The sequence below is a fragment of the Lolium perenne genome, chromosome 6 (genome assembly GCF_019359855.2).
Source record: "Lolium perenne isolate Kyuss_39 chromosome 6, Kyuss_2.0, whole genome shotgun sequence".
In the NCBI taxonomy this organism is placed as follows: Eukaryota; Viridiplantae; Streptophyta; class Magnoliopsida; order Poales; family Poaceae; genus Lolium; species Lolium perenne.
Genome location: NC_067249.2, coordinates 177,023,648 through 177,095,736, shown reverse-complemented (window position 1 = coordinate 177,095,736; position 72,089 = coordinate 177,023,648). Strand labels below are relative to the sequence as shown.

The 72,089-nt window shown below is 45.9% G+C and overlaps 1 protein-coding gene and 2 long non-coding RNA genes across 10 annotated transcripts; 2 read left to right on the top strand and 1 right to left on the bottom strand.

The window, feature by feature from the left end:
• Positions 1–1,053: 1,053 nt before the first annotated feature.
• Positions 1,054–3,733, top strand: LOC127306863 (uncharacterized). The gene is made up of 2 exons (XR_007854930.2): positions 1,054–2,921; positions 3,462–3,733. It is a non-coding gene; the product is annotated as an uncharacterized lncRNA (long non-coding RNA).
• A 3,690-nt stretch (positions 3,734–7,423) lies between these two features.
• On the top strand, positions 7,424–11,222 carry LOC127306864 (uncharacterized). Of its 8 annotated transcripts, none has more exons than XR_007854938.2 (7): positions 7,424–7,620; positions 7,721–8,014; positions 8,899–9,017; positions 9,100–9,688; positions 9,834–9,916; positions 10,073–10,146; positions 10,336–11,222. It is a non-coding gene; the product is annotated as an uncharacterized lncRNA (long non-coding RNA). The 8 variants fall into 8 exon arrangements; XR_007854935.2 differs by having other exon boundaries at positions 10,034–10,146; XR_007854939.2 differs by having other exon boundaries at positions 7,428–7,620; positions 9,100–9,188; positions 9,606–9,688; positions 10,034–11,222.
• A 21,314-nt stretch (positions 11,223–32,536) lies between these two features.
• On the bottom strand, positions 32,537–67,940 carry LOC127306865 (ubiquitin carboxyl-terminal hydrolase 3). The gene is made up of 10 exons (XM_051337567.2): positions 67,937–67,940; positions 36,913–37,004; positions 36,674–36,805; positions 36,535–36,588; positions 34,874–34,979; positions 33,855–33,913; positions 33,692–33,766; positions 33,387–33,435; positions 33,215–33,291; positions 32,537–32,908 (listed from the first exon to the last, which is right to left on the bottom strand). Exons 2-10 carry the CDS (start codon positions 36,961–36,963, stop codon positions 32,825–32,827), a joined length of 687 nt encoding a protein of 228 aa, XP_051193527.1. The 5' UTR covers positions 36,964–37,004; positions 67,937–67,940; the 3' UTR covers positions 32,537–32,824.
• Between the last annotated feature and the right edge of the window lie 4,149 nt (positions 67,941–72,089).

Sequence of the window (72,089 nt, the reverse complement as noted above, 5' to 3'; positions counted from 1 at the left end):
ACAATCGGAGGCAATTGCCTTGGCAATATCCTGGGGATAGTTTTGAACCCAGAATTCAGGTCTACCTTGTACTCTACCTAATTTTGCCAGCTCGTGACTAACAAGGTTTGCTTCACGATACACTTTGGAAATTCTTATTTCTCTTTCCCTCAACACTTCACGAATTTCTTGAATTCTCGACGCATATATGGTCATGTTCGGCGTGGTTTGCTTGATCAACTCCACGGCTTCAGCACAGTCTTTTTCCACCGTCAGGTTCATGGATGTCCAGTGTAGCGCCAGCGCCAAGCCCTCCTCTATCGCCGCAAGCTCCGCGTCCAGGGCATCGGTACAGTTTGTCAGTTGCCTCGCCGCTGCGACTATGACTGTTCCATGGTGGTCTCTTGAAACCATGCCTGCACCTGCTTCATCAGAATTAACAAACGAATCCATCAGTATTTAATTTGGCCATACCTTCACTTGGAGCAACCCACTTCGCATCATCCCTGTGCCTCTTCTCTGTATGTTTTGCTCCTCTAGCGGATCCATGATCATGATTATATGACAACACCATTTTGCCTTTAACTGGGTCTGAATTTGGCTCTTGTTTAATCATTAACAGGGAGTCTAAGTAGCTTGCTAAAAACCTTTTGGACCCGTGGAGCGGTCTTTTTCAGCAGTAACTTGATTAAGTACGTAGATGCTCTTTGCGGTCCATGGCAATATACTCCACATATATAAGGTTGTACACACACATTGTATCCTTGTACAGTGTAGACGATATACGCACTCCCGTAGCGTACCGACACGATTCATATTAAAATATGCATATGCATAGTGCATGCCTCCAATGCACTGTTGCTAGAGCGCATCAAATAATTAAGGTACCTTTTCCGATCTATAATATTTGTTGCTAAATTATATGTATCTAGATATATTTTAGTATGTTCATTCACTCGTTACATTTACACCGTTAAGACTTATCTCTACTACTTAAAAAGAAGGAACGTGTTCCCCCTTCTCCCCTACTTTCGTCGTCCTTTTGGTCGTTCCGCACGGAATAAAGTGGGCCGAAGCCCATCTACCTCGTCATGAACCCACCACCCGAAACCCTCGCTCATCATCCTCCTCCCCCGACCCGAGCCGCCAACCACCATCCGCCTCCTCCCGCTTCCGAGTCCTGCGAAGCTCGAAGGACCTCCAATCCACCGGCCTCCTCCCTCCTCAAAGAAGACGCGGAGCAGCCCGGGGCAAACCTTGACGCCACCTGCCTCGAGGAGTCATGTTGAGGATTGAGATGGGCCGCCGAGGAGAGGGAGACGGACACCTCCACTCTATCCTCCCCCACCCAGCCGCCCTCCTCTCTCGTCTGCTGCTACTCCCCCACATCAGGTGCCTCTCACACCTCCTCCGGGGCATGCTCATACCGACCGATGGATCCGGCCATCGCCGCCTCTACAGCATGGATCAGGCCTCCGCCACACATCCTGGGAGGATGGAGGCACGATGCCCTCCTCATACTGCGATCAAGAGCAACATCATGCAGGGGCGGCTCGAGGCATATGTGCCCGAGATCTGGGGATGGACGCCTGGATCCCACCAGCGCGCTTGATCTTGTTTTGGAACAAGTTTCGGTTGAATCTAAGGTGAAACCCTGGAATCTTCTATGAAAATCGCATGAAAATTTCATGGATCTATTAGGATATGAATCTATGTTGGATATCATGGTCAACTGTCCGTGTAGGTTAGAGAATATAGAGGAGTGTGCAGTGCCTTATTTACCAAGCCTATACGAACAATTTGATGTAGTTTTATGCTTGGTTGATTCGTCATTGAGATAGTCTGGCACATAGAAATAGCCAAATACATCAGCAGTTGTTTCGCAGGGGCCATCATTATCTTAGCCATTGCTTCTATCTATGTCAGCAATTCAAGCCACTAGCCACCACTGTCCGGTCAGTTGATATCTCTTAGAAATTTGTATTAAACTTATTTGGATATTAATATGCATGTTCCTTTGCGTGAGATATTGAGCATGGGAAGACAAATTGAGTTGTGATATCATTATCTATGTCTCGTTCTTCTGCAAATGTTATGAAGCTTTGAGCTGTGAAGTTGAGCTTCAGCCTGATGGATACAGCTTGCATGGCTAGATATTCTCATTTCTAAAACTATATAGTTAGGAAAGTCAACAATTCATCAGGCAACAATTTGTTTACTTCCTCCATGCATAGGAAAACAGTATTTTTTCTGCCGCCACACATGCGTGATGTTGTCTCTTTCGAACATGCTATTTTACATTCCCTTGTTTTCCGTGTGAAAAGCCAAGACTGATATAAAAAAAATTAGTGATTAGCGGCGGGTAAATATTACCCTTCTTTGATTTGTAAGCATATGCGTACTAGCTAAATTACTGTTATTTTTGGTGATGCATCATGATAGCCTTCCGTATTTTTTGCTTTATAATGTGTAAGCATGATTGTCTAATTTGATTTCAGAGCGGATATATCTTTGAGTCTGTGTATATTTTAAATCGAGTACTCCAATGTGGATAAATCGTAAGGAAATTACCCATCATGTGATGTCTATACTTATGTTTCCATATATATAGTCTACTATGGGATAAATGTACCGAAAGACCAGAATAAGGTAATTTTTAGCTGTGTGGGGGTACAAGTCCACTATGATTCTTCCTTCCTTTATTGTTTTTAGTAAAGTGAATCTCTATAAATCCCATACTTATTTGCTATTGTACTCGGAAGCTTTAGCTGGTTCAGCACTTGCAAGCACTCATTTCTCTACTACAAGTTGGTCGGTACACCATGGAATCTTATGCATTGGTGGAGGAGCTCGAGAGCTCAGTACAGATACGCCCAACGTCCCGCACCTCTCAGCCATCGGGCCCAATACGTGTTCCAGTTCAGCATCATCGCGTCCCAGAGGTACGAGACACAGTCAATTTTGGATAAGATAAGATGGTTTTGTTTGATCTCAAGAGTATAGAGTATGGACCTGGAATCATTTTGCTCAGACGGGTAGAGCATTGTACATATGGTTAGTGAAGTTTGATGTTAAGTGCAGTTTAGCGAGTTCAGCGACTTCATTGCTTTTTAGTATTTAGTACTACATGGTTACTGAATTCGACGATGGTTCATTCCAAAATTATTCTTAGTTTAAGTTGCTTTTTGTGTGCATGTTATAGCATGAAATTAGCTGAAGTGGACCAAGGTACACTTTTTGTGTGAGTTCCGCAGGGAAGCAGTGTTCTCCTCGACGACAACATCAACAAGTGGTTTTTACAATTGAGTGTTTGATTGAGTTTTTTTTTTTACTTATTTTGATTTAGCCGGGCAAGTCATCGGCCGGAGAACACATGACCTGGCGGAACGAAATGATACCATAGTTATTTTTCTGCACTATAGTTGATTGTATTTTATATGTGCTCTCTAAAATAATTGTCTATTTGCTCTGTGATTTGATAGCCATCAGGATCAGTAAGGAGCATCCGGGATTAAAGAACAAAGATGGTTACAACCGAACGCCGTTTCAATCTGAGAACCTAGGTGAATAGCAAAATCTTTGGCTGTGATTCTGTTTGTTAGTCGGCAAGTTGGTAGTAGTAGATTAAGTAGTCAAAATGGTCTACTATGTTGCTATATATTGGTTGATGCATGGATCTTTTGACGATAAGAAAAGAAGACATGCCAAAGAAGATTATTCAAATAGTACAGGAAGTGCTTATTGATGATGAAAATATTTTGTTATTTCTCGCTTTTATGGACAACAGATGAGCCTAAGGGTTGTCACTTTGTATCACCTAATTTTGTTGAACACATCCCTTTGTTAGCATTTAGTTCAAACCTTGAAAGGGAGATAAATTTGTTCTACGACTAAAAATGCATGTTTTGGTTGTTCATATTGCAAGAGGGTACAATCCTTCTCAAGATATATTTGTTCTGATAAACAAATGAATATTCTTGTTTGTGCATGTTCCATGGAAATAAGCGAACATAAAATTTTCAAAACTACTATCCGAGGTACTTGCTCACCATAGACTAGCTGTAATTTTGTTCATACCCATCATTTGGTTTCATGCTCTATTGCGGTTTGGTTGTAGCTTGCTTCACATACTTGATGTAAGAGGGATGTATTATTTAGAATTATTGATGCGCCAAAGTCTATATCTTTGCGTCGTGTTGATCACTGCATTAATGCAACATTCAGTTAATATGTTAATATTTTTCTCAATGAATCATCTGCAGTTAGTTTCTTAAACGAAACCACTAAACAAAGGCCTAGAGAAAATAACTGATTCATCCTGGGAAAGGTGAGCTCGAAAGTGCAGATTCCTCATGGTTGATGCATTAGATGTGAAAAACCATTCACACTCAATGCTTGAACTATTTCAGCTCAAAAGTTCAAATTCCGCTTGGTTGATGCATGAAAACCCATCCATGCTCAATACGTGAACTAATTCCCTGTCTGCTTATGTTGATAACTGATTGGTAGTTTCACAAGGAATCTGGGGCATCTTAGGAAGCGAATACGGCCAACGTTGCTGCAGTAGCAGAGGTTCCTCATGTCAGGCTCAGTGATGACACACGTGTGTCTGATGGAGGAAATCTGACTGCACATTGCATTTCTTAAGACTATAAAGTAGTGTGACCATGATCAAATATATCATAACGTGAGATGAGATAGTGTCGCACGAATATGTATTTCTTGAGTCTTGTTAATACATTATTCTTCATGCAGATAAACATGGTCCAGTCTTTAGCAGACTATGACAGTAATGAAAACATTGTTGTTGATTCAGTATTTTGGAACCACATCATCCGTTTCAGCACATTCCGTAGAATAAGCATGGCCACATGTTGACAGAAACTCTAAATAGCAGATGATTACTCATTCTGTACAGTTACCATGCTTCCTTTGTACCATCACATAGATACACAGATAACCGATGATTTCTGGAGACCATGCGGGTATCTGTTTCAGTGTTTCATAGTTGTCTCTTTCAGCACTAGCGAGTATGTGGCCTGCAGCTTCTCAATTTTGCTTTTTTCAAATGTTCTTTGGTGGTTGCTAGATCCATGCTAGATCAGTATGTGGTTGTTCAAGCCTTAGCTAGCTAATTTGATTTGAAGCAAACATTTCTTTATCCTTCCAAACATGGAGCCATGGCAAGGCACATAGAGGAAATGCAAAGCATCAAAGGTACTGGCATTTAGTTCTGTTGCGAGGAGTACTGAAGATCTGAATAGTCCCCGGGGTGATCCACTGACTGAACTGAAGAGAGAAGATCCGACAGGAGGAATGGCCACATGAACTGAATGTTGTGTGTGCGTGTAGTGTTAAGAGTTAGTTGGTTCGTTAACACTTGTAAAATTTGTTCAGAGAAATTTTTGGCAGAGAATGTCGAAGAAGGATTGATGTTTGGATTGCATCTTTTGGATCTATGACTTTAAGAACAATGTTAATTTTTTGATGATATTTTATCGATTCAAATTTAAGAACAAATTTATGTTTAAGAACTGAATGTTGTGTGTGCGTGTAGTGTTAGAATTGGTTCGTTAACACTTGTAAATTTTGTTCAGAGAAATTGTTGGCAGAGAATGTCGAAGAGGGATTTGATGTTTGGATTGCATCTTTTGGATATATGACTTTAAGAACAATGTTAATTTTCTGATGATATTTTACCAATTCAACGTGACTAGAAAACATGTCTTCTATCTTTTTTATCCCAATCCTTGTACCAAGTATGATAAAGCATAACTTATGTTTGATAGGTCATCTTGATCTCCCTATTCATCTGAATATGGATCGGAGGGAATATATAAATAATACATTTTGACATGTCGACAAGTAACAAATATTAGAAAATTATGTTTTGACATGTTGACAAGTAACGAACATTTGAAAATTATGTTTACGGGTATGACGATGATATAAACTTGAGGTATATACTTACGGGGTAGGGAATGTAAGAAAGCTTAACACTGTTAAGCAATCATGTGAACACACGCAAATTAGGGACACATATTTCAGTTTATTGTCTGTAATAAAATTTGCTATCCCGTGGCAACGCACGGGCAATTGTCCTAGTAGATCCAAAAAGAAGTACTCCCTCCATACCGGATTAAAAGGCAAAATTTCTCTTAGAAGGCAAACCGAATTATTAGGCAATTAGCAGAATTTAAGTCTCCTCAATTACTGTACCGCCGCTCCGGTCCTTTCCTTTTCTTTGCATGCCGTTTGGAAGTAACCCAGTAGCCTCGCTGCATGCAATTTGGAAGTAACAAACGTGGGCCTAAAATGATGGTTTGGCTCCTCTATTTACTCTCGCGGGATGAATTAACGGAGCAAATCTCAACCAATCAGCCTCTGCCTTGGTTCCGCTGCGCCAGGTTAATTGCCTTTTAATCCGGTATGGAGGGAGTAGCGATTGTATAATACATGGCCGCGGGCTTCTGGTGTACCAACCAGACCCCTTCATCAAATACATCTGAATAAGCGGAACGCGCGATCCTTTCCGATCACTTTCCTACCATTCTTCTTCCCTGCTTTCCCGTCAGTACCTTTCTTCTGCTCGACCTCCACACGCAGTGTCGTGTTTTTTTTTTTTTTTGAGAAACACAGTACAAACGCAGGCGCTCACATACACGCGCATACATTCATCCCTATGAAGGCACACACGCACACCCTACCCCTATGAGCACCTCCGGAAGATCGAGCCGGCGGATTGGATCTTGAAATTGACGAAGTCACCACAGATGCCTCGCTGTCGATGGGACGTCGCCTCCCACTGAAAGAATATTCCGCCTTTATGAGACACACAGATATCAAACCTGGGGTTTGAACTCTGGTGGGCTGGGGGTACAACCACCCTCCTAACCACCCAACCTGAGGTTGGTTCTCGTGTCGTGTTCTTAAAGAACAGCGCGCTACCAAAAGTACTTAGAGCATGTCTAACAGGTTCCGTATTTTTTCGCCCCTTAAAACGTGAGTAGAGGGCCCTGTATTCACTTTTCGCCCCTTAAAGTACGTAGATGTTTTACGGGGTGGCGATACGGGTTCTGCTAGCTCGTCCGAGTTTTCGGCCCCTCAAAACAGGGTTTTAGACAATAATTTGCACAACAATTTCAGATCAAACATAGCACATCAAAAATATATATAAGATGGAGTTTTGGCTCCCGGGTGCACCTAATACTGTTATCTGGACCGTTATAAAGTGCTTGAAGATTGATGTACTGGGAACAAAAACCTGACATACAAGCAGCAGTAAACCTGAATACGTCGTGTGAACCTGTGTACGCTCGTACCCGTGGCCCACGGCATAGTAACTAGCGGACGACGGCGAGTCTATTTGAAATTGACGGACGTGTCGTACTGACGAGCTGGACCTGCGGACCATGTTGGGGCTGGGTACATGGACCATGGTACATGAAAACGAGATTGGTATCACCGGGCAGTACGACGCCACAGTACTCTAGAAGCTCGTCGGCTGTTCCCCAGTCCCCACGTTCTGGATTCCGGCGATTCGGCTGGCGGCTAGGCAAGGAAGGCGGCGCGGGTGCACTGCAGGCCACCAGGCGAGATACCGGCGACGGCTATGGACTCCTCCCTGGAACCAGTGAGCAGGTTAGTAGATGCGATTTTCCCCGATTCGAAACTATGGAGGCCAATTTCGTCTCGGATTTTGACCGGGAGAATTTCTGTGGGGGCAATCTATGGGGCGCAGCTGATGGAGCCGCGAATGGTGAAGCAAGGGTGCAGACGTTGCGTACAAACCATATGGCAGGTCGGTTGACCTGGATCCATCTGTGGTGGGCATCGCCGAAGCAGCAGGTGCCGGCGAGGGAGAAGGTGACGGGCAGACTGATACCGCGCAGTGCAATGTAAATATGAATCAAGCATCAACGGACTGGACTAAGAGATAATTATTTCTGCCCAAAAGATGCTGTACATATTTGCATTGTGACAGTGGAGAAAATGTCTGCTAGACTCTATCTACTAGCGAGTGGATTAAAATACAGTAAGTTCAGTAATTTGGTTGCAGAATTTGTTAGTTTGATATTAGTAACACATGGAAAACAGGAAAAAAAATGTTGCGGTCCTAGCAAGTTAGTGAAAAACTGGATCGTGCAGTGTAGTTCAAAATTTGTTTGTAAAAATGACGCAGTCCTGTCTAGTTAGTGGCAAAAAAGGGATCGTGCTTCTTAGTTTGGAAATGGTATATGGAAGGGTTGGACAGTATGATAGGTAGGAATCTGTCAAATATGAAGGACTGAGTAAATATAAAAATGTTCAGTTATTGCTTAAACTGGTTACACAAACATGAGAATATGAATTTGAAGTCCTGGCTAGTTAATTGGTGGGAAAAAGGATCATAGTTTGTGGTCACTGCAAGTGAAATGTTGAAAGAATTATTTTCCTCCTTCCCTTTGTAAATTAAATTTCCATAACTAAAATCGTGTGTTAAATTGTCAGCAAACCATTTAAATAGAATAAATGGTAGTTCATTTTCTACCATTTAAATAAAAACATAAACAGAGGCTATGTTACCCCACACAATAAGTGTCGGTTGGGCTATTACTTTAGCTATCCTTGCTTGTTTTTCTTACATGTTTATTTGATATGAAATTTAGTTTTCGATGTTTCATGTTGCCATGGAGTCGCAGATTTTAGAATTATGCATGAAATTCACCAAAGTATAACCTCTCCAAGCTGCGAGTGCGTACCTGAATCGTTTGTTGTTTCAGGGAAGTTTACATATGTCAAAAAATCTCCCAATGTGACCATACTTTATTAGAAGTTTCCTTTTCCATCACTCTTATCCATTCTTACAGTTTACTACACACTAGATAAAACCTACTTTGGTTCATAACTGTCTAATGACAAGCTTATCTGTACTTGCAGGATGTTTACCTTCACACAAACTGTCTCACAATTCTAACAAACATGGGCCTTCATGCCCGTAGGCCAAGTGTGTATGCATCTCAAAGGCTGGTTAGCCTCTTCGACATGCTTTCCCACAAGTATGTTATCTCAATCGCTCTATTGGATTCTTACTTTTTGCACGTAAAGTTAACTTGTCATTTTGCTTGTATGTACTACCAGGAATGTCAAATTAGCTTAGTTAAAAAAATGACAAGGGTCTCAAAGTCATATCTGATCAAATTGAAGCAGACATCATCTCAGATGATATGGTACTTTACAGTTATCTTACATCGTAATAGCACCATTGTTTATGTTTTCCTTTGTATAATTGTAAACAGTGGTTTACTTTTCTAGTCAACAGAGCTTCACATATACAATGACTTCTGAAATCTTTTTGGAAAACATAAAAGCAATCCTTACATATGAATTGCCCAGAAATTCCAAGATATGGTAGTTACCAATGCAGTTTACCTGATAGGTAGAACCAAACTGCTTCTAACATGTTCATGAACAGGTTATGTATGCGATATTGCACCGCCAAGAGGGTTTTGAGCCCTTTAAGAGCCACCCTCGTTTCAATGAATTGCTTGAGAATATTTACACATTATGTCTTATTGTACAACACTTCATAATTTTCTTTTCTCCAGATTCTGTCCATATTCCATCTTCCTGAATTTGTCTGTTAGGTATTCGATTTTGAATAGACATGGACAAGATTCTTGACCTCATTAACAAACATTACCGTTCATGGCGTGGAGAAGGAATGAAGGTGAGATACATATTGTGACATCGTTGTAATTTTCCATAATCAACTTATGGTAAATTATCTCTACACCTAAAATTTATCTACTAGTATTTAGTCATGTCAGTGCCATAACAATACATGATTATACAATTTCTAAATGTTTACACAGTTAGGATTTATATATGAGCAAGAAAGTCAGCCTGAGGAATTCTTCACTTTCCATATGTTTGGTGGCTTATCCTATCACTGAGGGTAAATATATTTCCTGTTTGAGTACGCTCATTCACTCATAAGTTGCTTATTATCAATGCTTCCTGTTACAGTATTATGCATTCTAATGTTAAAACACATTGTTCCTGTACTTGCTAGCTGCCTTATCGCATCAGTGTTATTCTTGCAAATCTCCAGCATGGTCTACTGATTTGGAATGGGCGTTGTTTGTATTTTCACCTTGTGTGATCTACATGCACATGAGAACAGAGGTCTGACTTGTTTGAGAGCATCCATCATTATTTTCCAGTTTGGTCAGTCAAAGTTTAGTTACTCCATGATGTGCATCATTGATTGTGAGGATAACCATATAATCATTTTCTCAGGTGCTGGAAGAATCTGATTTAGAATTCTGATATGATTGGGTTCAGCATTTGACTCAGTGTTTCTCTGAGCTTCAGGTTGTCGTAACTGCCGGCGACGATGAGCATAAATAGGCGGCGATACGAATATGAGGAGACGGAGAAGTGGTTGGTCATGTGCGCCTGCTCACCCTGGGCTTGAAGAAGAGGTCAACGAGGTGTAGTGCTCAGAGCTTTCCAGAATTTTCCGTGGCGTCGATGGCCAAAGTGTACGACGTCAAGCTCGCAGTCATCGATCTGCTGCTTCCTGGCACGATCCAGAGGGCGGTGACATGGAGGGCAGAACTAGGCTTGGCTGACGGAGGAGCTTGGGTGCTCCGGCGGCGTGGTCGATGAGGAAGAGGCGGCGGAGGACAAGCTCCCATCGGGGATGGAAACAAGAATGTGGCGACGAGGCCAGGGCAGGAACGGGAGCGGCGTGGCCTTGTTCCCCGCGCCGGAACTAGCCCTAGCGCGGCCTTGCTCGAGCCCTTCGTTGGCGAGACGTGGCAGTATGATGGAGCTCTGCATGGAGCATGGCGAACCCTGCAGGAGACCTCCGACAGGTGTGGCGACCCCGCGGGAGCCCTCCGACGGCAAGCGGAGCGTGGGCGGACTGCTAGAAGGATAGAGAAGATTTGAGTTCAATTTTCTAATTTTTAGGCCTAATTTAAGCGGTTTTGGATGTGTGAAGGAGTTCTTTTTTTTTTTTTTTGCAAAATCCTACTTGTACTGTTTACTGGGCTGCATTACTCGACGCGTGGCATCAGGCAGTGCGTCGTTTGGGCCAAGAAGACATGCGGTCCAAGACAGTGGCGTTGGTCCGGGCGTTGTCAAACCATCTGTGCCGGCAATAGGGAGACGACTGGATCGTACTCAATGCTGTGGCTAGTGGGCCATTGAACACTATTCAGAAATGGGAATACTGAGATCAATACATGACAACATACGCACATGGGCTTACAACTGGCGGGAACTGGTTGGTCCAGGACACGGGTGCATATAGACCCGGGAGCCAAAACACATTTCCGGCATAATTCATAGTTTTTAACATCACAACGCGATCATAGGCAATGTTCAAGCCACGGAATTTCCCAAATGTGATCAACCATCAACGAGACCATCGCCAGCGGCGCCACCACTCGCCGGAGACTCACCTTGAGCACTTGCCTCACGAGCTTGACGCGCAGCCTTCTTCCTCGCCATGATGTCCGCCTTCGTCTCATTCCACCACGCCAGCTGATACTCGTCCATGCCGTCGGTGCGCATCATCATGATATCCCTCTCCTCGGCCAAGAGCTCCTTCATGGCCTTGGCTTCTTTGAGTGTGATCATCTTCATGTCAAGCTTGGCCTTCAACTTGGCATCTTCCCGCCTTGCTTGCACCTTGGCAAGCTTCACCTCCTTCTTCTTCTCGGTGATGTTGAGCTTGGTCTCCAATGTCTTCATCGTCAATGCCTCCTTGGACTTCATGAGTTGATCCAACTTCTCCCGGAAGCTAGCTGCTTCGCCTTCTACCTTGACCCTCTCCTTGGCCTTCTTGTTACCCTCGGGCTTGCCGGCGTTTCTCCCACTCATGTCCTCCGCTTCATCATCCATGGTGAGCAGTGCCTCCTTCTTGCACTTTGGCTCGTTGTCCCTCAACTTCCACTTAGGAAGATGTTGAAGAATGGAAAAGCAATGATGAAATTGAAATTCCTTGTTCTTGGAGCCGGCCATGTCCTTGTACCGTGCTTGAGCATACTTGGGCTGCACAACAATAGTATGTGATGTTTCCACATCATCAACACATAATATTGAGAGCAACAAACAAGAAAAACTCACATAGTCCTCCGGCACACATCCACTAGGGGGGTTGTCGGCCACTTGATCCATGGCAACACTCCAACGAGAACAAGCTGGTTTGATTATGTTCCATTGGCCTTCAAGGGAGCGGTAGGATCTGCCGGCCATGCTCTTGGTGCGAGGCTTCAGCTGGTGGTACAAATCCTCAATGCACTGCTAATAGCGCTTGCCGCCTTGGTCCACTCCGGTGCACGCATCCATCCCCACCTTGCTCCAAGAACGGACCAAGATGGCGTCTTCGATCTCGTTGTAGTTCGCCGTGCGTGGCTTCGGCGTCGACGAAGAACCGGCGGCAGCCGGATCAACCTCAACCACCTCCTCCTCGTCATCAAGGTCTTCGACGTTGCACTCCCCATCGAATGCATCGATACCGGTGTCCAAATTCACCGCGGATTCGTTGAGCATGTCCATGTAGGATGTTGTGGACTCAACATCGAACACCTTGTCTACGTCCATGGTGGGTTGCAGCGGCGCGGGCGGCGCATCGGCCGGAACGGAGGGAGGAGGGGTCGTGGCCTTGGAGGGCGGTGGAGGCGCGAGGCCGATGCGGCTGATTGCCTTTGTCCGCACCTTGGCCGGCGCGGCGCCCCTCGGCCCGGCCGCCTTGGTCTTCATCCTGCCCCCCTTCTTGGCAATCGGCGGGGCTTCGGCCGGCGAAGCTGCGGCCGCCGCAGGTGCTTCGAAGAATTGCTTCGGAATCCTCTTCCTCTTCGACGGGATGGTGGCGGAGATCATGGCCGAGACGACGCCGGCGTTCGGCGGACCTCTGACGGGGACATCAACCACCGCGGCCGAAGGAGGTGCACCGCCGGCGGTAGGCGGCTCTTGCGGACGGTCCATGGCAGCGGGATCCGGCCAGGAAGGGCGGGGCGGAGGAGTTGGGGCGGCGGCGGCGGTTGGCTTCAGCGAAACCCTTCGCGCGCAGTGGAGGGGACGATACCGGTTTGGCCCACTATCACCGCTCCCACCCCGCACAAGTAGGGGGCGAAGACCCGCCCCGTAATCGAAAACATCAAAAATCAAAGAGGGGGCCATTTTTACGGGGCGTGCTAGACGGCCGGGTAGAGCTGAAACCCGTATTCTGGCGGTTACTATACGGGTTTGCCCCTTTTAAGGGGTGTGTTAGACATGCTCTTAGTAGTCTACTTAAGCTGAACTCGAGCAGCTGCTTCTCGAGCTGCCAAACCAGTGTGTTGTCGGCGCCACTGATGATAACCAAGGTTTAAAATAGCAGCATATTTCTTCGCTAATAACGCGCTGTTGCAATATTTTGACAATCCACGCTAAATTCTAATAATTTTCTCAATGTAACACTTTTTACGAAATAGTATGTTATATCGCGCTAAAAAATCATAACGTCTATTTTTTATAGCATATTGATACAAGGGTTTAACTTATCCTCACTAAAAAAAAGAAAAATATCCTTTTGTTTGTTGTGGTAATGAACGTCAATCTATTAATTCTTCCTCTTCTGAATCTGAAGACAATATCGGTAATACTGATAATTATTAATAAATAAATTATTCAATACGTTACCTCGTGAAATATTGATGTTAAGCTTCTAAAAAAATTGGAGGAATATATATGTATGTATGAATCTATCACTTTTAGACTGAAATCCTTTATTTTTAGATTTTATCTTTTTTAAACGTTATTTAGAATATAGCACGCTAATAACATGATATATCGTGCATAGCATTTCGAGGATGTCGCCTCTATTTATTTTACCACACTATTTTAAACCTTCATAATAACTAATAAGCTAACATACCTAGCTAGCTTAGCTAAGGGTACCTCCAGCGGCTCGATGTTTCTCCATTTACCACTTAAAAAATGGATCTGCAACTCAACCTAGCTGTCCGACGCAAAATGATTAGTCTGTCCGAGGGACATAAACGCGGCTCAAATATGTGTCGCGAATGCGTCTCCGCGGACACGTCGCGATCAGTGCACGCGTGCGTGACCTTCGCATCTAGGCCCGCCCCTCAGCGATCGCGGATGCTTCGTGTTTCTGCACACTAGTACTGGCAGGGCCGAGCGACTTGAGGTACCGGACTTTCTACGCCGCTTTAATGGCGTGCATGCACCCGCTTCCGCGTCAGGTCATTGAAGGCGAGACGTGCCATTACCGCTTCTAGGATCTGGCCAGCCTTTCTATGGGGCACTGGCGTGGCCATTTCCTCGCCCATGACATTGTCATCGTCCATTCATCCTAGTAATCGCCGTCCCCGTACTCCCAACCTACACCATGGGCAAAAGTTAGCCCTTCCGCAAGATGAATCACGACGGCGAGGCCAACTCCTCGCAGTGGTAAGAAGCTGCGGCAGCACCAGTGCGTCCACGTTGAGCTTGCGCGCCAGCTCTGGGAGGCGAACCGGCCGATGTCATGGTCGGATGCCAGCCTACCGGGCGGAGGCTGGTACCTCAACTCTCGCCGCGTGTCGGTCCCTCTCGTGCCTCATGCGGAAAGAGAGCGAAGCGACGAGGTCTGGCACCGCCAGTTCATACTACTGTCGGATCTGCGCGAAGATCTAGTGTTCAACCTAACTCCTCTAATTGAATCATGTTCGGTGCGTGGGAGTTTGACCCGCGCCGCGAGCGGGATACCTCAGCGACGTCGAGTTCTTCAAGCGCGAAAACCTGAGCGTCCTCATAGAAGACGACGGTGAGGAGGTCCACGATGATGAGGTGGGTGACGACGCTGAGGGGGCCGACGACCACGATGAAGAGGGCTTCAACGAAGGCGCCGCGGAGTGAGATCTGGAGCACGGGGATGAGGCCATCTAGCTCGCCATTGCCCAGAGCGAGCTCGACGACCTCACCTAGTGGTATGGTCTCACTGTCCAGCTCTGCGAGTCTGTGCTGGAGCAGGAGACGTCGTTGACTCCGGAGCGTGAGGTGTGTGGCCCGTCTGCTACTCCTCCCGTGGCGCAGGATTTGTGGCCAGAGCCGTAGGTGGGGGGTATCCTTCTTCGCCGCTGATGACCCACAAGTATAGGGGATCGCAACAGTCTTCGAGGGAAGTAAAACCCAATTTATTGATTCGACACAAGGGGAGCCAAAGAATATTTGTAAGCCTTAACAGCGGAGTTGTCAATTCAGCTGCACCTGGAAACAGACTTGCTCGCAAGAGTTTATCAGTAGCAACAGTTTTATAGCAGTAGCAGTAGTGAAATATAAGCAGCAGTGTAACAAAGACAGCAGTAGTGATTATAGTAAACAACAGGATTAAAATACTGTAGGCACATGGATGGATGAACGGGCGCTGCATGGATGAAAGAACTCATGTAACAATCAAGGCAGGGCATTTGCAGATAGTAATAAAACAGTATCCAAGTACTAAACAACCATAGGCATGTGTTCCATATATAGTCGTACGTGCTCGCAATGAGAAACTTGCACAACATCTTTTGTCCTACCAGCCGGTGGCAGCCGGGCCTCTAGGGAATCTACTGGTAATTAAGGTACTCCTTTTAATAGAGCACCGGAGCAAAGCATTAACACTCCGTGAACACATGTGATCCTCATATCACTGCCTTCCCCTCCGGTTGTCCCAATTTCTGTCACTTTGGGGCCTCGGGTTCCGGACAGCAATATGTGTATACAACTTGCAGGTAAGATCATAAAACAATGAATATCATCATGAATAAGTAACATGTTCAGATCTGAAATCATGGCACTCGGGCCCTAGTGATAAGCATTAAGCATAACAAGTTGCAACAATACCATAAAAGTACCAACAACGGATACTAGACACTATGCCCTAACAATCTTATGACTATTACATGATCAATATCATCCAATCCCTACCATCCTCTTCAGCCTACAGCGGGGGAATTACTCACACATGGATGGGGGAAGCATGGATGGTCGATGGAGAGGCGTCGGTGGTGATGATGGCGATGATCTCCTCCAATTCCCCGTCCCGGCAGGGTGCCAGAATGGAGTTTCTGGTCCCGAGACGGAGTTTCGCGATGGCAGCGGTGTTCTGGATGTCTTCTGGCAATTTCGTCTAACCCCCGTGCGTTTTTAGGTCGAAACCCTTAAGTAGTCGAAAGGGGGGCGTCGGAGGCTGGCCGAGGCGCCGCCACCATAGGCCGGCGCGGCCCAGGGGCCCACCACGCCGCCTTGTGGGGTGGGTGCCTCGTGGCCCCCCTCCTTCTGGTCTTCTGGCTCTGTCCATCTTCTGTGAAAATAGGCATATTGGAATTAATCCCGGGGATTTTCCTGAAAGTTGAGTTCTACACAAAAACAAGACACCAGGGCAATTCTGCTGAAAACAGCGTTAGTCCGTGTTAGTTGTATCCAAAATACACAAATTAGAGGCAAAACAATAGCAAAAGTGTTCGGGAAAGTAGATACGTTTTGGACGTATCAACTCCCCCAAGCTTAGCTTATTGCTTGTCCTCAAGCAATTCAGTTAACAACTGTGTGCGATAAAGGAACTTTCACGAACACATTTGTTCATATGATGTAAATATTCTCATGATATGGACAAGTACTTAGGCAATTCATAATAAGATACATGCAAATAAAGTCATCTAATAGCTATGTCAATCATGGAAAAGGTACCAACAAATTAATAATAAGCATCATGAATCATGTCTATCAGCAAGATTGCAATATTCATAAAAGGATATGATAAAGTGGTATCTCGCTTGCCCGTACTACAGCAAAACATAAATGCCCGGGCACCTTCGAAGTTCATGGAAAGACTGGAAGTAGAGATTATCAAAGATAAAAGCATCAAAGTTATACCACAGTTAATCACATTTTAGGACAAGCATATTATACTAAGAATGACAGTTGTGCTCTCAACAAAGTGCTCAAAGAAAGGATGGTGACTCAATGTAAAAGTAAAAGATTGGCCCTTCGCAGAGGGAAGCAGGGATTAACATGTGCTAGAGCTTTTCATTTTTCTAAAGACAGAAGTAAAATTGTTTTGAGAGGTGTTTGTTGTTGTCAACGAATGGTAGTGGGCACTCTAACTACCTCGTCAACCAGACTTTCAAGAGCGGCTCCCATGAAGGACGTTATCTCTACCAGCAAGGTAAATCATCCCTCTTCTCTTTTGTTTACACATGTATTTTAGTTTCATTATGGATGACACTCCCCCCAACCTTTGCTTACACAAGCCATGGCTAACCGAATGACAAGGTATTAACTTGGCAATGCCTACAGATTGTAGACTAGGGTTTCGTTAGATGTAGAGGGCAAGTAGATCTCGAAGGTTTCAGCCGAAAAGTACTCGACGAATATAAAACTAGGGTTGTGTTGATAGTAGATTCGATCCTCTCTTTATCCCTCGACTCCCCCTTATATAGGAGGCGGAGCCGAGGGATTTGTAATACACAAGTTTACAGAGTCCGGGAGGGTTTCTAACCCGTCCCGCAAGATTACAAGTTATACTTCCTAATACAACTCTAGCTTTCCTTTCTAGCATCTTGGGCTTCCGAATCTTCTTATTCTTCGAGTCATGGGCCTTCAGTAAACCCTGGGTACCATATTTGGTGGGCCCATTAGGGATGCCTATGTCAGTAGCCCCCGAGATTTTGCTTGAATCGAAGAGTCAGGGAAAATCTCCAACTTTAATCATTCAATAAATCTGCCGAATTTATCACATATCTTTGGATATGCAATTATATATTGTACAGGGATAATGGTAGTTGGGGCTAGTTCATCTGATGGATCAGGTACTAGTTAACTGCTCTAGTGGCAATCCGCAAAAACCTACTTCAAGATCACGTCCCTGGACATGATCTCGGGATACTGGTGTAAACTTCGACAGGTGCCGCTTAAGGTCTTACCATTCTATCGAGTCCCAGTCATATTTTATCGGGTACCTAACGCGTCCGTTAGGATTTTTCTTCGTATCTGTTGATACGGAAAAAAGTAGCAAACCGGCGTCAGAGACGGCGCCACGCCGCTCAGAATGGATCTGGGGTCTTACCTTCGCAAAATTTTGCGGCATTCAGAGATTATTCGCTACTTTGGCGCTCTGAGAATATATTGTCGAGTGCTTTTTCGGCTGTTGGAATAGCACATTTTATTGAGTCAACGGATGACTTATTTTGCCTTCCCGATGGGAGTATATGTAGAGTTATTTGTATAACTCAAAATATGCTCACTTCTTCTTTTTTCTTTTCTCTCTTTTTTATAATTTCATCGGGCACGCGAACAGCGTTCCCGATGGGAGTAGCCCCCGAGGCTACAACCAAGGAATAGTGCTTGGTTGTAGGCTCAACTTTTAAAGCCTCATGTCACTATATTTTCATTCTTTCTCGAACTTTTCATATCTATCGGGTGCGCGACCAGCGCTCCCGATGGGAGTAGCCCCCGAGGCTATGAACAAATGCTTGCATTGGATCATAGGCTCTCGCCATTTCTATTTTGTCATAGTCTATTTTTTTTCTTTTTTCCAAAGTAGCCCCCGAGCATTTGGGCAAAAACTTGTATTTGATCAAAGGCTCTCGAAATAATCAATAATCTTCTGCTGTCGCCATTCTTATGAAGCTTCGTAGTCGAGTTTTTCTCTTGCCACGGGGACATCATTGCTGACGATAGCCACGATCACTGTATCGGGAAAACGCGAGAACTTCTCTCTCTGTCTCGTGGGCCCAAATTTCCTATCAAGTTGACACGTCTTGAAAGTGGGGGACACACGTCCTCTTCTTTTCCTGGCGCACGCACTCTAACGCCTGTCCTTTCTCATCTGGCTGAAATTACTTTTTACCCCTTGTCCACGTGTACACCATCTATTCCGCAATTTCTTCATCCAACGGTGCGTAGATTCACCGCACCCCTATATAAAGTCATCGTCTTCCTCCGCTAGTACTTTCGCTTGCGCCGTACCTCTGCTTCTCCTCTGCAAAATCCTCCACTGCTCCCATTGCTTCAAGCGCTCAACCACGCTCACACCTTTCTCCTCCACGCTTGATGCCACCTCGCGCGCGTCTGACCAGGTATAGCACTCCGGAATCCAAGATGGCCGCCGAAGATCTGGAGTGTGAGAGATCCAAGATCTCCAACCAGGACATGAACCTGCTGAAGAAGCTGGGGTTCACCAAGAAGGAGAACGCGTTGCGCTTCCCCAAGGAGGAGAGCTATCCATCGCCTCCAATGGAGTATCGGGTCAGTTTTGTTGACCACCTCATCCGCGGTCTTTCTCCCCCCATCCACGAGTTTCTTCGGGGTCTCCTTTTTGTCTATGGGCTTCAGCTGCATCAGCTGACGCCCAATTCCATCCTCCACGTGTCGATTTTTATCACACTGTGTGAGTGCTTCCTCGGAGTCCAACCTAATTGGGCTTTGTGGAAGCGTATTTTCTGCGTCCGCCGTAATGGCTCCCACGGCATCGCCTATAACATCGGCGGTGTTGTTATCTGTGTTTGTTCTGACGTCGAGTACTTCGATGTCAAATTCCCCGACTCCGTCCAAGGGTGGCGCAAGAGATGGCTCTATGTACACGAAGAGAGCTCTGATTCAGTGGAGTACAACATTGCTCCTTTTGATGGAAGAGCCAAGATTCTTCGCCGCCGATCCTGGGACGCTGAAGCTACCGAAGAAGAGAAATCGGCGACAGAGGCGCTGATGACTCGCATCCATGAGCTCCAGAACACCCGTGGCAAGGAATTGTCGGGTATCCAAATCACAGCCTACTTCCTTAGGATTAGAGTGCAGCCTCTGCAAGCTCGCAAAAATCCCTTTTGGATGTATGCTGGTGATGAAGATGTCGAGAGGCTCTCCAAGGACCTTCCTGTGAAGGACTTGGAGAAGTTGATCCGAAGAATTTCAAAGCCTAGCAAAAAGGACACCATTCCATCTTCTTGCCGCGTTAAGCCATATAGTAGCACCAATCCCCTTCCCGAGGTAATTTTCCTTTTGACTATTATATTGTTTTCTCGAGTTTTTGGTATCTGTCAACTACTATTTTTCTACCGCCTTTTTTTCATAACTTTTTGTCAACACTCTTTGTTTTTCGCAGAACCACCCTGTTCTAGCTTCTCCTCCTCCTCTTCCTGAAGGTGGAGAAGTCGAAGAACGCACCGTTGTCGATGAGGACAACCAGGGTACTTCTCACCCTGATAGTGAAGTCGCGGGTTCCCAAAAATCAGCGGCTTCTTCTGAAAAAGAAGCTGAGTCTGAGGCCACTGCCTCGACACGCTCCCTTCCTTCCGCTGTTTCTCCAAGGAACAAGAGAAAAAGGGATGAAGTCACCGATTCCGGCACCTCCAAAGCCGAAGAAGTTGGTCCTTCCGAAAGGAAGACAGCTTTCAACCCTTACGAGGATGCCCTTGTCAGCTCGTAAGTTCCCTATTACTTTTTGTTGCTTTGCTCTCGATGTTTTTGTCTATCTTGATTCTTATATTGTCGCCATTTTGTTGCAGTGGTGACGAGGAAGAAGAGCAACCTATTGACGCGACTGCTCGAACGAGTACGTCTCGTACTTTAGTTGTATCTGAAGCTCAGCCTGATGGAGATGAAACTTCACCTCCTCGGCAAAACATTGAGCATCCAACTCCACCTGCAAGCCCCCGTGCCCCTTCGCCAAAGAGGGCAAGGGTCGAGCCATCCAAGGAGCCTGTCCTACAACTTGGTGGCTCCACGACTCCTCCTTTGGATGACGTAAGTTGCTCACTTCTCCTCTTTTGTGCAAAATATTTTTCGATGCTATCGACTATTTTTTGTTGTCGAGCTTTTTATCTTATTGATGCTTGTTTCTCTTTTCCCTTTGTCAGCCTTTGATGAAGGAATTCATCCGTCTCGGTACCCAATTTGTCGGGTACCGCGACTATGCTAAAAAAGCTGAAGGTGATATTCTGCTACTTCTTCTGGCAAATGACCTTTTCCTCCTTTCTTGTCATGATTTTGATTGCTGTCGACTATTTTGTCAGAAAATCTCGTGGAAGCCAACAAACGTGCTGACGCACTTGCTCGTAAACTGGAGCATAGTGAAAAAGCTTGTAAGAAGGCTGAAGCAGATGCCAAGAAGGCTAAGGCAGATGCCTCCACTGTCGAAGATCTTCGAAAAAGGCTTCATGACGCGGAAACTGCCTTAAGCGACAACATATCCGAGCAAACTGTTCGTGAAGCTGAAATCCTCAGTCGCTTGCAATCACAAAGTCGATGTTTTGTCAGTAAGCCTTTAAACCTTTGCTGCTTCTTCGGGTTGTCAAATTTATCCTTGCGCAATCTTTAACGATCTTTCTTTTGCTTCTTTGTAGGGAAAACACATCAGGATGACAAATATATGCTCATCGCTGTCGACAAATTCACCAAGTGGATAGAAGCAAAGCCGATAAATTCACCAGACGGAGCGTCGGCAATCAAGTTTGTGAAAAGCATTGTCTTTCGGTTTGGAGTTCCTCATAGCATCGTCACGGACAATGGCAGCAATTTCACATCCAAGGAATTCAAGGAATCCCCACGGTCGGCGCCAATTGACAAGGTATTAACTTGTCAATGCCTACAGATTGTAGACTTGGGTTTCGTTAGATGTAGAGGGCAAGTAGATCTCAAAGGTTTCAGCCGAAAAGTACTCGACGAATATAAAACTAGGGTTGTGTTGATAGTAGATTCGATCCTCTCTTTGTCCCTCGACTCCCCCTTATATAGGAGGCGGAGCCGAGGGATTCGTAATACACAAGTTAACAGAGTCCGGGAGGGTTTCTAACCCGTCCCGCAAGATTACAAGTTATACTTCCTAATACAACTCTAGCTTTCCTTTCTAGCATCTTGGGCTTCCGAATCTTCTTATTCTTCGAGTCATGGGCCTTTAGTAAACCCTGGGTACCATATTCGGTAGGCCAATTAGGGATGCCTATGTCACCGAATCCTCGGGTGCCTTCCAACATTCTCATACCATGGAGGAGTGTCTATTTGCAAATTAAGTTGCTTACTGATAAATCAGGGCAAAACATGTGAAGAGAATTATTTAAGAAGGTTGATTAATTGGGGCTGGGCACCCCGTTACCAGCTCTTTTTGCAAAATTATTGGATAAGCGGATGTGCCACTAGTCCATTGGTGAAAGTTTATCAGGAGTAAATGACAAGGTTGAAAGATAAAATACCACATACTTCCTCACGAGCTATAAAACATCGACATAAATTGAGAAGTAATTTGAAGGTTTAAAGGTAGCACATGAGAATTTACTTGGAATGGTTTGAAATGCCATGCATAGGTATTTATGGTGGACACTTTGGAATAACTTGGTTTTCAGGGGTTTGGAAGCACGAGCAGCATTTCTGCTCAGTACAAGTGAAGGCTAGCAATAGACTGGGAAGCGACAATCAAGAGAGCAATAACTGTCATAATCATGCTTGCGACAAAATAGAATTAACGGAGGCATAAAAGTGATACAAGAACTCTGAAGCAAAGTAAATCATCGAGGCTTAATTGACTTTTTGTTTAGTCATATGCATGCGTGAGCATGTGCCAAGTTGATTCAAGAGAATTATTCAGAGGAGGATACCACAATGTCTACCTATCTATGAATAAAACAATGCAAGCAAATATTTATGACATGCTACTCATATTAATAATAAGCATCATGAATCATCGCCTCCAATGGAGTATCGGGTCAGTTTTGTTGACCACCTCATCCGCGGTCTTTCTCCCCCCATCCACGAGTTTCTTCGGGGTCTCCTTTTTGTCTATGGGCTTCAGCTGCATCAGCTGACGCCCAATTCCATCCTCCACGTGTCGATTTTTATCACACTGTGTGAGTGCTTCCTCGGAGTCCAACCTAATTGGGCTTTGTGGAAGCGCATTTTCTGCGTCCGCCGTAATGGCTCCCACGGCGTCGCCTATAACATCGGCGGCGTTGTTATCTGTGTTCGTTCTGACGTCGAGTACTTCGACGTCAAATTCCCCGACTCCGTCCAAGGGTGGCGCAAGAGATGGCTCTATGTACACGAAGAGAGCTCTGATTCAGTGGAGTACAACATTGCTCCTTTTGATGGAAGAGCCAAGATTCTTCGCCGCCGATCCTGGGACGCTGAAGCTACCGAAGAAGAGAAATCGGCGACATAGGCGCTGATGACTCGCATCCATGAGCTCCAGAACACCTGTGGCAAGGAATTGTCGGGTATCCAAATCACAGCCTACTTCCTTAGGATTAGAGTGCAGCCTCTGCAAGCTCGCAAAAATCCCTTTTGGATGTATGCTGGTGATGAAGATGTCGAGAGGCTCTCCAAGGACCTTCCTGTGAAGAACTTGGAGAAGTTGATCCGAAGAATTTCAAAGCTTAGGAAAAAGGACACCATTCCATCTTCTTGCCGCGTTAAGCCATATAGTAGCACCAATCCCCTTCCCGAGGTAATTTTTCCTTTTGACTATTATATTGTTTTCTCGAGTTTTTGGTATCTGTCAACTACTATTTTGCTAGCGCCTTTTTTGCATAACTTTTTGTCAACACTCTTTGTTTTTCGCAGAACCACCCTGTTCTAGCTTCTCTTCCTCCTCTTCCTGAAGGTGGAGAAGTCGAAGAATGCACCGTTGTCGAGGAGGACAACCAGGGTACTTATCGCCCTGATAGTGAAGTCGCGGGTTCCCAAAAATCCGCGGCTTCTTCTGAAAAAGAAGCTGAGTCTGAGGCCACTGCCTCGACACGCTCCCTTCCTTCCGCTGTTTCTCCAAGGAACAAGAGAAAAAGGGATGAAGTCACCGATTCCGGCACCTCCAAAGCCGAAGAAGTTGGTCCTTCCGAAAGAAAGACAGCTTTCAACCCTTACGAGGATGCCCTTGTCAGCTCGTAAGTTCCCTATTACTTTTTGTTGCTTTGCTCTCGATGTTTTTGTCTATCTTGATTCTTATATTGTCTCCATTTTGTTGCAGTGGTGACGAGGAAGAAGAGCAACATATTGACGCGACTGCTCGAACGAGTACGTCTCGTACTTTAGTTGTATCTGAAGCTCAGCCTGATGGAGATGAAACTTCGCCTCCTCGGCAAAACATTGAGCATCCAACTCCACCTTCAAGCCCCCGTGCCCCTTCGCCAAAGAGGGCAAGGGTCGAGCCATCCAAGGAGCCTATCCTACAACTTGGTGGCTCCACGACTCCTCCTTTGGATGACGTAAGTTGCTCACTTCTCCTCTTTTGTGCAAAATATTTTTCGATGCTATCGACTATTTTTTGTTTTCGAGCTTTTTATCTTATTGATGCTTGTTTCTCTTTTCCCTTTGTCAGCCTTTGATGAAGGAATTCATCCGTCTCGGTACCCAATTTGTCGGATACCGCGACTATGCTAAAAAAGCTGAAGGTGATATTCTGCTACTTCTTCTGGCAAATGACCTTTTCCTCCTTTCTTGTCATGATTTTGATTGCTGTCGACTATTTTGTCAAAAAATCTCATGGAAGCCAACAAACGTGCTGACGCACTTGCTCGTAAACTGGAGCATAGTGAAAAAGCTCGTAAGAAGGCTGAAGCAGATGCCAAGAAGGCTAAGGCAGATGCCGCCACTGTCGAAGATCTTCGAAAAAGGCTTCATGACGCCGAAACTGCCTTAAGCGACAACATATCCGAGCAAACTGTTCGTGAAGCTGAAATCCTCAGTCGCTTGCAATCGCAAAGTCGACGTTTTGTCAGTAAGCCTTTAAACCTTTGTTGCTTCTTCGGGTTGTCAAATTTATCCTTGCGCAATCTTTAACGATCTTTCTTTTGCTTCTTTGTAGGGAAAACACATCATGATTTCAACTTGGAATCTCGTGAAGGCGATCAGTTGCTACAGATTGACAAGGTATTAACTTGTCAATGCCTACAGATTGTAGACTAGGATTTCGTTAGATGTAGAGGGCAAGTAGATCTCGAAGGTTTCAGCCGAAAAGTACTCGACGAATATAAAACTAGGGTTGTGTTGATAGTAGATTCGATCCTCTCTTTGTCCCTCAACTCCCCCTTATATAGGAGGCGGAGCCGAGGGATTCGTAATACACAAGTTTACAGAGTCCGGGAGGGTTTCTAACCCGTCCCGCAAGATTACAAGTTATACTTCCTAATACAACTCTAGCATTCCTTTCTAGCATCTTGGGCTTTCGAATCTTCTTATTCTTCGAGTCATGGGCCTTCAGTAAACCCTGGGTACCATATTCGGTAGGCCCATTAGGGATGCCTATGTCACCGAATCCTCGGGTGCCTTCCAACATTCTCATACCATGGAGGAGTGTCTATTTGCAAATTAAGTTGCTTACTGATAAATCAGGGCAAAACATGTGAAGAGAATTATTTAAGAAGGTTGATTAATTGGGGCTGGGCACCCCGTTGCCAGCTCTTTTTGCAAAATTATTGGATAAGCGGATGTGCCACTAGTCCATTGGTGAAAGTCTGTCAGGAGTAAATGACAAGGTTGAAAGATAAAATACCACATACTTCCTCATGAGCTATAAAACATCGACACAAATTGAGAAGTAATTTGAAGGTTTAAAGGTAGCACATGAGAATTTACTTGGAATGGTTTGAAATGCCATGCATAGGTATTTATGGTGGACACTTTGGAATAACTTGGATTTCAGGGGTTTGGAAGCACGAGCAGCATTTCCGCTCAGTACAAGTGAAGGCTAGCAATAGACTGGGAAGCGACAATCAAGAGAGCAATAACTGTCATAATCATGCTTGCGACAAAATAGAATTAACGGAGGCATAAAAGTGATACAAGAACTCTGAAGCAAAGTAAATCATCGAGGCTTAATTGACTTTTTGTTTAGTCATATGCATGCGTGAGCATGTGCCAAGTCGATTCAAGTGAATTATTCAGAGGAGGATACCACAATGTCATACCTATCTATGAATAAAACAATGCAAGCAAATATTTATGACATGCTACTCATATTAATAAATTGGAGCAAAACATGAGAGATCATGAACTACTAGACTTTCTTAAATGACATATACCTCACATGAACCAACTAAGCATGCTCACATGGATGAGTATATGTACAAAAATGAAAACAAATAGAGTTCATACCAGCCTCTCACCACAGTCGAGTTGTCGTAGATCGTGATTATTGTCTTTCACTTGTGTAGCTTGAATAATATGGAATGAAAACCAAGCTCCAGCCACTGGAGACCGCTGAACTCCATAATGAACTTTACAAAACCAAAGAAGAACAACAAATATTTTTGGTGTTTTCGAATTGGAAACAAGAACAAAAGGAAACAAGCAAACAAAGCAAAATCTTTTTGGATTTTCTCATAGCAAACCAACGATAGCAAATAAAGCAAAATAGGAACAAGAAACCAAAATAAACAAATGGTAAAGAGAAACAACAGAAATATTTTTGGTCTTTTTGTATTTTAGGAAATAAACAAAGCAAAAACAAGAAAATGAAAACTAAAAGAGTCACGTAAACACAAAGTAGCAGAAATTCGTCAAACTTGACAGCAGTACAGTAATCTATTTTTACAAAAATCTTCCGCTGCTCAACTCGAAAAGTGCTCAACTAATGAAAGTTAGATAATAACCTGGGGAACATGCACAAAAATTGGCTTCGCAAAATAACGTTCTGGCTGTTTTTGGTAATTTTTTTGGTATCAGTCCAGAATCTGTTTTCAAACAGCACTTCCCCAAATATCATCTCCCTCTTATTAGAAACCACCTTAAGAAGCTAAACAAGTATGTACAAGTATCCGGAAATTGTAATATGCAATGAATGAGTGATGCCGGTATACCTCCCCCCAAGCTTAGGCTTTTGGCCTAAGTGGAGATCAACCCCAACGAGGGTCAGGGTTCCACGCCGGTGGATCGTACATGGTGTGGTCATAATAAGGTCCCTGTGCAGAAGAAAAGGGTGAAGGCTCCACATGACCAAAATGTTGATGTGAAGAGCTCGCTGCATCGGATGACAAGTCGAGGTGTTCCTCGGCCTCCTCCGTACCGTCCCCTGCATGATGGCCATCCCCCTCTATGTATGCATTTAGTTCATCTTCCGTGACTGACCAATTTTTCCTGGAATCAAGGTTAAACAAAGCAGGTGCAGGCAATCCTACTAGCCTTTCAGTTTTTTTAGTTGTTCTTCAATTTTCTTGTAAAATGTTATCTTATAAGATAGGTTACTCAAATTAGACCAATCAGAAACAAAGTCATGTTTTATCATGGAAACAATATCAAGTTTCTCTATGGAGAGCTGAACATCATGAGGGTGAGGTTCTACACCATGCATAGCTAGCAAACGAGAGGCGATGAGACCTCCACAAATTCCTCCTTTATCACGATTAATATCAAGTCTAAAGGCTATCAAAGCACCCCAATTATAAGTCCTATCACATTGCAATGCAGCAGCTAGGAAAGCCAAATCCTGGATAGATAACTTATTTGCATTCTTTCTAGCAAGAACGCACTTGGTGATGAAGTGAGCAAAGTAGCGAATAGCTGGGAGTTGAATACTACGAATTTTACCACTTTCATCCGAGAAACTTCTCCCTTGACAGATCATCTCGTAAAGTTTCAAGAGTTCCGATGGCAGCCCCCTAATCTTCTCACGCGATCCCCACTGTGGCACTTTAATAGCTGCACAAAAATCATCAAAGTGCAAATTGATAGTTTTATTGTAAATTTTATATTGAACTATGGGGTTAGGTTGGGACCAATGGAATTCAAAATCCTGCACCACTGACATGGTTAGTTTTGCATATTGGTAAGGTTCACCAACAACAAAACTTTCCAACCCTGTATTGGAAATCAGATTTTGAACATCTTGCAAGATTCCTGCACTCCTCATAAAATCAGTGCATGGGTAATAGGAGGGGTATACTCCCTCTTCGCGGTGAACTCTCATAACTTCTTGCACCTCCAATTCTTGTTGGTTCAGTTGGTGCCTATTCCACTCCATTTTCTGAATTTTTTCAACAACATTATAAAAGTTGATTTGGAGACATATAAATGAGGGAAACTACTATAGGAACTTGGTAGATTACTAAACATGCATCAAAACTAATTTTTACAACTTAGAACAAGCATGCAAGCTCACTTAACATGTTACCTACAGCAGCAAAATGCTCAAGATATACTCAACCAAACAAAATTCTATTTGGATAATCGGAGGAGTCACATACCGGAGAGCAAATGTGCCAAATTTCAGACAGAAATCTGGGCCGAGCAAAGAGATCGAAGAATCCTGAGCTCTTGAGCAAAAACGCGAGTGAGAGAAAGTTGGTACGAGTTTTTTCGGGAGAGAGAGTAGAATGGGAGGAAGAGATGACTTAGTGGGGCAAGGAGGGGCCCACACCACGGGGTGGCGCCCCCCTCCTTGGCTGCGCCGGCTCATGGGGGGCAGCCCTGGGGTGCCCCACTGGTCAGCCCCAGGCACTCCCAGGTTGCTCTTCAAAAAATAAGACCAACGGTATAATTTTTGTAAATTTTTGAGAACTTCGAAAAACACACATTTCTGGGTGTTAAAATTACTAATTCAGGACAGAAAAAGATTTTCAAACTTCTAAACAACTTAAGCATCTTGCAAAACAAGTGGTACTACAGCAAGTAAAACAAGTGGAGAAAGAAAGAAATGTTGTTTAGCTCTTCTATGCATATAAAATATACTTGTTAACAAGGTTGATCAAGTCTTGCCACCAAATAATTTTTACATGTCATAAGAAGAAATAAACCTCAAATCAATCATGTTAACTTATATTGTATTGCTATGGATCCAATCACAAGAGTTTGATATTCTTCTTTAGGCTCATATATTGGACAATCAATATCTCCCACTTTGATAGATCTCAAATTAGAAATTGTATTAACTCCATATACTTTATCAATCCTCTTGGGAAAATAAACAGTATGTTCCTTGTCATCAACATTGAAAGTAACTTTTCCTTTATTGCAATCAATAACAGCCCCTGCAGTGTTAAGAAAAGGTCTTCCAAGAATAATAGACATATTATCATCTTCAGGCATTTCCAACACAACAAAATCAGTTAATATTAAGCAATTTTGAGTAACTTGAACAGGAACATCCTCACATACACCAACAGGAACAGCAGTAGATTTATCAGCCATTTGCAAAGATATATCAGTTGGTATCAACTTATCTAGATCAAGTCTCTTGTAAAGGGAAAAAGGCATAACACTAACTCCTGCTCCCAAATCACATAGAGCAGTTCTAACATAATTATTCTTGATGGAACAAGGGATAGTCGGTATACCTGGGTCGCCCAGCTTCTTTGGAACTTTGCCATTGAAAGACTAATTAGCAAGCATAGTGGAAATCTCCTCATTAGGAATTTTCCTTTTGTTAGAGACAATATCTTTCATATACTTTGAATAAGGAGGCAATTTAATAGCATCAGTCAAAGGAATTTGCAAGAACAAATGTTTCATCCAATCACAAAATTTATTATAGTGTTCTTCCTCCTTTGATTTTAGTTTCTTAGCAGGAAAAGGCATTTGCTTTTGAACCCAAGGTTCTCTTTCATTACCATGTTTCTTAGCAATAAAATCTTCTTTAGTGTACTTTTTATTTTTAGCATGCTTTTCAGGTTCATCTTCAACCTCTTCTTTATCAGAAACATCATTCTTATCATTATCATTATCATGTTCATTACCACTTTCAGTTTCAGCATCAGAAATAGAAATACTATTAGGATCATTAACAGGCTCAGAGGATTCTACAACAGTTTTATGTTTCTTCTTCTTTTTCTTAGAAGGAGCACTAATTTCTTTAGTTCGTTGAGAATCTTGTTCAACTCTTTTGGGATGCCCCTCAGGATATAGAGGATCCTGAGTAGAAACACCACCTCTAGTTGATACTTCATAAGCATGTTTTTCTTTATGAGTATTTTTTAACAAGTCATTTTGCACTTTAGTAAGTTGATCAATTTGAGTTTGAACCATATGAAAATGTTTAACAAGCATCTTAACATCATTGGAGGTTCTCTCCACAATATCATGCAATTCACTAATAGCTTGAGAATTTTTCATTAAATGATTCTCTACTCTCATATTCAAATTATCTTGCTTAACAACATAATTATCAAATTCATCTAAACATTGATCAGGAGGTTTTGAGTAAGGAATATCTCCTTTATCAAAGCGTTGAAGAGAATGTACCTCAATCATGGATGAAGGGGGGGTTATCTTACATAAATCTTCTATGGGAGGTAAATTCTTCACATCTTCAGATTTAATACCTTTCTCTTTAAGAGATTTCTTGGCTTCCCTCATATCTGTCGAGACGCCATCTGTCACCGTTTAGCCGGAGGCTAGAGGCAGGGAGTAGCTGCGGACGTCGGTGAGGCACCGGAACCTCGCGAAGGTAGCGGTCGGGCAGGAGGAGTACTTCGGCAAGGTCAGCGTCACAGGTGATGCGGTCTCGAGCCTCCTCGAAGCCAGCAACCCTGACTACAACGGTAACCCGAGCCACCCTATTCACTCTCTTGCACTTAGGGCATCTCCAATGGGCGACGCAAATGGACGCGGACCACGCGGTCGAAAAACGCGCCTGCACCCAGGTCCAACGGCCCGATGCATAGTGTGTGTGCTGTCCGCGGAGACGCAAACGCAGCCCAAATTTGCGCCACGGACGCGTCTCGGCGGATGCTGCAAGGTTGCACCGCGTGACCGCTCGCTTCTCCCACAGGCCCGCCTAGCAGTGGGCGCGAAGCCTGTTTCGAGCGCATCGCTTCGGCGGTCGTCGTTTCCTTCGCCATCAATGGCAGCCTCGTCTTCTGCAAGCGCACCAGTCCTGGCGGACGGCAGCTGGACTTCTGCGCCGCCATCAATGGCATCGTGTCCGGCATACGACTGGCCTTTAAAAGGCGACTTGCATCGTCATGGCATCACACACACCACCGACACCTCCGCTCCCACCCTTCACCATCGCGCGTTGTCGCATCGCCATGGGGAAGAAGAAGCACGACTCTGAGGCGTCCGGCAGCAACGTGAAGAAGGATCTTTGGCCGAATAGGGCACCGCACCCCATTGATCTGGTGTGGCTCATGCACAACAACTGGACGTCATGCCACCGCTGGGAGGCGTCCCTACCTGTCTGGCGGTGGCTGGCGGCTCAGCTTCCTACATGTGCATGTCCCGCTGGTGCCTCTTCGCGAGCCGTAGAGGACCGCCGAGATCCGGCGTAGGCGGCAGTACCTGTTGGCGGATCTCCGCGCCGATCCCGCCTTCGTCGTGGACTCCAATCAATAGCACACCTGGCGCGAGACCGAGGAGGATCTGAGGATGAAGGCGGGCTTCCTCGGCGACCAAGACTTCCCGTTTGACCAGTCTCCGCCGCTTGCGCACCCGCCTCCTCGTCGAACACGACAGCCGTCGGCTCCTACTTCGGCTCCCCAGGACAACGACAACGACGCGTTGGCCTACCACAACGAGGAGGCCAAGGATATCTCACACGATTTCATCGGCTGGGTCTTCCACGAGTGGCAGACGGCCATGACGGAGGCCAGAAGTTCGAGGTGCCGGTGACGATGGCCGACGACGAGATCGCGAGGCCCAGCGTCCTTGTGTCGGAGGTGTACCAACCGGTGCATCCGCCACAGCCCCGGTACCCCACCGACATCATGGCGGCAGGCCTCACGGAGGATGAGGCCTTCCCCCGGGCGGCTGCAGAACTCGGCCCCGCACCCGCCTCCACCTCCACCTCCATCGTTTAACCCGTGGGTTCCGCCACCTCCACCACCGGCGACACCGGCGTATATTTCACCGACTGCCAATTACTTTTTTTAAACAGGGGCAAATGTTTTGCTCCAGTCTATCAATTAAGCGTTTGACAAGATAGTCTGAACAATGCGAGCGATATAAGGGATTACTCTCCGGTCATTATTTCACTCAAACGCTTAGCACCCACTATAAACCACAACCGGGCTTTCTTTTTAATACAATCCAAGGCTACGGATGAAGGCGCATGCTTGTTGTGGAACACCCAAGCGTTTCTTTTGTTCCAAATTTTCCAAGTGATGAGCCGTCATCATTCTCCACCAATTGTCGACTGAGAGGTCCGTCTATTGGGTTGGTTTGATATCGGGGATGCCCAACCAAATGTTGATAGATTGCCAAAGTCGAATGATGTAGCAACAATGGATGAAAAGGTGGCAAACCGACTATGTAGTTTGCTTGCAAAGGGAGCATACGCCACAATTTGGTCACCCTCTCTTTTGTCACCGTCCAATTCTATTTTGCGCAAAAAGCCAAGAAAAGAATTTAACTTGGAGGTGCCCAAGCTTTCCACACTTGTTTTATGCAAGATGAAAAGGGTGGATCCAAAGGGTGGTCGGAATTTGAAATTTGAATGAAATGAGGATAAAATCAAGGCTACTGAGGAGGGACTTTTTATGTGACCTGCTTGGTTTTATGGCATAATTATTAACCATGCTGTGCATATTTGCCCTGAAATGTTACTACAGCTTGATTCAATCATTTTGCGTCTGAAGTTGCCCTCTGTTTGCTAGGAACAATAAATGACAAAGGAACGTCTAGAAGTGCACTTTTAACTCTTTCACTCCAGTAGCTAAGACTCCATTCTGAATTCCATACAAAAGATGTAAAGACGCAGACAGTAGTTCTATCTAGATTGCTAGGAGGAGAAAGTATATCAAACAACATTGCAGGTCATAGGATCTGAACTTTGTGCAAAGAACACAGTTTTACTTTAAGGCAACCAACTACACCCCTCTCTTTCCTTCAGAGTACGTAGACTATCAGGCATCAGACCATGGAACAGGAAAAGATAAAACCTATCCATTCCACTTACATCACCGGTTCACTGTTTTGAAAGGGCCATGACATTGAAGTTCATTGAGTCAGGGTTCTGCGCAATTCTGGCTTTGATGACTTTAGCAGCATCCTGAGAACAGATTTAAGAAGATTGCAATGTTATTATAGGAAAAAACAGATATGAACTAAACCAAAATTCAGAAACTATAACCGTTCTGAATGCAAGGCATCTGAAAAGACGGAGAAATTTTGACACCAAGCTCAACATGAAAAGGTTGTACCCATGTGCATATATGGTTAAACATCTATCCACAAAAGAGACAACACTGACAAACTATTTGACAAAAACAATCGGCTAATACGACAATAGATTGCACAGTAACATATAAGCAATGTTTTACATCCAAAGTCGAAAGATGGGAACAATATGTTTGACCTGCAGCAATGTATCAGGTGATGAAGGGCCATGAGATATTGGTTTCGATTTTCGTCCATCAAGCTCATAAAGTTCACCTGTTGCATGCCAAAGAAGATTGCATGATTAGTTTGCCAATGGATTACTACTATAAGTTGGATTTAGCATTTAAATGTGCCATTACGATACCTACCATCAACACAAGAGAAACATACAAAATGTTCATTCACATCAACATTTGCCTGCACAAGGAAGACAATTAATATGAGAGGCACATCCCCACCTCAACTTTATGGAGGATATCACTTGTATTGCCATATTTCCTATTTTCCACTATTTTGGACAAAGCCTGGATCCATTTAGAATTCTTACGCACAACTGAAGTGTCAAGAAGTATGGTATGGGAGTGGTTACATCATAGTGTAATTAGTTATTCCTCAAAAGGGTGATTTTATTGGGTAGTGGACATATCAAGAAGTATGGCATGGGAGTGGTTACATCAGTGTCACCAGCAGAAGCAGCAATTGAATGAGCACCCTCCATCTCATCATCCTCCTCTAGAAAGGCGGCACGCTAAAGGTAGCAAACATGTTGTACATAAGGTTAATAAAATAGGTCATTATGGGAAACATCGATGAATTTCAATATTCCATATACTAACCTGGACTGGATCCATATCAGCTGTTTGTTTATAAAACCTATCAAAATAAGATCCCTCAACTGCAAAGGAGAGAATAAAGTCAGAACTAATAAAAAGTTAAGTGATATGTTTGTGTCTAAGCCTGTTAAATAGGTTAGACATTCAGGGAAAAAGTGAGGGTAAATACAATACTAAATCGATAGAGCACTGGAGCAACTGTGTAGCAACAAAAAGCATATACTAACATATGTGTATAATGTGCTAGAGACAGATCAGGGTATGACCTATTAAGTTGGCCGTCAACAAAAGAGCATGTGAAATAGCGATAATACACAATACTAAGCATTTCCATATTTTTCTTTTACATTTTCTGATCATCTAATCTCATTTCTCAAGAGCCACTTTCACTCGATCCCATAGAACTTTTTGTTTATTTTAGTAGGAGTTGCAAAATGGTGATACTTTGCAAGTTTGAAGTGTATAAACCAAGGACAACTTATTTATACTAGAGTGAAGTGCATCATAGGCCCATCAACTATTTCAAGGATCTCACATAGGTCCTGGAACTCTGAAAATCGTCGTCCAAGTCCCAGAAGTGCACTTTCATCCAGGTCCAATTCTGCCCCAACACCATTAACCATTACAAATTTACAACACAGTAATTTGGACTTGGATGACTCACCAATTGCATTTTGCATGACCTAAAGGACAATTTTTCAAAGTTCCAGGGCTTACTTTAGACACTCGAAATAGTTTAGGAACCTATATGATGCACTTCACTCATTATATTATTATGATCAAACCAGGTTGTGACTATGTGAACAATAGACATGGATGCTTGCTGTTTATTGTTGGGAATACTTCAGGAAAAATGGATAACTGAAAAAGCATAACTTGATTAAATTATAATGTCTGCTAAATTACTACTACCTGTCAGCTTTAATTCTGTACCACAGAGAATAGTTTCAGACATAATAACTTGACAGTAACACATAGACTGCAGCGCAATTATAAAAATCATCAAAAGTCGCAATAATTACCCAGATTGATATTGGATGCAGCATTCCCTATTGCATGAATAACGCCAACTGTTCCACAAGCGTTGCCAACAGTCTGTTTTGTGAAGTACACACTCTTGCTTAAATCCTACATGCCAAGTCATTATATTAGAAAGGTAAATGATATCTGCATAAACTAACCTGGTAAAAAAAAATCCAACAAAACAGATCTACATATTTGAACATATGCTCAAGTAGATAACCAATGACCAACAAACTGATATGCAGTTTAACATTTGCTTGAATGAAGTAAAAGATAATTTTGATCTATCCAATATATACTGGAACACTCAATGTCTCAAGGAAATTGAAATATAGGGAAGCCCCTACAAACAAAAATCAAGGGTGAAAAATGTATGCTGAACCAGACACTGAAAAATGTAACATATTAAAGGTATCATAAGAAGGCTCCTAGTGACATGAAATATAATTGGCGGAATAAAATATGACGTGTTTGTTCTCCATAATAGCCATAAAAAGTCATAAGTAACAGATTACAATGTATACAGTCAGCATAGTATAATTGCACTCCAAGCATTTATAGTTCGACCAGTGACAGAAACTAAGCACAAATCCATTCTAATCACTAAATTAGGCCACTTACAGAATAGCACATATTATTACAGATGTCTTAATATACCTGAAGCACATTCCAAGTTCCAAGCAAAGCATGCGAAAGATGTAATAAAAAAGAAGCATCGTGGCCACAGATAATTTGCTAGGACTAAACAGTGGTGAGTAACTACTCTAAAGAAGATTTGAAACAAATGCTATTGGATAAAAAAAAAAGTTAAGATCAAGGTTGCACCAGAAAATGGTAACGTGACCAGATTTGTGTTTTATTAAGACAAGGATATGGATGTGAGTTATGGTGTAAAAGAAAACATTACTGGCAACCATGACAAGTGAAATGGTATCTTCTCACTGGGCATGGCAGAAGTATATTGCCAATTGGTGTGTGCATCAGAGTGAACCATCCAAAAACGCGATAAAGTAAGCCTATACGTTCAGTACACTTCATGTGTACGGTTGTACTACATTCAGATACTAGCAATTGCGATGGAGCAACAGCAAGGACTGTGGGTTGAGCGAAAGATCCCAATTCCACAAGGCAGAAATTTCATAAATGCTAACTTTGTTTTGTAAAATAAAACAATATCACAAAAAACTAACAACTTTTGGACATTTTGTACAACACTACAAGATACAGGAAGACGTCATTGATGCGTTGTGATGCAGTTGTGTAACACGACAATTCACTTCAAATATTACAACAACATCAAAGCCTTTTTCCCAAGCAAGTTGGGGTAGGCAATGCACTACAAATATTAGCACCCGAAAATCCAGACTCTGTCCCAAATAGCAATGGATCTATATTAAACCCATAGAGATAAATAATCCAAAAAAAAAAAAACAGAGTTCCTGCTTTCTGCGCTCAAAATCCAGTTAACAAAACAGAGACCACCTAGAAACTGGAATGGTGTGCTAGGGCACTGGTAATAACATCTCCCCTACCTAGTACAGCGCACCGTCCACCAGGCTAAGCTAGAAAGGATCACAACGTAGCTAAAGCATTCAGTCGAACACAACAGATGCGCTAAACAGGTAGGGAAAGCAAGCAAAGCATGACACCACAACCGTACCTTGCCCCCTGCCGTGGAGGTGGTAGAAGCGTCGTATTCCTCCACCTTGTCATCCTGCTCGCCCGAGAAATCAACAAAACTCAGCATCACCGTTCTTCACGGCACACGATCAAAGAGGGATCAGGAGTAATTTAATTACCTGGGAGGTGAGCGGGTAGAGGAAGATGACGGCGAGCACGGGCTGGGGCACCATGGCGAGCAGGTCGTCGTCGAGGCCGTAGACGTCGCAGAACTGCACCTCCCCCTCGGTGACTCCCAGCCCCCACATGAACTGCAACGGCGGCGGCGGCGGTCGGTTAGAGCGCGCCCGGAACGGGAGGAAGGAAGCGGAACCCTAGAGCCGGGTGGGGAGAGGCGGGGTGGGTAGGTGGTGGTCACCTGGTTCATGACGTCGGGGTTGGCCTCGAGCGGGATCCATCGCTTCCCCATCTTCTCTCTTCTCGGCTTGCGGAGGAAGAAGATGGCGGAGGAGAGGGGAGAAGCAATAGCCAATTGGGTACGGGTGTGGCGTTTTGTGTGCGCTGCGCGGTGGCGTTCTCCCTACGCTCGCATGCGGCGCACGAACTAGAAAGCCCACCGACCTGACCAGGCGTCCGCGTCTGGTTGGTCAAATTTCTCGGCTTTGATCCGAAAAAAAATTCGGATAAATTTTGGATGATTTCAACCAAAACAACCTTTTCTAAAACAAAATTTTGATGCACTAGGTAGAAGGAAACATCAGAGCATCTCCAGCCGCGTCCCCCAAAGGGGTTTGGGGCGCGCCGGACAAAAAATGAGTTTCAGCCGCGTCCCCCAAAGCCCATTTTTGTCCGGCGCGGCCCGATACGGTGTCCGGCGCCCCGAGCCCGTCCCCATCCCACAGGGGACGCACCGGGGACGCCGGACACAACGAAAAGCGAGGCGAGCCGACGCGGGCCCGACACGTCAGCGGCTCAGTGAAAAATCGTCTCCCATTCCCGCCAAATCCCGCCCCTCCCGCCATATCGCGCCTATCCCGCCGCGCATTTCTGACCTCCCAACACATATCCCGCCGCCGATTCAGTTCTCCTATCTCGCCGATTTGTTTCTCCCTCCCGCCGTCCACTCGTCGCCGCAACCCTCTCCCGCCGTCCACCCGCCGCCGCTACCCTTTCCCCATTCCATGGCGCCGCCGATAGCCCCCAAAAAGATGGCCAAGAAAGCGGCCAAGAAGCCGCCGGGCAATGCGACTCAAGGGGCGAAAGCGCCGTTCGCGAAGCCGCGGAAGGCACCGGCTCCGAAGAAGAAGCCGGAAGGATGGACCGACGATCAATGGCAGCAAGACTATCTGCGCCGGAAGCTATCGACGGCGGAGCGAAAAGGACGGAGGGCGGCGGAGCAGGAGAAGAAGGCTGTGGCGGTGCGCCAGCACCAGCACATAATGGCCGGGTGTCTCGCCGCCACCAACGCGAGCCCATATAGTACGAACGTGCCGGTGTACGTTCCGGGAGTGTTCTCTCCGTCGTCCTCCGCCTTCTACAACGACGGCCCCTCCGGCACTCCCGGGTGCGTGACGCCTAACCTGTCGCCCCACTACCAGGATGCGCTGCCGCATGGCGGCTTCAACCCCAACAACCTCTACTCCCCGGCGTACGAGCAGCGCGAGCCAGGACCCGGTGCGGACGGCGACCCTTTCAGTGGCCGCAGGGGGCCGTGATGCGTGTGGTTGACACGTCCGTTGGGAACCCTGATGTCTACGGGAGCTTCTATTCTTGTAGACAGTGTTGGGCCTCCAAGAGCAGAGGTTTGTAGAACAGCAGCAAGTTTCCCTTAAGTGGATCACCCAAGGTTTATCGATCTCAGGGAGGAAGAGGTCAAAGATATCCCTCTCATGCAACCCTGCAACCACAAAGTAAGAAGTCTCTTGTGTCCCCAACACACCTAATAGGTGCACTAGTTCGGCGAAGAGATAGTGAAATACAGGTGGTATGAATAAGCAGTAGCAACGGCACCAGAAAAGTGCTTTGCCCAGGACAGTAAACAAGCAGTAGTAACGCAGCAGTAGTAACGCAAGAAACAAGAACAAACGGAGATTCGATGCTTGGAAGCAAGGCCCAGGGATCCTACTTTCACTAGTGGACACTCTCAACATTGATCACATAACAGAATAGATAAATGCATGCTCTACACCCTCTTGTTGGATGATGAACACCATTGCGTAGGATTACACGAACCCTCAATGCCGGAGTTAACAAGCTCCACAATATTCAATGTTCATATTTAAATAACCTTAGAGTGCAAGATAGATCAACACGACTAAACCAAGTACTAACATAGCATGCACACTACTACCATCACACTATGAAAGGAGGAATAGATCACATCAATACCATCATAGTAATAGTTAACTTCATAATCTACAAGAGATCACAATCATAGCATAAACCAAGTACTTCATGATGCACACACTGCCAACATTACATCATGGAGGAGGAATAGACTACTTTAATAACATCACTAGAGTAGCACATAGATGAATTGTGATACAAAACTCATATGAATCTCAATCATGTAAAGCAGCTCATGAGATCATTGTATTGAGGTACATGGGAGAGAGATTAACCACATAGCTACCGGTACAGCCCTTAGCCTTGATGGAGAACTACTCCCTCCTCATGGGAGACAGCAGCGGTGATGAAGATGGCGGCGGAGATGGCAGCGGTGTCGATGGAGAAGCCTTCCGGGGGCACTTCCCCGTCCCGGCGCGTGCCGGAACAGAGAGTCCTGTCCCCCAGATCTTGGCTTCGCGATGGCGGCGGCTCTGGAAGGTTTCTCGTACCGTGGCTTTTTCGTCTCGAGGTTTTAGGTCGAGGGCCCTTAAATAGGCGAAGAGGCGGCGTCAGAAGGTCAACGGGGCGACGACACTATAGGGGGCGCGACCCCCCCTTGGCCGCGCCGGCCTATGGTCTGGTGGGTCTGTGCCCCCCCTCTGGTGGTTCTCGTGTGTTCTGGATGCTTCCGGGCAAAATAGGAACCTGGGCGTTGATTTCGTCCAATTCCGAGAATATTTCTTTACTAGGATTTCTGAAACCAAAAACAGCAGAAAAAAGAATCGGCACTTCGGCATCTTGTTAATAGGTTAGTTCCAGAAAATGCACGAATATGACATAAAGTGTGCATAAAACATGTAGATATCATCAATAATGTGGCATGGAACATAAGAAATTATCGATACGTCGGAGACGTATCAGCATCCCCAAGCTTAGTTTCTGCTCGTCCCGAGCAGGTAAACGATAAACAAAGATAATTTCTGGAGTGACATGCCATCATAACCTTGATCATACTATTTGTAAAGCATATGTAGTGAATGCAGCGATCAAAACAATGTAAATGACATGAGTAAACAAGTGAATCATATAGCAAAGACTTTTCATGAATATTACTTCAAGACAAGCATCAATGAGTCTTGCATAAGAGTTAACTCATAAAGCAATAATTCAAAGTAAAAGCATTGAAGCAACACATAGGAAGATTAAGTTTCAGCGGTTGCTTTCAACTTATAACATGTATATCTCATGAATATTGTCAATGCAAAGCAATATAACAAATGCAATATGCAAATATGTAGGAATCAATGCACAGTTCACACAAGTGTTTGCTTCTTGAGGTGGAGAGAAATAGGTGAACTGACTCAACAATGAAAGTAAAAAAATGGTCCTTCAAAGAGGAAAGCATCGATTGCTATATTTGTGCTAGAGCTTTGATTTTGAAAACATGAAACAATTTTGTCAACGGTAGTAATAAAGCATATGTATCATGTAAATTATATCTTACAAGTTGCAAGCCTCGTGCATAGTATACTAATAGTGTCTGCACCTTGTCCTAATTAGCTTGGACTACCGGATCATCGCAATACACATGTTTTAACCAAGTGTCACAAAGGGGTACCTCCATGCCGCCTGTACAAAGGTCTAAGGAGAAAGCTCGCATTTTGGATTTCTCGCTTTTGATTATTCTCAACTTAGACATCCATACCGGGACAACATAGACAACAGATAATGGACTCCTCTTTTATGCATAAGCATGTAACAACAATTAATAATTTTCTCATATGAGATTGAGGATATATGTCCAAAACTGAAACTTCCACCATGAATCATGGCTTTAGTTAGCGGCCCAATGTTCTTCTCTAACAATATGCACGCTCTAACCATAAGGTGGTAGATCGCTCTTACTTCAGACAAGACGAACATGCATAGCAACTCACATGAAATTCAACAAAGGGTAGTTGATGGCGTCCCCAGGAACATGGTTATCGCACAACAAGCAACTTAATAAGAGATAAAGTGCATAAGTACATATTCAATACCACAATAGTTTTTAAGCTATTTGTCCCATGAGCTATATATTGTAAAGGTGAAGAATGGAAATTTAAAGGTAGCACTCAAGCAATTTACTTTGAAATGGCGGAGAAATACCATGTAGTAGGTAGGTATGGTGGACACAAATGGCATAGTGGTTGGCTCAAGTATTTTGGATGCATGAGAAGTATTCCCTCTCGATACAAGGTTTAGGCTAGCAAGGCTATTTGAAACAAACACAAGGATGAAGCGGTGCAGCAAAACTCACATAAAAGACATATTGAAAACATTATAAGACTCTACACCGTCTTCCTTGTTGTTCAAACTCAATACTAGAAATTATCTAGACTCTAGAGAGACCAAATATGCAAACCAAATTTTAGCATGCTCTATGTATTTCTTCATTAATGGGTGCAAAGCATATGATGCAAGAGCTTAAACATGAGCACAACAATTGCCAAGTATCACATTACCCAAGACATTTATAGCAATTACTACATGTATCATTTTCCAATTCCAACCATATAACAATTTAACGAAGAAGAAACTTCGCCATGAATACTATGAGTAGAAACTAAGGACATACTTGTCCATATGCAACAGCGGAGCGTGTCTCTCTCCCACACAAGCATGTATTTATTCAGAGAATGAAAATAACAAAACGAAAATAAAAGCACACAGACGCTCCAAGTAAAGTACATAAGATGTGACCGTATAAAAATATAGTTTCAAGAGAAGAAACCTGATAAATTGTCGATGAAGAAGGGGATGCCTTGGGCATCCCCAAGCTTAGACGCTTGAGTCTTCTTGATATATGCAGGGGTGAACCACCGGGGCATCCCCAAGCTTAGAGCTTTCACTCTTCTTGATCATAGTATATCATCCTCCTCTCTTGACCCTTGAAAACTTCCTTCACACCAAACTCGAAACAAACTCATTAGAGGGTTAGTGCATAATCAAAAATTCATATGTTCAGAGGTGACACAATCATTCTTAACACTTCTGGACATTGCCCAAAGCTACTGGAATTTAATGGAACAAATAAATCCATCCCACATAGCAAAAGAGGCAATGCGAAATAAAAGGCAGAATCTGTCAAAACAGAACAGTCCGTAAAGACGAATTTTAAAATGGCACCAGACTTGCTCAGATGAAAATGCTCAAATTGAATGAAAGTTGCGTACATATCTGAGGATCACTCACGTAAATTGGCATAATTTTCTGAGTAACCTACAGAGAATTAGGCCCAGATTCGTGACAGCAAGAAATCTGTTTCTGCGCAGTAATCCAAATCTAGTATTGACTTTACTATCAAAGACTTTACTTGGCACAACAAAACACAAAACTAAGATAAGGAGAGGTTGCTACAGTAGTAACAACTTCCAAGACACAAATATAAAAAAAAATTACTGTAGCAAAATAAACACATGGGTTATCTTCCAAGAAGTTCTTTCTTTATAGCCGTTAAGATGGGCTTAGCAGTTTTAATGATGCACTCGCAAGAAATAGTATTTTAAGCAAAAGAGAGCATCAAGAGGTAAATTCAAAACACATTTAAGCCTAACATACTTCCTATGCATAGGAATCTTGTAAATAAACAAGTTCATGAAGAGCAAAGTAACAAGCATAAGAAGATAAAACCCGTGTAACTTCAAAAATTTCAGCATATAGAGAGGTGTTTTAGTAACATGAAAATTTCTACAACCATATTTTCCTCTCTCATAATAACTTTCAGTAGCAACATGAGCAAACTCAACAATATAACTATCACATAAATCATTCTTATCATGAGTCTCATGCATAAAATTATTACTCTCCACATAGGCATAATCAATTTTATTAGTTGTAGTGGGAGCAAATTCAACAAAGTAGCTATCATTATTATTCTCATCATCAAATATAGGAGGCATATTGTAATCATAATCAAATTTATCCTCCATAACAGGCGGTACTAAAAGACTACTATCATTATAATCATCATAAATAGGAGGCAAAGTATCGTCAAAGTAAATTTTCTCCTCAATGCTTGGGGGACTAAAAATATCATGCTCATCAAAGCCAGCTTCCCCAAGCTTAGAATTTTCAATATCATTAGCAACAATGGTGTTCAAAGCGTTCGTACTAATACGTTCCATAGGTTTTTTAATTTTCGCATCAAACCATCCATGTCTTAAATCAGGAAATAGAATAAGAAGCTCACTGTTGTCCATTATGCCAAACTAGTGTAAACAAGAAACAAAAAGATGCAATTGCAGGATCTAAAGGAGATAGCTTCGAGCACTCACACACCGGCAACAGTGCTAGGAAATAGCTTAGTAGTCGGAGGATGTGAATACCTTTTACCTTACCTCCCCGGCAACGGCGCCAGAAAATAGCTTGATGTCTACGGGAGCTTCTATTCTTGTAGACAGTGTTGGGCCTCCAAGAGCAGAGGTTTGTAGAACAGCAGCAAGTTTCCCTTAAGTGGATCACCCAAGGTTTATCGATCTCATGGAGGAAGAGGTCAAAGATATCCCTCTCATGCAACCCTGCAACCACAAAGCAAGAAGTCTCTTGTGTCCCCAACACACCTAATAGGTGCACTAGTTCGGCGAAGAGATAGTGAAATACAGGTGGTATGAATAAGCAGTAGCAACGGCACCAGAAAAGTGCTTTGCCCAGGACAGTAAACAAGCAGTAGTAACGCAGCAGTAGTAACGCAGTAAAACAGTAAACAAACGGAGATTCGATGCTTGGAAGCAAGACCCAGGGATCCTACTTTCACTAGTGGACACTCTCAACATTGATCACATAACAGAATAGATAAATGCATACTCTAGTTGGATGATGAACACCATTGCGTAGGATTACACGAACCCTCAATGCCGGAGTTAACAAGCTCCACAATATTCAATGTTCATATTTAAATAACCTTAGAGTGCAAGATAGATCAACACGACTAAACCAAGTACTAACATAGCATGCACACTACTACCATCACACTATGAAAGGAGGAATAGATCACATCAATACCATCATAGTAATAGTTAACTTCATAATCTACAAGAGATCACAATCATAGCATAAACCAAGTACTTCATGATGCACACACTGCCAACATTACATCATGGAGGAGGAATAGACTACTTTAATAACATCACTAGAGTAGCACATAGATGAATTGTGATACAAAACTCATATGAATCTCAATCATGTAAAGCAGCTCATGAGATCATTGTATTGAGGTACATGGGAGAGAGATTAACCACATAGCTACCGGTACAGCCCTTAGCCTTGATGGAGAACTACTCCCTCCTCATGGGAGACAGCAGCGGTGATGAAGATGGCGGTGGAGATGGCAGCGGTGTCGATGGAGAAGCCTTCCGGGGGCACTTCCCCGTCCCGGCGGCATGCCGGAACAGAGAGTCCTGTCCCCCAGATCTTGGCTTCGCGATGGCGGCGGCTCTGGAAGGTTTCTCGTACCGTGGCTTTTTCGTCTCGAGGTTTTAGGTCGAGGGCCCTTAAATAGGCGAAGAGGCGGCGTCAGAAGGTCAACGGGGCGACGACACTATAGGGGGCGCGACCCCCCCTTGGCCGCGCCGGCCTATGGTCTGGTGGGTCTGTGCCCCCCCTCTGGTGGTTCTCGTGTGTTCTGGATGCTTCCGGGCAAAATAGGAACCTGGGCGTTGATTTCGTCCAATTCCGAGAATATTTCTTTACTAGGATTTCTGAAACCAAAAACAGCAGAAAACAAAGAATCGGCACTTCGGCATCTTGTTAATAGGTTAGTTCCAGAAAATGCACGAATATGACATAAAGTGTGCATAAAACATGTAGATATCATCAATAATGTGGCATGGAACATAAGAAATTATCGATACGTCGGAGACGTATCAAACCCCAAGAGGAAGGTGTGATGCGCACAGCGGCAAGTTTCCCTCAGTAAGAAACCAAGGTTTAATCGAACCAGTAGGAGTCAAGAAGCACGTTGAAGGTTGATGGCGGTGGGATGTAGTGCGGCGCAACACCAGAGATTCCGGCGCCAACGTGGAACCTGCACAACACAACCAAAGTACTTTGCCCCAACGAAACAGTGAGGTTGTCAATCTCACCGGCTTGCTGTAACAAAGGATTAGATGTATAGTGTGGATGATGATTGTTTGCAGAAAACAGTAGAACAAGTATTGCAGTAGATTGTATTTCAGTATAGAGAATTGGACCGGAGTCCACAGTTCACTAGAGGTGTCTCTCCCATAAGATAAACAGCATGTTGGGTGAACAAATTACAGTTGGGCAATTGACAAATAAAGAGGGCATGACCATGCACATACATATTATGATGAGTATAGTGAGATTTAATTGGGCATTACGACAAAGTACATAGACCGCTATCCAGCATGCATCTATGCCTAAAAAGTCCACCTTCAGGTTATCATCCGAACCCCTTCCAGTATTAAGTTGCTAACAACAGACAATTGCATTAAGTATTGCGCGTAATGTAATCAGTAACTACATCCTTGAACATAGCACCAATGTTTTATCCCTAGTGGCAACATCACATCCATAATCTTAGAGGTTTCTGTCACTCCCCAGATTCACGGAGACATGAACCCACTATCGAGCATAAATACTCCCTCTTGGAGTTACAAGCATCTACTTGGCCAGAGCATCGACTAGTAACGGAGAGCATGCAAGATCATAAACAACACATAGACATAACTTTCATAATCAACATAACAAGTATTCTCTATTCATCGGATCCCAACAAACGCAACATATAGAATTACAGATAGATGATCTTGATCATGTTATGCAGCTCACAAGATCCGACAATGAAGCACAATGGGGAGAAGACAACCATCTAGCTACTGCTATGGACCCATAGTCCAGGGGTAGACTACTCACACATCACTCCGGAGGCGACCATGGCGGCGTAGAGTCCTCCGGGAGATGAATCCCCTCTCTCCCAGGGTGTGCGGAGGCGATCTCTGAATCCCCGAGATGGGATTGGCGGCGGCGACGTCTCGCAAGGTTTTCCGTATCGTGGCTCTCTTGCGGGGTTTCGCGACGGAGGCTTTAAGTAGGCAGAAGGGCAGGTCAGGAGGCGGCACGAGGGGCCCACACCATAGGGCCGCGCGGCCAGGGCAGGGGCCGCGCCGTCCTAGGGTTTGGCCACCTCGTGGCCCCACTTCGTCTCCTCTTCGGTCTTCTGGAAGCTTCGTGGCAAAATAGGACCCTGGGCGTTGATTTCGTCCAATTCCGAGAATATTTCGTTACTAGGATTTCTGAAACCAAAAACAGAAAACAAAGAATCGGCACTTCGGCATCTTGTTAATAGGTTAGTTCCGAGAAAATGCACGAATATGACATAAAGTGTGCATAAAACATGTAGATAACATCAATAATGTGGCATGGAACATAAGAAATTATCGATACGTCGGAGGCGTATCAGCATCCCCAAGCTTAGTTCTCGCTCGTCCCGAGCGAGGTAAAACGATAACACGTATAATTTACGGAGTGACATGCCATCATAACCTTGATCATACTATTTGTAAAGCATATGTAGTGAATGCAGCGATCAAAACAATGTATATGACATGAGTAAACAAGTGAATCATAAAGCAAAGACTTTTCATGAATAGTACTTCAAGACAAGCATCAATAAGTCTTGCATAAGAGTTAACTCATAAAGCAATAATTCATAGTAAAAGCATTGAAGCAACACAAAGGAAGATTAAGTTTCAGCGGTTGCTTTCAACTTGTAACATGTATATCTCATGGATATTGTCAACATAGAGTAATATAATAAGTGCAATATGCAAGTATGTAGGAATCAATGCACAGTTCACACAAGTGTTTGCTTCTTGAGGTGGAGAGAAATAGGTGAACTGACTCAACAATGAAAGTAAAAGAATGGTCCTCCATAGAGGAAAAGCATCGATTGCTATATTTGTGCTAGAGCTTTGATTTTGAAAACATGAAACAATTTTGTCAACGGTAGTAATAAAGCATATGTATCATGTAAATTATATCTTACAAGTTGCAAGCCTCATGCATAGTATACTAATAGTGCCCGCACCTTGTCCTAATTAGCTTGGACTACGGATCATCGCAATGCACATGTTTTAACCAAGTGTCACAAAGGGGTACCTCTATGCCGCTTTGTACAAAGGTCTAAGGAGAAAGCTCGCATTGGATTTCTCGCTATTGATTATTCTCAACTTAGACATCCATACCGGGACAACATAGACAACAGATAATGGACTCCTCTTTTATGCATAAGCATGTGGCAACAATTAATAATTTTCTCATATGAGATTGAGGATATATGTCCAAAACTGAAACTTCCACCATGGATCATGGCTTTAGTTAGCGGCACAATGTTCTTCTCTAACAATATGCATGCTTAACCATAAGGTGGTAGATCTCTCTTACTTCAGACAAGACGAACATGCATAGCAACTCACATGAAATTCAACAAAGAGTAGTTGATGGCGTCCCCAGTGAACATGGTTATCGCACAACAAGCAACTTAATAAGAGATAAAGTGCATAAGTACATATTCAATACCACAATAGTTTTTAAGCTATTTGTCCCATGAGCTATATATTGCAAAGGTGAATGATGGAATTTTAAAGGTAGCACTCAAGCAATTTACTTTGGAATGGCGGAGAAATACCATGTAGTAGGTAGGTATGGTGGACACAAATGGCATAGTGGTTGGCTCAAGGATTTTGGATGCATGAGAAGTATTCCCTCTCGATACAAGGTTTAGGCTAGCAAGGTTATTTGAAACAAACACAAGGATGAACCGGTGCAGCAAAACTCACATAAAAGACATATTGTAAACATTATAAGAATCTACACCGTCTTCCTTGTTGTTCAAACTCAATACTAGAAATTATCTAGACCTTAGAGAGACCAAATATGCAAACCAAATTTTAGCATGCTCTATGTATTTCTTCATTAATGGGTGCAAAGCATATGATGCAAGAGCTTAAACATGAGCACAACAATTGCCAAGTATCACATTACCCAAGACATTTATAGCAATTACTACATGTATCATTTTCCAATTCCAACCATATAACAATTTAACGAAGAAGAAACTTCGCCATGAATACTATGAGTAGAGCCTAAGGACATACTTGTCCATATGCTACAGCGGAGCGTGTCTCTCTCCCATACAATGAATGCTAGGATCCATTTTATTCAAACAAAACAAAAAACAAAAACAAACCGACGCTCCAAGAAAAGCACATAAGATGTGATGGAATAAAAATATAGTTTCAGGGGAGGAACCTGATAATGTTGTCGATGAAGAAGGGATGCCTTGGGCATCCCCAAGCTTAGACGCTTGAGTCTTCTTAGAATATGCAGGGGTGAACCACCGGGGCATCCCCAAGCTTAGAGCTTTCACTCTCCTTGATCATGTTGCATCATACTCCTCTCTTGATCCTTGAAAACTTCCTCCACACCAAACTTAGAACAACTCATTAGAGGGTTAGTGCACAATAAAAATTAACATGTTCAGAGGTGACATAATCATTCTTAACACTTCTGGACATTGCATAAAGCTACTGGACATTAATGGATCAAAGAAATTCATCCAACATAGCAAAAGAGGCAATGCGAAATAAAAGACAGAATCTGTCAAAACAGAACAGTTCGTATTGACGAATTTTATCGATGCACCAGACTTGCTCAAATGAAAATGCTCAAATTGAATGAAAGTTGCGTACATATCTGAGGATTACTCACGTAATTTGGCATAATTTTCTGAGTTACCTACAGAGAAAACAGCCCAGATTCGTGACAGCAAAGAAATCTGTTTCTGCGCAGTAATCCAAATCTAGTATGAACTTTTCTATCAACGACTTTACTTGGCACAACAAAACACTAAACTAAGATAAGGAGAGGTTGCTACAGTAGTAAACAACTTCCAAGACACAAAATAAAAACAAAGTACTGTAGTAAAAACATGGGTTGTCTCCCAAGAAGTTCTTTCTTTATAGCCATTAAGATGGGCTCAGCAGTTTTAATGATGCACTCGCAAGAAATAGTATTTGAAGCAAAAGAGAGCATCAAGAGGCAAATTCAAAACACATTTAAGCCTAACATGCTTCCTATGAAAAGGAATCTTGTAAATAAACAAGTTCATGAAGAGCAAAGTAACAAGCATAGGAAGATAAAACAAGTGTAGCTTCAAAAATTTCAGCATATAGAGAGGCATTTTAGTAACATGAAAATTTCTACAACCATATTTTCCTCTCTCATAATAACTTTCAGTAGTATCATGAGCAAACTCAATAATATAACTATCACTTAAAGCATTCTTATCATGAGTCTCATGCATAAAATTATTACTCTCCACATAAGCATAATCAATTTTATTAGTTGTAGTGGGAGCAAATTCAACAAAGTGGCTATCATCATATATAGGAGGCATATTGTAATCATAAAAGAAAATTTTCTCCTCAATGCTTGGGGGACTAAAAAGATCATGCTCATCAAAGCCAGCTTCCCCAAGCTTAGAATTTTCCATAGCATTAGCAACAATGGTGTTCAAAGCATTCATAGTAATAACATTCCCATTAGCATGCATATAAAGTTCCATGGGTTTTTTAATTCTCTCTTCAAACACATCATGTCCTAATTCAAGATAAAGTTCATAAAGATCTCTCATATTTTTGTTGTTTTCCATTATGCTTAACTAGTGAAATAAAAACATGCATGATATTAAGTAAAGTAAAACAAGTAACTAATTTTTTTGTGTTTTTAATATGGAGATTGCAAACAAGACAGTAAATAAAACTAGCAACTAATTTTTTTGTGTTTTGATTTAGTGCAGCAAACAAAGTAGTAAATAAAACTAAGAAAGACAAAAACAAAGTAAAGAGATTGGGAAGTGGAGACTCCCCTTGCAGCGTGTCTTGATCTCCCCGGCAACGGCGCCAGAAATTTGCTTGATGCGTGTGGTTGACACGTCCGTTGGGAACCCCAAGAGGAAGGTGTGATACGCACAGCGGCAAGTTTCCCTCAGTAAGAAACCAAGGTTTAATCGAACCAGTAGGAGTCAAGAAGCACGTTGAAGGTTGATGGCGGCGGGATGTAGTGCGGCGCAACACCAGAGATTCCGGCGCCAACGTGGAACCTGCACAACACAACCAAAGTACTTTGCCCCAACGAAACAGTGAGGTTGTCAATCTCACCGGCTTGCTGTAACAAAGGATTAGATGTATAGTGTGGATGATGATTGTTTGCAGAAAATAGTAGAACAAGTATTGCAGTAGATTGTATTTCAGTATAGAGAATTGGACCGGGGTCCACAGTTCACTAGAGGTGTCTCTCCCATAAGATAAACAGCATGTTGGGTGAATAAATTACAGTTGGGCAATTGACAAATAAAGAGGGCATGACCATGCACATACATATTATGATGAGTATAGTGAGATTTAATTGGGCATTACGACAAAGTACATAGACCGCTATCCAGCATGCATCTATGCCTAAAAAGTCCACCTTCAGGTTATCATCCGAACCCCCTCCAGTATTAAGTTGCTAACAACAGACAATTGCATTAAGTATTGCGCGTAATGTAATCAGTAACTACATCCTTGAACATAGCACCAATGTTTTATCCCTAGTGGCAACAGCACATCCATAATCTTAGAGGTTTCTGTCACTCCCCAGATTCACGGAGACATGAACCCACTATCGAGCATAAATACTCCCTCTTGGAGTTACAAGCATCTACTTGGCCAGAGCATCTACTAGTAACGGAGAGCATGCAAGATCATAAACAACATATAGACATAACTTTGATAATCAACATAACAAGTATTCTCTATTCATCGGATCCCAACAAACGCAACATATAGAATTACAGATAGATGATCTTGATCATGTTATGCAGCTCACAAGATCCGACAATGAAGCACAATGGGGAGAAGACAACCATCTAGCTACTGCTATGGACCCATAGTCCAGGGGTAGACTACTCACACATCACTCCGGAGGCGACCATGGCGGCGTAGAGTCCTCCGGGAGATGAATCCCCTCTCCGGCAGGGTGCCGGAGGCGATCTCCTGAATCCCCCGAGATGGGATTGGCGGCGGCGGCGTCTCAGTAAGGTTTTCCGTATCGTGGCTCTCGGTACTGGGGGTTTCGCGACGGAGGCTTTAAGTAGGCGGAAGGGCATGTCAGGAGGCGGCACGAGGGGCCCACACCATAGGGCCGCGCGGCCAGGGCAGGGGCCGCGCCGCCCTAGGGTTTGGCCACCTCGTGGCCCCACTTCGTCTCCTCTTCGGTCTTCTGGAAGCTTCGTGGCAAAATAGGACCCTGGGCGTTGATTTCGTCCAATTCCGAGAATATTTCGTTACTAGGATTTCTGAAACCAAAAACAGCAGAAAACAACAACTGGCACTTCGGCATCTTGTTAATAGGTTAGTTCCAGAAAATGCACGAATATGACATAAAGTGTGCATAAAACATGTAGATAACATCAATAATGTGGCATGGAACATAAGAAATTATCGATACGTCGGAGGTGTATCAGGCCGCTCGAATTCGAGGGCGCCGGTGCGGAGGGTGCTGAGGAAGAGGGCGGGAGTGAGGGCGAGGAGGACGATGAAGAGGAGGACGTGGACGACGACGAGGACGACGAAGAGGAGGACGTGGACGATGAGGTGGGTGCCGGCGATGATGATCTCGTGGAGGTAGACGCGGACGGCGTGAAGAAGAAAAAGAAGAAGAAGGCGTCGGGCACACGATGCCCCAAGTGGACGGTTTTGAAGGACGCCATTGATCTGGACGCGCCGCTGGCAACGTCGGCAGGGCGTCCTACTGGCAACAAGGCTGCCAAGGCCGCCTTGGCCGACGCCCCGTCGTCTGAGAAGACGCAGGCGTCGATCACGAAATGCCTCGCGGACGTCTCCTCGACCTTTCTCTCCCGCGACAAAAAGACCGACGAAAGGTGGACGGAGCTGCTCAAGAGACAAGAGGAGAAGTTGGAGTAGAAGAAACGCAGGGACGACATGTCCCTGCTGAGAGCGTCGACAGAGGGAATGTCTCCGTGGACGCGGGCGGCGCACAACTTCTTCAAAGGCCAGATCCTCGACGACATCGAAGCCAAAATGGCGGCGGCCGACGCGGCGGCCCAGGAAGCGGCAGCAACCGCGGAGCAAGAGCCGGCTGACGCGTCTTCGACTACTACACCATCATCGGCCTATGCGACGGCGGCGGAGCAGACAGAGCATGCACAGCACCAGGCAGATCGCGATGAGGTCGTCGTGATCGACGGGCCTGCGTCGACTCAGGATACGTCGCCGACGACCAACCCCTTCTTCTAATTTAGCATGCACTATGGTATGTAATATGATCGCGCGCCTAGTACTCTGATCGCGACGATTCGGCGGGAACGATCTCTTTTGAATGCATCAATTTGAATTCCTGATTGGGGCGGCGTTTGGGGGACGCGGCTGGGGAGCGACGTCCCCCAAAGACGGCACGAACAAAACACGTCCCCCAAACGCTCAATCCGGCGCGGTTTGGGGGACGCGGCTAGAGATGCTCTCATGTAGAACAAGATGATGGACAATTGGGCCCGTAACTGTAAAAAGATGCCCTGATCAAAGGCAAAATTACGACCAAGAATGTTGATCTCAGATTTTTTTGTGTGGCTAAAGTCGCAATCGCTCCACAACAATACCCCTCCACGGGTCAGGATGCAAATGGACGCGGATGTCCGTGGAGTCCGTTCGTCCGTGTCCGTTAAATAGTCAAGCGACGTCGCGAATGGGCCGTGCAGTTTACATGGATTCACGGACAACTCCCGCAGAGCCTGCCAGGCCTGTCCATCCGTCCTGCAAAAAAAGAAAAAGAACGAAGAACCTCTAGTTCTCCACTTCTCCATCTCCCTCGATGTGCACGGCGGCACACCGCCACGCTGTTCACCCGTCCTAGCTCCTCCCCTCGAGCTACTCGCAGGGTCTCAGACGGTCTCCACCGCCGAGCGCCTGGCGGCCGCCGGTTCCCTGCTCGTCGCCGCCATGCCTCTTTAACTTGTGCGCCCCTCAGCCTCGGTGTCGTACCTCTGTAGTTTACTGAGTTAGCGCCAAGTTATAGCCCACGGTCATCAAAGTTTGGTCTTCCTTTTCTAAGTTTGTCTAGTGTTAATGGCGTTTGTGATGGTGGATCTCTGAGTTTGTCTAGTGCTAATGGCGCTGAAACATGCACCATGCAAAAGGATCGCGGCTAGGCTCACTCGCTACCACATCGAGAAATTAGTCATTTATGTAACTGCAAAAATGTAGAGGACCAACCGAACAACCACGATACTGGACTATTATGATCCTAGGGGAGGGGGGGCACCGCCCCCTGAGTTGTACATACTAGTACAAATGAAACCAATCCAATGTTCTACATTATAAACTAGTCCAAAACCTACACGGCCAATGCAGTTCATCATGTGAAATTTCCATGCTTCAACTCTTCTAGGGAGAAAATTTGCACATTTCTTCCGGATCTTGATAATACATGGCCTGGACATTTTTTCAGGTGACATCACCATTGCTAGTTATTGAAAAGAAAAGAAAAAGGTTATACAAAAACATCAGAGCAAGCATTATGAATGACGAATTGGGGGCACCATAGTTATATTCAAGATCCTCTCGGTTACATGATTAAACATAACAAATGAAACCTCTCCATATATTAATAAACATAGGCATAATTTCTTTTATATTTGATATTGTCCAATGCACTGTTCATGGTGTAGTTTCTCATTGTGGAACTCATGACCTCTAATTTGGAAATGGTACAGTCAATCCCACTAGCGTGGTTTCGTACAACTCGGGAGGGGGGGCGCTCCCCCCGCCCCCTCCCGTGACTATGAAAATTCATTTAAGAAAAAAATTATAGAGGCTTAGAGATGAAAGAAAGTAGAGAGTCATTCGCCCCATGCTTCCTCCCCTAGCTCCGCCACGATCCTACAAAGAGATAATTGCGCAAATCATATTCATGGAACATACACACCAATCTAAGCACACGTTTGTCCTAGCGTCACCAGGCCAACGGCCTTGATTTTAAAGGTTGGAACAAATGAGTTGTTGGATAAGATGATGTTAACTTTGATGGTGCCTTTTGTGGGAGCATTGGATCCACGTATAACTACAAGGTATGAGATCAGCTGACCCTAGCAAAAATCTTAATACATGGTAGAAAAAAAGGTGAACCTATAGATAATTAGCTTCTGACCCCATCGAGTTACTACTCTGGCTCCGCCACTACTTGGCAGAACTCTGATGGACACCAACAAGAACCAACTGTTGTCCATAAAAACACTTAGATATAAAAACATACAAACTCCTTGGCAGCACCGCGCTAACCATCGCCGCCCACTGAGACAAGAATGAAACTAGAGCACTTACATTCGAAACAGCATCACCATCGCCGCTAAGCGGTACAACAAAAACTATCATAAGTTAGCTTTCTACACAGAAGAAAGAGGCGAGAATCTCTTCCCTTATGCTACATGGTACCAAACACAAGCGAAAACTAGGTATGTAGGTATCCAAGCAACAACCTTTTCCAAACCAAAAAATTCGATGCACTAGGTAGAACAAAACATCATGTAGAACAATATAATGAACAATTGGGCCCGCAACTGAAAAACGATGCCCTGAGAAAATGCCAAATTACAACCAAGAATGTGGTGATGCCTCGGACGGACCACCCTAGTCCTCTATGGCGACTGGCGATATGCCTATCTAGCCCTCTCCTCTCCTAATCTCCATCCAAAACTCCAATCCTTTATCACCCAAATCGCTCCACCCTCAACCTCCTTAAATCTATCCCCCCTCAAGCCTCAGCCGTCCATCTACCACGGTCTCTACAGCACAACAGTCTCATGGAAGGGAGAGGGTCCCAGATCTTGCCATGACATTGCAGACCATGAGTTTAGAGGAAGTACAGTAAGGTTCAGTCAGCTGGAGGAGTGAGAATAAGAAAGAGAAGGTAAGTGGACTCTTATGCTAGAGCTAGCTGCTCCTAGACACTTTGTGAGAGTGAAGTGTGAATCATGAAATGATAAAGTAGTACATTTCTATAGCTAACTATTGTACATATTAGCTATATGCTGACTATAGATGACATGGCAAAGCGCTATAGCCAGTAGCAGCTACACTATTATTCTTGCTCTTAGCAGACCCATAATTATGCAAAGTTCAAAGCAATTAGGTGGTTCAGCGGGAATATCTTGACTTCTCTTCCCGCCTTATTACGAAGGTGGCGTGTATTGGTGGTACACCGAGGAGCATATCTCAGCGGGTGATTGAACAATCGATGATCAGAGCATGGAGAAACAAGTTATATGCCATTTCTCAGGTATCCAACACTGTCTTTAGGGCATCTTCAACGGGCTGACACATTTTAGACGTCTAAAATGTCCGGTTGTGTCTGTTTGCGTCGGCCCGCGGACGTCATGCGGCCCAGGGCGACCGTTTGCGTCGGGGGTATCCCAGCGGTACGGACGCATTTTTTTAGCGGAGACAGCGTCAAGGTCGTTAATGGCGGTTTAACATCCCGTCGAGACCTGTTGCCGGCGATTACCGGTTCCCACGCGACGACGGTCGTTCCGGCGCTTGCCCAACACATTGGCAAGTTTCGTTGGCGTTTCGCGCGAGCGGGAAACGGCGTTACCGCCGTGGCTATATATGGTGGACACTAGCGGGGGTGACGGGCACACCTCAAGCTAAACCCTAGCATCCATCCATGGCCGAGCACAACCTTAGCTGGGATCAGGTTGTTCAGATGTGCCGCCAAGCCCACGCGGAGGACGAGTAGCTAGTCGTCGACACGTTTCAGGCCGAGCAGCTAGACCTGGAGGCGGCGGAGGCGACAGAGCGCGCGCAAGGGCGTGAGCGCCTCGCGGCGACCAGGGCGGAAATCACCGACACTAGGGCCGAGATCGCTAAGGCCAGGGCCGAGCTCGCGGAGGCGCGGGCGGTGATGGCGGCCCCTCCAGGGGCCCCACCCACGGATGCCGTCATCCATGACATCACCGACGACGACGATATCGTACCAGCCGCTTCGAGTGCGCCAGCGGCCAGCAGGTTCTGATCGCGTCCTTCGAGGCCCTAGCGGGGGACGCTGATGGTGCTCCGGTGATGGCGTCAGACAATCTTGCTGAGCATTGTTGTGGAAGCGGTTGGGAAACCCCAAGAGGAAGGTGTGATGAGCACAGCAGCAAGTTTTCCCTCAGTACGAAACCAAGTTTTAATCGACCAGTAGGAGAAAGGCGTGACTTTTGAAGGTGTTGTTGGCTGACTAGTGGTAGGGCGCACTATCGGTGTCAGCAACAACGTGGAACCTGCACACAACACAACCAAAGTACTTTGCCCCAACTTGTAGTGAGGTTGTCAATCTCACCGGTTTGCTGAACACAAAGGATTAGACGTATCGAGTGTAAAGAGATGTTTGCATAAAGTAATCAGAACATGACTGCAGTTGAATTTATCAGTAAAGGAAATACGACTGGGGTTCACAGCTCACTAGAGGTGTCTCTCCATAAAGAAATAGCATGTTGGGTGAACAAATTACAGCTGGGCAATTGATAGAATATCGACCAATACATGAATATGAGATTTTATATGGATATTACAACATAATACATAGACCGTAATCCAACTGCGTCTATGACTGATAATTCAATTTCAGGTTAGTGTCCGCACCCCCTTTCAGTATAAAGTTGTAAGCAACAGACTATCGCATTAAGCAATGTGTGTAAAGTAAACAATAGAATTACCCTCGGATAAAACATTGTTGTTTTCTCCCTAGTAGCAACAGCACATCTACAATCTTAGAAGTTATAAAGTCACTCTGCCAGAAAACTAGAGGCATGAACCTACTATCAAGCATAAATACCCCCGCTTGGAGTCACAAGTGTCCACTTGACCAGAGTTTCTAGTAGCAACGGAGAGCATGCAAGATCACTGTTGTGGGTATACTTCATGGGTGTACCATCGACAGTGCCTAGATCCGGCAAGCCCGGGTGGCCCACAGATGGTGATGAGGCATGTGGCCCATCGGGCGGCCCAGTTGCTGTTGATCATGAAGGAAGAAGTCCGGCCCAGGATCAGTAAGCCGGATCCGTACCGACATTAGGAGAACCCGGATCCGCGGAGGCCCGTGAGGAACCCGGATCCAGTACGACGTATATGGAAGGCGGATCCTTGACGTACACGGCAAGACATTGTACCGTAGTTAGGCTATCTGTAATCCGGCTAGGACTCTCCGTGTAAACCCTAGATCCGAGCGCCTTTATAAGCCGGATCCTGGGAGCCCTAGAGGCAGAACAACAACTCATTGTAACAACGCGAAAGCGCCCAGATAATTCCAGACAAGCAGCAGTAGGCCCTGTCATCGTGCAGGTGTTCCGAAGCTGGGTAAATCGCGTACCACCGTCCCGTGTGCACTCCGCCCTATGGCCCCTACTTCTTCTCCCCCTCGTGAGGATCCCTCCTCCGAGGTACCGTCGATTAGGCAACGACAGTTGGCGCCCACCGTGGGGCCTGTGGCGTCTGGAGGCCGGAACCGGGAGGGTTCCGCCATGGGAAGCTACGACGACACCATCGCTGTGGGGCGCGTCCTCTACGCCGGAAATCTGCCGATCGTCCCTCCGGATGAGTGTTGGATTCCGGCTAGGACAAACCCCGTCAGGCTCTCCATCGTCCCAATTGGCGGCATACATATCTTCATCGGGGAAACCGTCGATTCCGACGGAAACCCACTGGTAAGTAACGCAGACGCGACCGCCGCAGAGCTGGACGCTGTCGCGAAGATCCGATCTGAGATGCAGGAGCTTCCCAAGGAAGATTCCGCCTCGAATCTGGAATTTTCAAAGCCCACCCAATCCGCCCCTGAGCAGGAAACAACGGTGGAAGACCAATGCAGATCCGCCTGGGTCTCCCAGGTGTTAGAAAAGCAGAGGTGCCACTTCGTACACTTCTTGGCCCATACCGCCGAACCGCCCCTCAAGAAGACGGAGCTGGTCTGGCGAGGTAGAGGCACCGGAAAACGACGCAGATCCGGATCAGGCTCAGCCTGTCGGAGAACGCGAAACTCCGGTGGAAGAGTCGATTTTGGGCAATCGAGCCCAATTTCCGGAGATACCCCTCCATGGATGCGACGAGTTTAACCGCAAGCTAGGGGAGTACGGTTTCGGTGATCAGCTGAAGTCGACTCCGCCCAGCCTAAGCGAGGTTCTCGCAACGGTAGCAGCGCTGGGACAAACTGGATCTGAAGAGCCAACCAGCCAATCCGACCCTCAGCTATCCCGCCAAGGATCTCCAATGTCACGGGAGCGACCCCGCAGGGATTCTTCCTCAGAGGAACTCCTGTCGGCTGAAGAGATGGTTGCGCGAGCAGTTCTTAACAAACCTATAACCCCGGGCGACGCCGCAGATCTGGAGGCTCTAGAGGCCACTAGACAGGAAATGCTGGCCACCGCCAAGAAGCTCGCCGATACCGAAGCCGCATTAAGGGAAGAAAGGGAACAAGCTGCAGGGTTGGCGGACCAATTCGACAGACAGGATCGCGAAATTACTGCCACACTCGAGCAGGTCAAGAGCATGGCGAAAGAGTGGGAAGTAAAGATGACCTATGCGCAGGCGGAGGCCGATCGAATTGTTAGAGAAGCAATTCCGCCTCGCAGGATCAACTTCGCCACGCCCGCAGAGCACCGGCCGCTGGAAACCCCAAAGGACAACATGCTAAAAGCTGCGGAGCTGTTGAAGAAGAAGGACGAAGAGGTTGATATCAACTACCTCCGCACACTTGTCGCTTCAGCAATGCAGCAGCAAAGCAAGGCGGATACTTCGCGCAGGTTGGAATCCAATCCGGATAACTGTATATCTACCGCGCAGAAGGACGCCCGCGCCGATCGGCATCCCGATGATGAATCACACACCGGATCCTCGGAACGCAGAAGAAGAACCAGGGAACACCCAAATCCGATCCCTGTTCCGTCAAAGACGCCTTCGTCAGATCCAAGAAAGGGAAATGATGCAATGTACTCTGGACGAGACAAATATCGCAACCCCTCTCCTCCGCCTAATGGTTACCCGCGACCCCCTCGCCGCCGTAGTCCAGCCGGAAACACCAGGCCCCCAGGGCATGGTGGGATTGTTATCCGCGACAACGTGCTGCCAAGAAACAGAAACAGGGAGCGCTCGCCGGAACCACGCCGGAACCAGAACAATGTTCGTGAGCCCGAGCCCAGGAGGAGTCGGAATGAGGAGCGCGGCCCAGAGCCTCGCCGGAGCCGCGACCCAGAGCCTCGCCGGAGCCGCGACCCGGAGCCTCGCCCGAACGACCAGGGCAGCCAGCGCCATGGCGAAGGCAGCCACAGGAGCCGGAGCCAGCACCGGGAAGGCCGAGGAGAATCAGATGGCGGAAGCAAGAAATCGGACCGCCCACCTCGCAGGTCTCCCTCAACACCACCTAGCGGTGGCGGCGGAGGTGGAGGCGGAGGCGACGGCCGGAGATCTCGCTCTCGCTCACAGTCCCCTCGCCACGGCCCGCGCGACGCCCGGGATCGCCTTAACGAATACAGAACCGACTACATTGGTCCGAAGTGCTTTGGCAGGATGATTCGAGAGGAACCAAAGCCAAGGATGAACCTCAAGCTACCCGGAAATCTGAAGCATTATGATGGCACCGAAAGGCCGGATACCTGGATTGAGGATTACTATAATGCAGTAACCTTTGCTGGAGGAACCCCTAACATCGCCTGCCGCATGCTCCAGTTGTACCTTGTAGGTCCAGCCCGGATCTGGCTCAGTGACCTCGAGAAGAACTCCATCTTTTGCTGGTTCGACCTGAAGACCGCTTTCGAGAAACACTTCAGAGGCACCTACAAAAGACCTGCCACGGCAAGCGACCTGCAAGCCTGCATCCAGAAGAAGGGAGAAACCTCAAGAAACTACCTCACACGATGGTTGGCATGCAGGAACGAGTGCGAAAACGTCGACCACACCACCGCCATGTACGCTTTCATTGGTGGACTGCAGAGGGGAGGATTGCTGAGGCATACGCTCACTCGTTTGGCTAACTCAAGCAAGCTGACTTTGGATGAGATGATCTCCATTGCCAGTGATCATACTGCCGCCGATGATGATGCAGGCGGTGATCTCGCAGCTACAGCAATCCCCCTACATCAACAGAAGAAGAACCGTGATAACGGCAGCAGCAGCAGCCATAAGCGCAAGAACCCTGATGACCAGAAGAGTGCGGATCCGAAATGGTTGCCATGGCGTTTCAACGCGGAGGTTCAGGAGGCGGAAGAGGACGCGGTCGTGGAGGCGGAGCCGGCAGGGGTCAGCAGCATGCCACTGAGGTCACAGCTGGCGGATCCCACGCCCCGCAAACCTACGAGGAGTACAGAGACATGCCCTGCCTGGCCCACCTGGATCCGGTTACAGGGAAGTCAACTCACACCAACCGTAACTGCAAGTGGGTCAATGATCTAAAGAACGACCCGGAGGCAGGATACAAGCGCGCCCGGAAGCACCGCCCACGCGGCAAAGGTGGCAAGGGCAAGAACAAGGACAAAGAGGAAGATAGTTCCGAGGCGATGGATGAGGATGATAACTCGCCGGATCCCAAGGCAGGACCTGCAGGTAAATCCAACCCATTCGATAAAAAGAGCGTGGGGGCTTACCACACTTTCATCGGGACCCCAACAGTACGCGCTTCCAAGTCAGCTACCCGGATCCTGAACGCCATAGTTCCGGCGTGCATGATACGTCAGGTGGTCGGAAATCCCGTGCACATTTGATAGGAAGGATCACCCTGCAATTGTGCCAAAAGAATGCTACGCCTTGGTTGTAAGTCCCCGCATAGATGGGTATGACTTCTCCAACTGCCTCATGGATGGCGGAGCCAGCCTGAACATCATGTACCTGGAGACTCTAGAGCGGATGAACCTCACCAAGGAACAGCTCAAACACAGCAACACTGAGTTTCATGGCGTGGTTCCGGGTAAGAAGGCGAATTCCCTCGGCAGCATCACACTTCCCGTGGCTTTTGGCGATGTTCATAATTTCCGCGAAGAGAAGATCACGTTTGAAGTTGTGCCCTTCAAGAGCTCCTACCACGTCATCTTCGGCAGGCCCACCTACCACAAGTTCCACGCAAGAGCGTGCTACATCTACAACAAGCTAAAGATTCCGGGTCCTAAAGGTATGATTACCGTATCCGGAGACTACAAAAAGGCTCATGAGTGCGAGTTAGGCGAAGCCGCCTTCGCAGAGTCTGTGATATCCGGAGAAGAGCTGAAAGGCTACAGAGCCGCGGTGGACCCGACCGAGATGCGAGACCACCAAGAAGCGGATCTCCGAACAGAAAACCTCCTTCAAGGCCGCGATAGAAACCAAGAAGCACGACCTCATCAAAGGCGACTCTTCCAAGCAGGTTTCTGTCGGAGCCAACATGGACCCCAAATAGGAAGACGCGCTCGTCGAGTTCCTCCGCGCTAACATGGATATCTTCGCATGGCAACCTTCTGACATGTCCGGAGTACCTAGGGAACTCGCCGAGCACTACCTCAACATAAATCCGGGGGCTAAACCGGTGAAGCAAGCTATGCGACGCTTTGGAGATAAGAAGCGCCGCGCCATAGGAATGGAACTAGCAAAGTTACTAGAAGCAGGTTTTGTAATAGAAGTTATCCACACCGATTGGGTCGCGAATCCCGTCCTTGTACCCAAAAAGAACACTGAAATACTAAGAATGTGCATCGATTACTCCGGCTTGAACAAACATTGCCCGAAGGATCCGTTCCCCTTGCCGCGCATTGACCAAGTCATTGATTCGACGGCGGGGCGGAACTTCGTGTTTTCTTGATGCGTATTGCAGGTATCATCAGATCCGGATGAAGGAATCCGACCAAAAGGCGACTTCATTCATTACCCCGTTTAGTACTTACTGCTATGTTACTATGCCTTTTGGTTTGAAAAACGCAGGTGCCACCTACCAACGTACGATGCAGCTGTGCCTGAAGGACCAAATTGGCCGGAACGTGCACGCTTACGTCGACGACATCGCGGTCATGACTCGGAAAGGATCCGACCTGATCAGCGACCTCACAGAAACCTTCGACAACCTCCGCAGGTACAAGATGATGTTGAATCCGCTGAAGTGCGTCTTTGGCGTGCCAGCCGGAAAACTCCTTGGCTTCATAGTCTCTCACAGAGGCATTGAGGTTAACCCGGAAAAAATCAAGGCAATCCTGTGCATCAAACGGCCAACTTGTCTCAAAGATGTGCAACGACTAACTGGTTGCGTCGCAGCAATCAGTAGGTTTGTTAGCCGTCTTGGCGAGAAGGCGCTACCTTTGTACAAGCTGCTGAAGAAAACAGACAAATTGCACGGGACGACGCAGCCGACGCAGCTCTTCGGGGTTGAAGGAAATACTCACCTCCCCACCTATCTTGGCAGCCCCAGCAGAGTCAGAGCCAATGCTCCTTTATCTGGCAGCTACCAACAAAGTCATCAGCCTCGTCATCGTGGTGGAGCGAAAGGAAGAAGGTCATGAATACGACATCCAAAGGCCTGTCTATTACATTAGCGAGGTACTGACGGAGTCAAAGCAACGATACCCTCACTTTCAGAAGCTAGCTTATGGAGTGTTCCTAGGCAGCCCGAAGCTGAGACATTACTTCCAAGAGCACCCAGTAACAGTTGTGAGCAAGGCTCCGCAGTCAACAATTCTCAACAACGCTGACGCAACAGGACGTACGGCTAAATGGGGCATCGAATTATCCGCCTTCGACATCGCTTACAAGCCTAGGACCGCGGTTAAATCCCAAGTCGTGGCAGATTTCGTCGCAGATTGGACAGAAGCTCCGGATGCAAGTCTGGAGCCGGAACCAGAAACATGGGTCATGCACTTCGATGGATCCAAGCAACATCAAGGCTCAGGAGCCAGAGTCACCCTGAAGTCCCCTACCGGAGAAGAACTGCAGTACGTTCTGCAGATCCACTTCGAAGCTACAAACAACATGGCGGAATACGAGGCTCTACTACACGGTCTGCGCATCGCTAAGGAAATTGGGATCAAGCACATCATATGCTGTGGAGATTCCGACCTGGTGGCACAACAAGTAGCCGGAACCTGGAACGCCAGAAACTCCGTCATGGCGGCCTACAGAGACGAAGTTGATGAGATCGCCAAGTGCTTCCTCGGATACGAAGTCAAGTATGTCAGGAGAGACGATAACACAGCGGCAGACATGCTATCCAAGCTCGGATCCGGCAGGAAGCAAATTCCGCCTGGCATTTCAAATTCCGCCTGGCATTTTCCTGGAGCATCTCCGGATACCCTCGGTGAAGGGCGCTAACCCGGAAAACCCAGAAGTGGCAGTGTCTCCGGCTAGGGAAGTGATGGCTATCATTCCGGCTTGGACACAGCCTTTCCTGGACTACCTCATCGATCGAAGTTGCCGAGAGGACGAGGTCCTTGCGCGACGGATCGTCGACGAGCGAGATCCTACACAATTGTTGATGGACAGCTCTACAAACGGAGTGCGACAGGGGTATTTCTCAAATGCGTCTCCAATCAAGATGGCATTGAAATCCTCAGAGAGATCCACGCAGGGGATTGCGGGCATCACGCCGCTCCCAGGTCCCTCGTTGCCAAAGCTTTCCGGCTAGGATTTTACTGGCTCACAGCTAAAGAAGATGCTGACAAGTTGGTAAAAACCTGCCGAGGTTGTCAGTACTATGCTACTCAACCAAATGCTCCAGCCCAAGAGCTGAAGACCATACCTATCACCTGGCCGTTTGCGGTCTGGGGGCTCGATATGGTTGGTAAGTTAAAAAGGTCATCTCCTGGCGGTTTTGAATACCTCCTGGTCGCTGTTGACAAGTTCAGCAAATGGATCGAGGCTAAGCCAGTGAGAAAAGCCGATGGTGCTACGGCACTAAAATTCGTCTGCAGCCTCGTGATGAGATTCGGCATCCCACACAGCATAATCACGGATAATGGCACAAACTTCGCTCAAGGAGAGTTCAGGGATTATTGTGAGACAGTAGGGATACGGCTGGACCTTGCATCTGTGGCTCACCCACAATCCAACGGTCAAGTCGAAAGGGCTAACGGCCTAATATTATCAGGAATTAAGCCGCGCCTTGAAGAACCGCTGCGACGAGCAGCTGGAGCTTGGGCTGACGAGTTGGAAGCTGTTTTGTGGAGTTTACGAACTACCCCTAACAGATCAACAGGGTTTACCCCATTTTTTCTGGTATACGGATCCGAAGCCGTGCTTCCCTCCGACATCATCCACGATTCACCGCGAGTTTCCGCCTACAATGAAGAAACAGCTGACGAGGCCAGACAGCTATCTGTGGACCTGATCGAGGAAGCTCGGAACCTAGCTGACCAGCGCTCCGCCATCTACCAGCAGAAGCTCCGACGCTATCACAGTCGTCGAGTTCGGAATCGCTCCTTCATGGCAGGAGACCTGGTCCTCCGCCTTCGACAGGTGAAAGACCATAAGCTGCAATCTCCATGGGAAGGACCCTTCGTCGTTAGCAAAGTGCTTCATAACGGGTCATACTACCTTGTTGATTTCCGCGAGCTGAGGGATAGACCTGCTAATTGGCACCGGAAACGCAAGCGTGAGGATCCGGACGACATCTACGATGAAACAGATCGCCCTTGGAACATCGCACAGCTACGTCCTTTCTACACTTAGCATATTTTTTCCGAGTTACAAACTCTGTAATAGTTATACATGATCAATGAAATAAAGCTCATGGTTCACTCTTTGAGTCTTTTACCTCCTTTACTTGTTCATTTTAGATCGTGTATGTTTTTTCCAACTAAAACCGCAGAGCTGGATGTTTCCGCCTAGGCGTGTATGAAAGTTGTGATTTTCAAAATCGTCCTTTAGGACGTAAGTTTAAGTTTTCTGGTGGAGAATTTTTCGTTGCGAACTCGTGGATTCCTGGTAGCGACTTCCGGCACCTAGGCTGGGGGCTTGTTTCCGCGGTTATGGACGGACGCCATTGGGCTTCGTCGCCGCAGGCGAGCGTTTCCGGCCAAAGGTTTTCCGGCTCGTGGAAGGTCAAATGAGTAAGCCGGAAAATTAACAAACCAGCACTTTCTTTCCAACATAAAACGAAACATGCAAATAATATTAACGGATAGCAGGATAAGTGTTTCCGCCCCATGCATAGTCGTTTCGTTTCCTAGCTACTTAAGAATTTAAAGTCTTATTACAAACCCACTCTGGGGCCAAAATGATGCAACTTGTTTCATTGTCTAAACAGGAACTCTACTCGGAGTCCTCTTCTTCAGATTCCTGGTAGGCGGAGCCGTCGTCGCCACTGTCACCGGATCCGGCTTCGGAGTCGTCACCAGAGCTTCCTCCGGAATGCTCGACGCTTGACCCGGAGCCTTCCCCATAATACTCCGGCTCACCTTCCTCCTCCTCCTCTGCATCGGAAAATCCCTTGGGCAGATTGTGTTTGTTATACCAGAACGAGTGATTCACTCGCCTGACAAACAACTGCTCATAGCCTTGGGTTTCCGCAAGGAGGGCACCCATGTCGGAACCCTTGGGGGCTCCGCGTGCAACATTTGCAAAGTTGAGCGAGGGGAAGTGAGCCTTGCAGGTGGCCAAGACCAGGGAGGCGACTCCGCGTGCGGAAGATTTTTGCCAGTCCTTGATGAACTCCGGCACTTGTTCCATAAGATTGGTCATCGTATCGATGATTGTGGTTTTGGCCTTCTTCAGAGACAGAGACTTGGCGATTCCGCGACAGGCTTCAAATAACGCGTCGATAGAAATCCGCGCTTCATCGTATGCCTCCGTCCTCTTCAGGTTCGACTCTTTTGACCACTCGAAGCCAAGGCTCGCTGTGGAAGGAGGAGGTCCAGTTCCGTTAGAAAGAAAGCATATAAGGCAGTCGGAACAACGACACGGAAAAAAGCTTACGGAAGATAAGTTGGTCGATGGCCTCCGCCTCCGCTTCTAGAACTTTGTTCTTGGCTACCAAGGAGATCACGCGACCCTGGCTCTTCTCTAGTTTTTCGTTCAGATCCGCCAGGACGCGGGCATGCTTGTCGGAGAGCTCCTTCCTCGCCTCAGTCTCCTTGTTGGAGGATTCTTGGATGAAGGTTTTGAGGGATTCGTTCTCCGCCTCAAGCACCTTGACCTTGGCGGATAGCTCGTCAAACGAGGAGTGCTTGGCAGATTCTTCTGAAGGCAGAAAGTTGCACATATTATGCATCCTGAACAACTATGTCAGCACAAAAAGTAAAGACCCGGATCTCGTACCTTGAAGGCGGGTCTCAAGCAGCTGGATAGCTTTTTGGCTATTTTCCGCGTTCTGGCGCAGCCCCTCGATCTCCGCGATTTGCTCCAGCACATGCACGCGCAGATCTTCGTGCAGTTTCCGCGTGGTCTGCGAAGCAGCAAGGAGTTAGTCGGATATTAAAATCTTGGGGGCTAGCGAAGAATTCAAAGTCTTGGTATAAAAAAATTTAAATTTCCGCCTAAAAGTACATTTTGGGAAAGCATCGGCTAATACATGTTACACGGAAATATATCACCCAATGCTTGGGGGCTAGTATCACCTGCCGCACTTCCTTGTGCTTGGCGAAAAACTCCTTCAGGCCGTCCTCCAGGTCGGCGAGCTCTCGCATCTCCTCGTCCGGCTTTCCCCACACTTTGTTCAGCATGGTGGAAACTTCCGCGTGACGCTGTGCAAGGGTAAGCTTTTGAAGGGATGGAGTCGGTCGAGTGTCGACCCGAGTCGCGTTGGTGACTTGAAGGAGCTTTACCTTTTGCTCCTGTTGATCTTCTGTGGGCTCCGCGAAAGCGGCACTTGGTTGATCTTGCGGAGGAACAGATGAGGAGGTCCCCTTGGCGGAGTCGCCGTGGTGAGCGGGATCTTCAGGAAGGTCATCAAGGTTGATGACATCTTTCGGATCCGGCTTGGAGGCGGATGAAGCCTTGGGCGGAACTTCAACCTCGGGAGTAACAGGAATAGAAGCCGGAGATGGCTTGGCTCTTTTCTTCGGGACCCTTGGGGCCTTGGGGGGCTGGCTTCCGGAGTTTCAGAAAAAACATAAAAGTATAAGTAAGAGTTTGAGCGTAAAACCAGAACTTGGATCTCGGAAGTAGGCGCTTACCCGGAAGGCTTGAAGAAATGCTGGATGGCAGGCTGCCCCTTGTTGCTGGTATTAATCAGTGAAAGGCGCTTCTTTTCCGCCTCCGCTTTCCGGGTAGCCACAGTGCTAAGCACTTCGCGAGCGCGTTTCGCATAGGGGCTGGAAGGAGCTGGCTTCTTCCTCTTAGCAGGGCGTGGGGCCTCGGGAGCTTCCGCCTCCGATGCAGCTTCCGGATCCGTGTTGCCGGTGGAAGGAACCCGGAGGATAGTTCCGAGTTCGTTTTCTTCAAGCGCCTCGAGCTAATGCAAGGTTAAACACTTAGACAAAAAAGTTTGAATGCGAAGAGAAACAATAGACTAAAGTCAAGACGATGTACCGCGGTTTCGGAACCATTCGTGTGAATGTCCTTGTTGCACACGTGAACGTGAAGTTCACGTGGGATTTTGATGAGGAGCCGGATCCTCTTGTCGATGGCGTCGGCGGAAAGATTGTCTTTTGTGGCGCGCATTGGGTCGTCGCGCCCTGTGTATTGGAACATCAGGCGGTCCCTGTGTTGGAGTGGTTGGATCCGCTTGGTGAACCAGGAAAGGGTTAAGTCCTTCCCCGTCAGCCCCTCCTCCGTCAGCTTACAGATCCGCCTGACGGCGCGTGAGAGCTGGGGCGATTCGGAAAGGTGGGGGCAGTGCGACCATGCCGGAAGCTCGATGGGGGGGCAGTTCTTGAAAGGCGGCAGCTTTCTTTCGCTCGCGGGGTCGGAGACATCCTTCAAGTAGAAGAAATTCAAAGACCAGTACCTCGCGGATTCGTGGCGGTCGGTGGGGGGGTAGACGCGGCCCGGGCGGATCATGAAGGTGATGGATCCGCATGTAGCTAGTTCGGTGGATTGCCGGATCCTCTCTTTCTTGACAGTAAAGTAATACTGGAACAGAGAGAGCTGGGGGGTTACCCGGAGATGGCCTTCGCAGAGGGTGACGTGGTTGCAGATTGCAAGCACGCTGTTCGGAGAAATGTTGTGGGGTTGGAGCCCATAAGTCTTCAGAATCTCTAAGAAGAAGTCTGAAGGCGGAAATGAAAAGCCGCGCTCCACCAGTGCTTTCGTCAGCACCATCTCGTCGTCCTTAGGAGCTGGAGCTAGTTCATTCGGAATTGACCTCCAGCTTCCGTGTTGCAGGAAGCCCTCCGTCTCGAGGTTCTTCAGCTCCATGTCGGTGGTGGTGCAGGGCCACCATTTTCCCTTGGCTTCGGAGTCTCGTTGGCGAGCTTTCGACTTTTTGACGACCTCTTCCGCCTGGTGCTCCGTTTGATCCGCCCCGGAGGCTTTCTCCGGGTGAGCGGAGGTCCCTTCAGCCTCCTTGCCGGAATCCTTTGAAGGATCCAGCCTGACTGGAACGAAGGGTGGAGGGGCGGAGGAGATTGGGGTCGCCATGATAGGTTCTGAGGTCGGAGGTGGAGTCGTTGAAGACATCTGAAGAAAAGGTTTTGGGCGGAAACATTTTTTAGTCGGATCCGGCATCGTCAACCTAACGATCATCCCTACCAACTACGGCAAAGGGTCGAAGCTCGGAGAACTTACCGTAATGGATTTCGCGGTGGTCGGAGTCGCCGGCGACGAGGTTTTCATACGGTGGCCCGCCGGAGTTAAGAACACGAAGAACACCACGGTGGTGAACTCGCTCCGGTGATGCTCCGGCGAATTTTCCGGCGGGTTCCGGCACGGCGGAGGAAGAGCTCGCGAGCGGCGCTGCGTGGAGAGGTGAGAAAGGGGGGTGAATGAGGAGTTAGGGTTGACGGTGGATATTTATAGGCCGGAGGGACGAGATTCGTGCTCCGCATCCTGTGGTCGGAACGCAAGCGTCGCACCGTTGGATGTGTGACACGTGTCCAAAACCCTAAACGGTAAAAATGGCTAGAGATAAGTTACCGCACAAATCGCGCGAGAATGGCGCCGGAATTGGCGGAACCGTTTGAGTCTTTTAAAGATTCCGGGTAATTGCGCGAGGGCAAGTTGGTACTCATTTGACGCAGGGGCAACCCGGAAACGTATTCAAAACGTCGATGGATGAAGTCCCGCGGAATGGGAGCATTTTTCCGACTAAAAGTTGGGAAAAGAAGAAAATGTGAAGTTGGAGTTCTTCAAGTTTCTCTGTGTTACTGACATTGTCGGATACCATGATGGACTAGCAAAGGCGGAAATAGCAGGTGAAACTCGGAGAACTCTGGGGGCTACTGTTGTGGGTATACTTCATGGGTGTACCATCGACAGTGCCTAGATCCGGCAAGCCCGAGTGGCCCACAGATGGTGATGAGGCATGTGGCCCATCGGGCGGCCCAGTTGCTGTTGATCATGAAGGAAGAAGTCCGGCCCAGGATCAGTAAGCCGGATCCGTACCGACATTAGGAGAACCCGGATCCGCGGAGGCCCGTGAGGAACCCGGATCCAGTACGACGTATATGGAAGGCGGATCCTTGACGTACACGGCAAGACATTGTACCGTAGTTAGGCTATCTGTAATCCGGCTAGGACTCTCCGTGTAAACCCTAGATCCGTGCGCCTTTATAAGCCGGATCCTGGGAGCCCTAGAGGCAGAACAACAACTCATTGTAACAACGCGAAAGCGCCCAGATAATTCCAGACAAGCAGCAGTAGGCCCTGTCATCGTGCAGGTGTTCCGAAGCTGGGTAAATCGCGTACCACCGTCCCGTGTGCACTCCGCCCTATGGCCCCTACTTCTTCTCCCCCTCGTGAGGATCCCTCCTCCGAGGTACCGTCGATTAGGCAACGACAATCACAAATAACATATGACATGAATATATAATCAATCTCAACATAGTATATAATATTCATCGGATCCCAGCAAACCAAACATATATGATTACATAAAGATGATCTTGATCATGTAGGGCAGTTCACAAGATCGATACATGAAGCACAAAGTGGAGAAGACAACCATCTAGCTACTGCTATGGACCCATAGTCCAGGGATGAACTACTCACACATCACTTCGGAGGCGGGCATGACGATGTAGATGCCTCCGGTGATGATTTCCCCCTCCAGTAGGGTGCCGGGAAGAGCTTCAGAACCCCCCCCCCGCCCCCCCCCCCCCGAGATGGGTTCTGCGATTGTGGCCGTGATGGAACTTTTCGTGGATGGAGGCTCGGATCTGCAGGGTTTTCCCGAGAAGATGTATAAATAGGCGGATGATTTAGGTCGGTGGGGCGCCTCGTGGGCCCAGACCACCCCTAGGTGCGTGCCAGGTCCAGGCCACGCCTAGGGTGGGTTTGGCCACCCTGTGGCGCCTCTTCGACCCCCTCTGTACTTCGTCTTCGTTTCGATAAAATATTGACTTCGGCTTTTGTTTCGTCTAATTCCGAGAATACTTCCTGTACAACTTTTCTGAAATACAAAAACAACAGAAAACATGGAACTGGCACTGTGGCATCTTGTTAATAGGTTAGTGCCGGAAATCATGTAAAAGTGCATCTAAGTGTAAGCAAAACATATATGAATTGGTGTAAAACAAGCATGGAGCATCAAAAATTATAGATACGTTTGAGACGTATCAGCATCCCCAAACTTAACTCTTGCTCGTCCTCAAGTAGGTAAGTGATAACAAAGATAATTTTTAAGGTGACATGAAGCCAACACAATCTTGATCAAGCATGTAAAGCATTATGAGCTGGGATCTAAGTACTCTAACATAGGCATGATAGATATAATTCAATAGAATTTGGCAACTATGTTATAACATGAAGAGTAACTCAAACAAAGGATCATGAATGATAGTGCATTGAAAGCAACTGTGTGTTTATGATCATAGAGTAAACATAACAAAGTGGTACTCAACATGTTCTTTATGGAATAGCAAAACATAAATGCTAGGACACCTTTAAAGTTCAGAGGGTGACTAGATACAAGTAATTAAAGAACAAGCAATAGCAGGGTGACTAGACACTAAAAATGACAACTACCCTCTCTTAATCGGTGCATAAATTAGAAGATGGAGACTCAACATAAAAGTAAAAGAGAGAATCTTTGCAGAGTAAGCAAGATAAACAAGTTTTATAAACCTTCCAAAAAGTATGGTACTTATTAGCTTTGAGCTCTTATTGCCCCTATCATAAACATCTTGAATGGTTAAAATTAATGTGAGTCAAAAATGACCTATATGCTTGCAAATCACAAGTTGAAAATCTCATGCCCCTTGAATGCGAGTACCTAAACCTCATGCTACTCAACTTAGGTCTCAAATAAGTTCTTGTCATTGTAAGTATACATGTATTATTGAGAACAACCAACGGGTACCTCTTGTCCGATGATATGGAGGTACTCTTGTGGAGCAATCCCATGCTAAAATGACAAGACAAACAGACAGTGAGCATCTCAACAATTTTTTATTTACTATGAGTATAGCTTTTTTATTGCAAATGCTTCATAGAATGCTTAATACGGCTTAGGTGTAAATTTCCACCATGAATGATGCATGTCTTAGATTAGCGGCCCAGACGTTTCCCTAACTCATATACAAACTCCATGAACTTATAAGTTTTCATTTTATTTCGCACCGCTAGGCATCCATAAACAAAAGAACATGACATCAACTAAATATAAGTGCAATGTCGAAAGTGTTCCCCATGAAAGCATGGTTCTACTAACTCCCATCGCGCAATTTGCAAACACATAAACTTCATAAAATAGGCACAATGGTCAAATTTATTAAGTAAAAGAAAGTAAATGTGCCAGTTCATGAGAGCTTTACTGACTAATTTTCTAATGCCAAAATTTAATTTGGAAGATAAATAAAAACATGATGAATTAGTTGGAATAGCAATAATTCTAGTAGTTAGATATGGTGGATACAATTGGAAAACTTTGTTTAATGGTGGTTGGATGCACGAGTAGAGATCATACTCAGCATAGGTGAAGGCTAGCAAAAGACTGGGAGCGACCAATTAAAAGAACAATAATGGTCATAATCATGCATAGCGACAAAATATTATCAATCAAAGCATAAAGTGATATTACAAGTCATATCCTAAATCATCATAGAGGCTTTAGTTGACCGGTTATAGTTATAAC

Bases quoted from the DNA above. Each gene is read 5' to 3' on its own strand.
- LOC127306865 (XM_051337567.2), bottom strand. From the start codon at position 36,963: ATGGGGAAGCGATGGATCCCGCTCGAGGCCAACCCCGACGTCATGAAC. The intron at 33,292-33,386 runs GTAGGTATCGTA...GGCATGCAACAG, and splicing joins ATGTTTCTCTTGTGTTGATG to GTGAACTTTATGAGCTTGAT. The intron at 32,909-33,214 runs GTCAAACATATT...ATCTGTTCTCAG, and splicing joins CACCTGATACATTGCTGCAG to GATGCTGCTAAAGTCATCAA.